General features: G+C 42.0%; 1 protein-coding gene across 1 annotated transcript; it reads left to right on the top strand.

Annotated features, from left to right (window-relative positions):
- The first annotated feature begins 17,290 nt into the window (after positions 1 to 17,290).
- On the top strand, positions 17,291 to 60,324 carry LOC142203885 (neuropeptide Y receptor type 2-like). The gene is made up of 2 exons (XM_075274982.1): positions 17,291 to 17,402; positions 58,995 to 60,324. The coding sequence occupies exon 2, from the start codon at positions 59,008 to 59,010 to the stop codon at positions 60,157 to 60,159; it is 1,152 nt and encodes a 383-aa protein (XP_075131083.1). The 5' UTR covers positions 17,291 to 17,402; positions 58,995 to 59,007; the 3' UTR covers positions 60,160 to 60,324.
- The last annotated feature ends 11,765 nt before the right edge of the window (positions 60,325 to 72,089 follow it).

Here is a 72,089-nt window from a genome sequence, read left to right as displayed (position 1 = left end):
TAGTTAAAAAAAAAAAAAAAAAAAAAAGCTTTAAAGTTCTAAATCACCTCCTGTTTTTTTTTTTCAATACAAGGTGATCTAAGAAATAGACATTCCCCAAAATGGTATAACTAAAAAGTACATCTGGCCCCGCAAAAAAAAACGCCCTATACATCCCCGTACAGCTGCAGGGTCACCTGTCAATGTGGCCTTGCAGCTGTTGCAAAACTACAACTCCCATATATTAAATATTTTACCAGTTTTTGCTTCAAAATTTTTTTTCCCTATTTTCCTCCTCTAAAACCTCTAAAGGTGCGTCTTATAGTCCGAAAAATGCGGTATTTACTTTGTGGGGAAGGCAGCTCAGTGGAAGCAGTGGTGTCGACCCAAACAGTCAAGACAGGGACACAAAATGTTCAGCAAACTGGTTTATTTAGAAAAAAAAACAGGAAAATAAATAATCCTTCACTTCAGGCACAAAAAGAGCAAAACAAAATACGGCCTTAACTTCAGGCAAAAAGAAAATAAATACCTGCTTGTCTGAGTGACTACCTAAACAGAACTGATAACCTAACTATACGTGTGGCTTACTACCAGCCACATGAACAAAACAAGCACAATATTGTCTCATCAGACTCAGGGTTACAGGACAGAACCATAACCTCCTTTTACTCCATGGAACTGGAGTGAAACCTGTCAGAAACATCTTAGAAACCTGGGACTGACATAACTGGAATATCTCCAACACTCTGCCGGTCACCTTTTCACAACACACACACACATATATATATTATATATATATATATATATATATATATATATATATATATATATATATATATATACACACACACACACACAGAGAAACCTCTTTGAGATGTTCACTCAAAATTGCATGAAAAAGTTGCCTTCTGAGGGTGGCCTTGTCAAAGAAGATGGCCAGTATGGAAAACTCTAAATCTGTCATGTGGTCTGAGTAAGGAGATGGTCTACTGAAAGAGGTGATTTTTTTGGGAGAGGTTATACTTTTTCTCTCTCTCTCTACATTTATTTTCTCACTGGTGGCTTTGCAAGCATGGCACATAGTGGTAAAACAACAGAAGACAGAGTAACATAGTTGATAAGATTGGATAAAGATAAAGGTCCCTCAAGTCCAACCTAACCTATAGTCCTGCCATGTTCATCCAGAGGAAGAAGGAAAAAACTCCCAATAAGGTAGAGGCCAATTGCCCCATATTGGGAGTAACATTTTTTTTAGATATTGCAATATGAGCACACTCCTGGATTAATGTTGCATGCCTCAATAACCATATTACCAATGAGAACTGGGAGTAAACTCAACAAAAGAAGAACCCAAACACATAATTGATATCCATACTAGCCTACCAAATTATTTGTGGTTGAGTTACCATTTCAGATCCGTGATCTTTTAGTTGCTGTGCATGCCTAAAGGTAGTGAAAAATGCATTTAACTAATAGCCCACGACCATCGCAATATCCACCTGAAATCAGTGAATAAAAAAGTCCTGCACACACAGCTTGTTGGTCCACCACTTGTTTAGTGGACGAAAAGTTCAGTTCAACAACGGACACCTGACAGATCCCATGATAGTTAATTGGGTCCAATGAACAGAAACCCAAGTGCAGATGTGAACCTAGAATCAAAGCTACAAACTATAGACTTCTATACATTTGCAGTAAAAGAAATGTAACATTAATTGTACATAGCATATCTTCTAGCTAATGGAACCGGTTCCAGCAATCGCACAGCTTTAGTAAAATGCTATTTATGGAGTGACGTCATATATTTGTGTTGGTTCACCAAAGGTTCTCATTTTCATGTCACATTCTTTGACACAACACAAGCATATTCTATGCATTTGTTCTTTCTATAAATGATAGTTGTAGAAACCCCTTTTTCTATTGCACTGTACAAATGGTACTCCATTACAAGCCTACAATAACATTGTGCTTACCTTTTATGTTCCAAGATAGAATTCAGTGATTTCTGCCCCAGGAATTAATAAAGAGACCTCGGATCACACAAGCACAAAGCTGCTGCTTTAAGGACAACATGCACGCAACACTCCAGGCGAAACACTCGAGATCCCACGAAGACATCAAATGGCACATTTGAGATTGTAAAAGGTTCTGGTTTTTTCCTTGGAGCTATCTTAAGAATATGTTCCTAGAAACGGATTTGAAACGGCAAGACAACCACCAATGTAACTTCTTGTAAATGTGAATACTCCTCATTGTTCTGTAGAAGAATTATTGAAATCCTGGCATAGCACTGGTGTACCTACCATAAAGGAAAAGCATGGAGTTCCTGGACCCCAATGCAAAACCTGCCTACCTTGTGCTATATAGAATAGTGGTATATTTATGTGGCAGAGGGATCTTTGGGGCCCCCTCAGATTTCAGGGCTACTGCTGCGCCCAGTATAGGTTCTTCCTTCTATGTAGCCCATTACTAGGGTTATTTGACCAATAAGTCTGTTTTCTATTTTGACTCCAAGGAACAGAATCCCATCTACAACCTAAAAGTGAAGCATGCCATTTGTTTATCCCTAGCTTCATTACGATAACCCCTTATTTGCCCTACACTAGTTCTTCTGTGAGGCTCAGGTTCCTAACAGTATCAGCTTGGGCACAAAGGAGGGAAGCTAAAGCAGAAACTGCACGGATAATGCCAGCCCTGTAGTATCAGTGCAGGCTCTGTGGCTAGAAAGGCTGTAAGAAGAGGAATCACAAATTTTTCAGTTTTGTTAGATACTAAAATAATTTTGAATATTTGGGTCAAATCTGTTTCGTTACCAACCAATTCACCCATCTCTACTTAGAACCCCTTTTTAAAAAAACAAAACAAAAACAGACTGGTTATTACTAGAGATGAGCGAGTAGTATTCGATCGAGTAGGTATTCTATCGAATACTACGGTACTCGAAATACTTGTACTAGATCAAGTACCACTCGCTATTCGAATGGAAAAATTCGATGCAGAACCAGAGTTGATTGGCCGACTGCTATACCAGGGGTCGGCAACCCCTGGCACGCGTTCCAAGTCTGGCACGCGAGGCATATTTTGCTGGCACGGCAGCCAGCCAGCAACTTTTATACACTACTTGAGAGAGAGCGTCCTTTCAGTGCTCTGGTAGAGCTGTGGTGTAGGACACGCCCCCTTCTCTCACTGCCACCAATCAGAGGTGAGCCTCTCACTGCACAGGATAAGGGCTCCCTGGACCTGCTGTTACATGTGAGGAGGAGCTCCTGCCGTCTGCAGCCCCGAAGAGGAGAGGAAGCAAAGTGAAAGTAAAAACACCAGGTATGTGTGTTACTAACTATTCTTATTAATGTCAGGTATTTGGGGTGATAACTTTTGTTTTAGTAACTCCATGTGCCTCACATTAATAGCAGTTAACCCCATCATGCCCCTCACATTAACCCCTGTGTGGCTCACATAAGGGTTACTGATAAGTGAGACATATGGAGGTACTAATAAAGGACCTATATAATGAAGATGTTCACTTATTACCTCCATATGTCTCACGTATCAGTGTCCCTTATGTAAAGCACACAGGGGGTTAATGTGAGGGACATGATGGGGTTAACTGCTATTAATATGAGGCACATTGAGTTAACCTGTAATGCACATGACCAGACTCTTTATCTACAATTGTGGATAAAGTACAGACCTATATATTTCAATTGACCCATATATACAGCCATTCTTTTTGTGGCTGTGTATCTGGGCCAAATTGAAGAGCTGAAAACTATGGAGCAGGTCCTATATCTGTCCTATACATCCCCTATATCTGTCCTATACGTCCCCTATATCTGTCCTATACATCCCCTATATCTGTCTGCATTTGCAGCCCTGTCAATTTTTAATGTATAGGTCAGTGAAAACCACATCCGTGCCATTTGTGTGCAGGAGGCGTAAGGCTGAGGCCCCACATTGCAGAAATGCAGCATTTTTGTTGCAGATTTTGATGCAATTAAAGCCAAATCCAGTTCCTGGGCACCAGTGCATTCACTTTGTTGAAAGTGTCACACCCATTAATTCCTGGCTGGGGTTTTGCTGTTACTGCACCGCCAGGAACTAAAAGTGACAAATTAATCTGCGTTTCACTTAGGGAGCGTTCACACTACTGTCTGTGTCCGACAGCTAGTGTCTACTGCTAATGTCTGTTCAAAATCTTGTGTGGATATTAGTATCGGACACTAGCTGTGTCTGTGACATTTTGCATTGATTTAAATGGATATTGGGTGCGTTCGTTTACTGTTCGTGGGTGTCCTTAAGTGTCCGTTCCCAAAGATATCCGACTTTTCAAGCGGACAGAAAAACCTACATGTCGGGTTTTGCTGTCCACTTGAAAAGTCGGACATCTTGGAGAACGGACACTTAAGGACACCCACAGACAGTAAAAGAACGCACCCGATGTCCATTTAAATCAATGCAAAATGTCACAGACACAGCTAGTGTCCGATACTAATATCCACACAAGATTTTGAACAGACATTAGCAGTAGACACTAGCTGTCGGACACCGACGGTAGTGTGAACGCTCCCTTACAGAAAACTGAAGTTACTAACAGCCGAGGACTGGATGGAGCATACAGGTACATTGTGTGTCAGCGCTCTACAGGTATGACCTTACTCTGCTCCCAGTCACATACATTACCACTAATTGTGGGTTACGCATGTACTTACATTGCTTCTAAAGGAAAAGAACATGTGTATCCAGGCAAATAGTGGTAAGTGCATATGGCTGGGAGCACAGTATGACAGCACCTCTATGTTGTGGTTTGTGTTATATGACTTTAGTGTAGGTGTCGTCAGCTTTACAATTATTGCCCGGCACTCCGAGGACCTCATCTTTGATTTTTTAATTTAAATCGGCACGCCGAACAAAAAAGGTTGCCTACCCCCGGCTATACAGTCAGCCAATCAACGCTGGTTCCTCTCCTACCTTTAGAGGTCTTCTCTGTGCAGCGTCCTCGCGGTGTCTTCTGGCTCTGAATTCACTCTGCCAGGCATCGGGCCTGGGCAGAGCCAATTGTGCATGCCTGCGCTACAAGAAAATGGCCGCTTTGACTGTAAGTCGGCTGCGCAGTCGGCTCTGCCCAGGCAGAGTGAATTCAGAGTCGGGGGACGCGGCACGGAGAAGACTTCTCGGAGAATCCAGCCCGACCCTCACTCATGGACTTGGTAAGTTCAATTTGATCGAATGTTGCCTACCCCTGAAATGAGCATTTTTCCCCCATAGAGTATAAGGGCTAGTTCACACGTGGGCAAAGGGGAGGTTTTTGACAGCGGAATTCGCTTCAAAAACCTCTCCTTTAACATGGTGGTCTATGTAGACCACTAGCTTTTTTTTTCCTCCTAGCGTTTTCCGCCTGAAGAAGCGACATGACCTTTCTTCAGGCGGAAAACGCCTGAAGAATTGCATAGAAGTGAATGGGAGGCGAAAACCGCGCGGTAAAAAACCGCGCGGTTTTTTGCACACAAAACCGCGCGTTTTTTTGCAAAAAAACGCGCGGTTTTCGCCTGCAGTTTCTATAGCACATATAGGAAAAAAAAACCCTAGCGAAAACCGCTAGCGAAAACCGCGTCAAAAACCTCGTCAAAAACCGCGTGGAATGCAAAAAACAGCGTCAAAAAAACTCCTCGAGGTTTTTTACCTCGCACAAATAAGCTAGGCGGTTTTCACGTGTGAACTGACCCTAATAGGATTCGATTCGAGTAGTCGAATATTGAGGGGCTACTCGAAACGAATATCGAGTATTTAACTACTCGCTCATCTCTAGTTATTACATACATATATACATACTAAGATATATATACACCTAAATACACACACATCACGTACACATCAGCAGACACAAGACTCACACTTAGGGTGAGAACAGTGATATATTTCTTGGTCTCACACCACTAGGCAGATGTTCACAGACCTTCAGAGGCAGAGACATTTGCATGCCAATCCTAATAACAATTCTGCAGGAGAACCAAAATTATTTGATTTTGATAATACATGAGCTGCAAATATTCCGAGCACAAAGCTAGTCATTTAAATATCAATTATTTATTAAAATTAACAATCAGCCAGCCAAAGGCATTATTAAAGAATTGTACTATTACAATCAATGTATTCCAAATGTTATTAAGGTGACAATTATTCCGGGGCTATGAGCAAAGAAAATCTGCTGTTACTTTCAAATGCAAATAAATATAATTCCATTCTTAGTATTCATCACCAGGCAAGGCTTAATTGTAAAAGCAACATGAAAAGATACTTAACATGACAGTATAGTAACATTTATTGTTGCGCTGCCAATGGACTTGACAAGCTAATTACACTGTAGTGATTAGCGACTTATTAAATACATTACTTATTTTGTACTGATCCTTAATTTCAGTTTAAATTGTAATTCAGAGCTGAATTCATAATTCTGCTGGTTGTTGTCAGAAACAGTCGACAATCCTGTTGTCAGGCACACCCTTAACAATTTACAGGGATGGATAGATTTAGATACATGAAATGACTGTATAGGGTATGAGAAGGTGACAGGCAGAGTGCTGGAGTCCAGATATATCAGCCCCAGGTTTTTGACATATGTGTGGTCCAGGGCGGATCTGGAGTAGGCCTCAGCCCAGGTGTAGATCCTGGGATCATTACTGGGAGAGAAAAGGCTGCAGATCATGGCAGTTCCATGAGGTGAAAGGAGGTTTATGGTTCTGTCCTGTAACCCTGAGTCCGGTGAGACAATATTGTGCTTGTTTTGTTCGTGTGGCTGGTAGTAAGGCACATGTATAGTCAGGTTATCCATTCTGTTTAGTTAGTTGCTCAGACAAGCAGGTTTTTTGTTTTTTTTTTTAATTTTGTTTTTTGCCTGAAGTTAAGGCTGTATTTTGTTTTGCTCTTTTTGTGCCTTAAGTCAAGGTTTATTTATTTTCCTGTTTTTTCTAAATAAACCAGTTTGCTGCACGTTTTGTGTCCCTATCTTGAATGTTTGGGTCCGCACCACTGCTTCTACTGAGCTAACTTCCCCACATGGGTTAAATGCAAACATGACAGCCCAAAATTCAGGTGACCTTAGCTCCAGGGGCATAGCATTTGGGGATGCAGAGGTAGAAGTTTCTACTGGGCTCTGGACCACAGAGGGCTTCAAAACCCACTATTTTAAATGGTACAAGGTAGGTAGTGGCCCTATTACAGATTTTGCTTTGGTGCCCAAGAGCTTTAAGATACACCTGTTATTAGCTCTGAAGGCTACAAAATTGTTAATGCAGTCTGACTATATATATATATATATATATATATATATATATATATATATATGTATATATATATTATATATCAAATCAAATCAAAAAGCTTTATTGGCACGTCCGAATAGATATTTGGCATTGCCAAAGCTAGTAAAGTGGGTGGGGGGGGGGGAGTTGGACTCGGGTGGGTGAGTGGTGGGGGTGGGGTGGGGCGGTTGGTTTGGGGTATAACAGTCCATGGAGTTTCATCTTCCTCTTCCTTGGTGACTGCTATATGGGGAGGTGGGGGTGTTTGGGGTGGGGGTGGGGCGGGTGTATTGGGATATATATATATATATATATATATATATATATGATCAATGCAGGATAAATAACTGATGTTTAGAAAATGAGACGGTTAATTAAAGAAATGATGGCAATATTGAGGTTCCCCTTCCCATTCAACCCTTCCCCCACGATGAGATTGTGGGGGTTATGAGGGGTTGCCACATAAATGACCAGGCCAATCAACGGCCTCTTACTTGCATAACCCTATTACACATCGGTAGTCTAAGAACAATATATTGGAATACACAAGTATTGAAATATATTGTACAGTGGATGAAGCGATTCCAGGTTTGAGTAACCTTTTGGGGCAGTAAAAAAAAAATGTAAAAAAAAGAAGTGTAAATAGTTCAAAAAAGGATAAAAAAATGAATAGTAAAGAAGTTCAATAAACCCCTTTTCTGTTTCAAATAAAAAAAAAAAAATAAATATATATATATATATATATATATATATATATATATATATATATATATATATATATATATATATATATAGAGAGAGAGAGTCAGGGTCTGGGGTTGCTAGGTGGGGTGGCATAGACACAAAAGTCCAGTTTCTTTAGTCCAAACAAAGTTTACTTTCACTCATAAAGGTAGTGCAGCAACAAAAGGAAACAATACAAAAAGAAATACCTGCCCGGCTAGGCTCTAACTAAACCTAGAATAGGTTACCTCACCTAGAATAACAGAAATCCAAAAGCCAGTAGAATCATTCAGGACACAGCTCCAAAAATATACCTCTCTCTTTGGCTCTCGAGCCAAACTCTGCCAAAGTCTGCTGCTGGAGCTGGTTTCTTAAGCCTCCTTTACAAGGAGACTCTCAACAGCTGAGTCGCTGCCGGAACATCCCCAAAGTGTGGACTGGAGGGGGGTGGAAAGACAGGTCCCTCTACCAACCTACCTGTCATTCCTAAAAAAACAAACCAGTAACCGAAACTTTGAAATAACCCTCAGCAGACAATAGTTATCTGCTGAAAAATGTTCTTTCTGGAGTTTTCTCATCTCACCCACCTTAGTAGTCTGGGTGAGATGTACACCCCCTCCATTACCTGACCAGCCATCGGCTTACAATACATATATATATGAATGATATCATTATTTGCATATACATCACTATCTAAAAAGTACATGGGAAGAATATGCAAATCTGACTTCCATGATGTAATTAGGATGTCAGTGCCTCAAGTATGCACACCAATAGAGGGCGCTGACTGAGAATGTGCAAGTCTATCTTCCATGATGTAATTAGGAAGACAGAGTCTCGGTCAAACAAACCTATAGAGGGTGCTACCTTTAACATCATGCCGACCTTCTCAGAGGCCTTTGTTTACACATTGTGCAGACTTGCACATTCTCAGTCAGCGCCCTCTATTGGTGTGCATACTTGAGGCACTGACATCCTAATTACATGGAAGTCAGATTTGCATATTCTTCCCATGTTCCTTTGCACAGTGGAGCGCTCATGGCTTAATAAGACTCCACACACCTTAATGGTGGTTCTCTCCTTATGGAGTGACAATATCTAAAAGTAGTTATTTATACGTTACGGTGATCACCATAAAAATAAAAAATTAAATAAAATACCATAATGCACAAATTACTTAATTTTGGTCACCATGCCATACCTCCCAAAAAAAAAGCACATTATAAAAAGGTGCTACAACTTGGCCCACAAGAAAAGCTCTTACTAAGCTCTGTCAACAAAAAGTGAAAAGGTTATGGATGTCAAAATATGGTAACTTATGATATGAAACAATTTGCTAATACTGATATCAATATGATATCTCCTTAATGTAATGACCAGCTGTAAAAAGTTGTCATATCATTTTAATGCAGAGTGAACACCGTGAAGAAAAAAATGCAAAAATAAATGACAGTTTTGTACATTTTTTCCACATGCACTCCTCAAAAATCTCAATAAAAGTTTAGCAAAACATTACATTGAATTTTGGAAGGCTGAGATGGAAAACATGTAAAAAGTCACCGAGCTTTAATGACCAAACTACCCTACCTTAAAGGGTTAAGTATGTCTATTACTTTGTCTTTCCAGTTGTGTTTCTATAAAATAATTTGTTCTTGCCGGTTCTAGTTCCTGAATATGGTCATATTCTGTTTTCTAGTTATCCTTGCATATTTTAGCATCTTGTAACTGGTCTAGTTTCCATTTTGTAGCCCAGGTCATGTTCTTGTTATTTACTCCAATCCATTCCTTGCTTGTGAGGTTTCTCTTTGTATTTTACTTTACCTGGTTTGCTCCTATAGTGAGCTTGGTTCTTGCCGTTTGTCAAGTAAGGATGCATTCACACTTCACATTCACAAGTATACGCGCGTATCACAATGAAACCAATAGGGGAAAAAAGATGGCCATTCACGTATGCCGGTTCCCATTGAAATGAATGGGATCTGCTTTGTACGCGCTCATTCTGAACGTGCTTTACGTTCAGAATCAGCTCAGCGTATACTTAGTGTGAATGCACCCTTAGCTTGGATCTGGAAAGCTTGTTCCCTTTGTGTAGCTGCTTTGCTCTGTTTCTTGCTTTAAGGCCCAGTTCACATTTGCGTTCAGGCCATTCTGTTCCCCTTTCTGCATGAAAAATTCAGAGAGAAAAGTCCTTCAAGCAGAACTTTTCTCTATGCATTTTTCTTGCGGAAACCGAATGGACCCCATTATAGTCTATGGGGTCTGCCAGTTTTCTAAGGCAACCGCTTTTTTACGTGGATTAGGTTTCCATTCGGGGCGTCCCCAAGTGGACTCTCTGAACAGAAACCCAAATGCAGATGTGAACCGGGCCTAATTCTGCTTTGTAAGTTTTCCTAGGTTTGTGTTACATGTGAACATTGTAAATTAGGGTTTACATTAGGGATATCTTTATGGACACTGAAAGTCAGTGGTGTCTGATGTTAGGGATTAGAGATGAGCGAACACCGTTCGATCGAATAGGTATTCGATCGAATATCAGGCCGTTCGGGGTATTCGTTCCCAATTGAATACCACGCGGCATACGCAGTAAAAATTCGTATCCCCTCCCACCTTCCTTGGTGTGTTTTGTGAACCAATAACTGTGCAGGGGAGGTGGGACAGGAACTACGACAACGGAGGCATTGAAAAAAATTGAAAAAACCCATTGGCTGCCGAAAACATGTGACCTCCCATTTATAAGAACAGTCGCCGCCATGTTCGTCATATTTGCGGTCAGAGATAGGGAGAGAAACATATATGCTGAGAGCTAGATAGGCATCAGCTTCAGATAGGCAGGGAAAAGCCAAAGAACAACTACAGCTCTTCTCAGAGCTATACACTGCAGGGACAGGAGAACAGCTTTCCACGGACGGTGGAAAACGGATACAGAACAGTTACTTGTTGCTATATATGTGCAAACCAGCTTTTCTCCGGGGTGTCCCCCAGAAAAATAGCAGGAATCCACAGTAGTTACTTCTTGCTATATACGTACAAACCAGCTTTTATAAGGAGTGTATAGACCATAAAAAGGGCATTACTATACATCAAAAAATGCGTAAGGCTACCTCAAGGGAACGAGGACGGGGATGAGGACGGGGGCGTGGAAATGCAGATGTGGAGCAAGGTTGCGCTCAACCAACAGCGTCTACTGTGCCTACTGCTCTGTGGCAGCAAGCATTGCGCATGCCCACAGTCTCTGGCTTTATGGCCACATTAAGTAGGGTGCAGGGTACAACCCTAACCAGGCCTGAGCACCAGCCAGTCAGCCTCTACCTCAACTCCTCATCCTACCCAACAGACTGCTCCTCCTCTTCCTCACAACATGCCCAATCTTCCCAGCAAACTAATCCCACCTTTACCACCTCCCAGGAGCTGTTTTCTGGTCCATTCACTGTCCCTCTCTCTGTCCCACTACGTGTGTCCTGATGCACAAACACTGGAGCATCCATTATCTCCTGTTGTTGACCAGCAATCGACCCTCAGTGACGATGATGACGAGACACAGTTGCCATCAGGGCAGCCTGTTGCCATCCTCGGTGTGCAAGAGGAGAAGGAGTTGGAAGAGGAGGTGATGGACAACGAGGACACTGACCCGTTTTTTAAAAATGTACCCAAATGTACCCGAGCTACTGGTGAAAGTGCAGCGCTTGTGCGCCCACTTTCGCAAGTCTCCAGTAGCCGCTGCTAGCCTCCGAAGCCTCCAGCAACACCATCTGCCAGAACACCAGCTGATGTGCGACGTTCCCACATGCTGGAACTTGACATACCACATGTTGAGTAGAGTGTGTGAGCAGCAGAGACCCTTGATGGAGTACCATCGCCAAAACCCAAGGGTTCCTCAGAGTCAGCTCCCGCAGTTTCTGCACCATGAGTGGTCATGGATGGCAGACATACGAGATCTTGTGTCTTTGAGGAGTCAACCATGAGGGTCAGCTGTGACAACGCACTCGTGAGTGTCACAATCCCGCTCCTGTGTGTGATGCGTGAATCCCTCATCGCCATCAGGGATAACGCATTGGACACTGAGGAGTCGGGCATAGGAGCACAACCATCCCAGCATGAATACATGTTGGAGTTCTTTTCAACTGACAAACGCATTGTCAAAATCCTGGAGAGCAACGACTACTGGATTTTTGCAACTCTCGACCCCCGGTATAAAAATAATATTTCTAATTTTATTCCAGTAGAGGGGAGGGCCAGTCGCATGAGTCATTGCCACAAGGAACTGGTGCAGAATATGATGGAGATGTTTCCATCAACTCTCATTGGCAGCACACAGGAGAGTTCCTCCAACAGGCGAACAACTGCCATCCGATCCACAGCCAGCAGGGGCACACTTTCCAAGGTCTGGGACACGTTAATGGCACCCACTCGCCAAACTACCGCCACTGAGGGACCTAGTGTCACCAGGATGGACAAGTATAGGCGCATGTTGCGGGAATACCTGGCCGACCCCAGGCCTGTCCTCTCCGATCCCTCTGCTCCCTATACTTATTGGGTCTCCAAGTTGGATTTGTGGCTGGAACTTGCGCTGTACGTATTGGAGGTCCTTTCCTGCCCTGCCGCCAGCGTGCTTTTGGAAAGGGTCTTTAGCGCAGCCAGTGGCATTATTACTGATAACTGCAGCTGGCTGTCAGCTGACAGTGCTGACCGGCTGACACTGATCAAAATGAACAGCCACTGGACAGACCCATCATTTTGATGTCCACCGGTGTCAAGCACCCCGACATGAAGTTTCATGTATGTGCTCACCCTCTACAATTCCTCCTCCTCCTGCACCATCAGCATTACACAATTATGCTCCTACTAGGCTCAATCCACGGCCGCAAAATAGCGCCGTGTATACGATCCACGCTCCCAATGAAATCAATGGGAGCGTATACGGCCTACAAAATCTCACGCGGCGTCTACATGCCACATCACGCGGCACTTTACTCCGTGTGAACTCACCCTAAGGGCCTAAAACTCTGCTGGTAAGAGGCTGAAGTCACCTAAAGGGCCTCAATTTCTGCTGGTAGCTCAGCTTAAGGGCCTGTAACTTAATTTTGAAGGGCTCACGTTAAGGGCCATAAAAGTGAATTTTGGAAGGTCTTACCACATCTCACACACACACATTCACAATGACAGTTCAGGGTGGGTATTGTTGGATTTCCCATTGCCTGTTCCATCTGTGGTTGTCATAGGCAACGTGATTTAAAGGGGTTCTTGTTAAGGTTTCATTAGAGTACAATTTGAGTTTGTGTCCATACAATTGGGGAGTAAAGAAGGTTTCCAGGTATTTTCCCACTTTGCTAGAGGTTTTTTTGAATGTGCAAAGTGTGTAGTTGATAGGCTGTGATGTTGGGGTAAAACTGTCACTTTTGTGTGTTAGATGACCCCCGGACAGGCTTCCCCTGCTGTCCCAGTTGTATTGCAGACGTGTTGGCATCATTTCCTGAGGTGTCACTGAGGTGGACTTGGTGACCCTCCTGAGTCGAATGGTGCGTTCCCCTAAAACTAAGCATTTTTCCCCATAGACTATAATGGTGTTCGATATTCGATTGAATAGTCGAATATTGAGCGGCTATTCGAAACGAATATCGAATATTTTACTGTTCACTCATCTCTATTAGGGATGTGTACTGTATGTATGGAAACATTCATGAAGAGCTAGTCATGATCAGTTGTCCATGTGTTGGTTTATCATCTGTTTGCTCTATTACCGGACTGTCACCACTGCCATTCGTATAAAGCATACTTCCGAATATAACTATAAATATAACTGAATAGTACTGGTAATATTAGAAACTTTATAACTAGAGATGAGCGAACAGTAAAATGTTCGATATTCGTTTCGAATAGCCGCTCAATATTCGACTATTCGATCGAATATCGAACCCCATTAAAGTCTATGGGAGAAAATGCTTCACTACAGGGGATCCTACCATTCGACTCAGGAGGGTCACCAAGTAGTACTAACACGCTCAGCTGGTTTATTCCTTAGTACTACTAACACGCTCAGCTGGGCTATTACACTAAGGAGTGTGTAGGAGATGTAGGAGAGCTGGCAGATATGCAGCAGACTAACACGCTCAGCTTGACTATTCCTTAATACTACTAACACGCTCAGCTCAGCTATTACACTAAGGAATAGCTGAGCGTGTCAGTAGTACTAAGGAATAGCCAAGCTGAGCTAGTCATGTTAGTACAGGAGGAGTAGCTGGAGGGATGGTTGGGTGTAGTGCAGAGCTCTTTCATCTCCGGTGTCTGGAGTAGCCGGGCTAACCGCACGGGCTCTGCTATATCTCGCTATAGAAATGCATTGACCAGCGTTGATTGGCCAGTGTACGGGCATTCGGCCAATCAACGCTAGCCAATGCATTCCTATGGGAAAATTCAGCTCGTGCATATCGCAAGCTGACAGGGATCGCGACAAGATAGAGCCCCAAAGAGCTAGGTGAGTGACATTCCCCCCTAAATAAAGGTTATCCCTAGCTAACCCTGCCTGTAGATCTGTCCCTGTCTCACATTCATATAGTTCACAGTCCCAAATTAGTCGAATGGTAAATCCACCATTCGTCTAAAATGGAGGTTATCTGTTTCCGGCCGCCAATTCCTTTTTCCAATTTTTTTTCACTGCCTACGTTTGCGTAGTTCCTGTCCTACCTTCCCTGCGCAGTTATTGGTGCAAAAAACGCGCCAGGGAAGGTGGGAGGGGAATAGAATTTTTTTGTGAGTTTGCCACCTGGTGTTCGATTGTAATTGAACACCTAGAACGGCCTGATATTCGATCGAATGTCAATTCGATTGAACGCCGTTCGCTCATCTCTATTTATAACGTATTTTACTTGATAAATATGTTGAGTTACTTTTTCTATGTTAATCTCTTTCCATAGAGTTTTATGTATGAGCTGGATATGGATACAGACTCATTGTAAATAAATAAACTGAGTGAAGATTAATAGCCTAATAAGTGGAAAAGCAAAGAGATTTTTTTTTTTTTTAATAAGCCATAGTTCAAAGGTTGGTCTATTCACATGTCCTATTCTGCTACATAATTAGACCCTATTGTAAGTCAGGGAGGTGTTGGAGTACCAGGAGGCACTGTATGTACCCTCAAAGGACTATAGGTGAAGTCCAGTTCTGACATCCAGTTACAGATTTAGCACATGAGCAGAATATAATAAAAGCTTAACCTCGGCTTACACTTCAGTTGAAGGCTGCATCACAAATTCTGCTATATTCCACAAGAGATATATTGATACAGAAAACAGTATTCTTTGTTAAAATGATGGACACCATGACAGGACCCAGACAGACCCCGTTGTAAATCAATGAGTTTCTTGGGTGACACTGGTGCCCATGATATGATATATCTGGCAGAGTATTGTGTCTTCAATTAACAATGTAAAGTATGATGCAGACGTGAACAGAACCTTATAGTTCTCATGAGGTTTCTACAAGGCAGCCACTGGAAACCTGAAACCTCTTGGAGTCTATAAGGTTATTTTCAGCTTCTTTAGCTAGGGGGAGTGTTTCCTATAAAAATATATTGTTGGACTATTTAAGCAATTTCTTAAAGGTTTTTTTCTGCTACACATCCCCATTCCACAAGATAAGTGTCTGATCACTGGGGATCCAAAGCCTTGAACCCCCAAGAATCACAGGAATAAGAACCTTTGGAGAAATGGTATGCAGGACCACCACTCAATATTCTTCTAAGAGATTTCATGAATGGAAATATTTGATAGTTGCATAAGAGTGAATGGAGTGGTGGTCACACATATGCATTTCCATTTTCATAGAACACTTAAAGGGGTTATACCAAAAAAGATATATATCATAGATACAGAATAAATAGTCTAACTGCTGATCCCCACCAAACCTCAGAATGGGTTCCATTCATGTCAACGTTAGTGCCGAGTGCTATACTTTGGCTATCTCCGGTGTTACCGATTGAAGTTAGTGGAGTGGGGGGAGGTCTGTGTTCACCATGGCTACTTTCACAACAGGGGTAACAGGGGTAAAGCATCCCCATTCTCAGGATCAGTGGGAGTTTCAGCAGCCGGACCCCACTGGCCCCTTTGGATTGATGATAAATATTTTTTGTGGCATAACACTTTTAAGGAATCTCATTCTCAGGATTAAAAGGGATCGTAGTGGTGAGACCCCGAGTGACCAGACACTATTCTTTATTTTTTTGGATGGGGTGCATTCACATGACCAAGTTTCAGCCCTGAACTTGTTCCATGTGTTGGCTGGATTTACCAGCATACACCTTAGGAAGTGCTAGTTCACACGGGGGCAATGAGACAGATTTTGACAGCAGATTTCACCTCAAAATCTGCCTCCATACACTGGTGGTCTGTGGAGACTGCTAGCTTTTTTTTTCTGTTAGCAGTTTTTTTTCTGCTAGCAAAAACTTTACCAAAAACTGCTCCAAAAAACGCCTCAAGTTCAGATTTTCGGGACCAAAATAAACCAGGCGTTTTTTACGCGTGAACTAGCCCCTCCCCATGACATACTGACCCATACTGTAATCGGTACAGGACTAAATGTTGCTGGAAGGCAGGGACCCCTAGCATCATACATAACTAGAATGCTAAGAGTCCCACTCCCGGAATGAAAGTCAAGTCGGTAAATTCGGTCTTAGTGTCTTACCAAGAATATTTTATGGTAATTATGTCTATCACTGATGTATTTGATACAGGACATGCGTCATGGAAAGAGTCTACATTTTACCCTTTGGCAGTGATGACTCCATTAACCCTATATGGTTTCCATAGAAACCTTTAAAAGTTTCTGATCTATAATTATTGACTTCCTAGTCCCTCTTGTGAGCTTTTACCCCTCTTGCCTCCGGTCTCTGCTATTTTTAATGCCTGAGATGAGACGACACACTTAGAAGTGGAATTTTCTCCTCATTCCTAACTCAATCCCTTTTACGAATCCATTGCCTTGAAATGATTTTGACTGCTGCGAGGAAGCAGAAGACTCAGCCAGATTTGGGCGAGTGTGAAATGAGCTGTGCTGATTGGGGGAACCCTATGCTACAACTCAGTGTGCTCAGTCTATTGTGCACCTTCTCTCCAGGACCTCATTGCTTATGCTATCATCTCCACACCTGTCATCCACAGCTAATCCAGGGGGTGACAATGGAGATAAGTATTTAAATGTGTTCCATGGAGGATACAACCCTTGGCGTGGGTTAACAGTGTGCAGGCAGCATTCAGAGTCAGTCCACCTCCCTCCCCTCAATTATGCTCTCTCCCTCCAAGCATCTACACATGTATCTGGCTGGTGGTGGATTCTCTGCCTGTTGGACATCTGAAGACAAACTACTCTTCGCTGTGGTCCAAGGACTCTGGGATGTAAATCCTACAGGTAACACAATATATATTATTCTACACACTAATGCATGTTATTAGGAAGCACAACCTCCAGGTTATTTTAAGGGCATCTGCTAATGCTTAACTGGATAAGATAGAATTAAGAGTAGACTAGTGAAGGGTCCGAGGGGAAAGGCATGTATGAAATTCACATTGAGAGGAAACTATAATACAGCCTGAGTACTATCTGTATCGTAAGGGAACTAATATATACAAAGTAACCTAAAGGATATATAAAAGCTACATAACACCAGCTACGTATTACATGCCTAATACATGGTATAGATGTAGGAGATGGATTAGTCATATAGGGTCGCATTGTCTGTGTATTTTGTTGATTGGGTTAAGCTAATGTAGTAGGTTTATGTGCAGTCCTAAGTCAGTGATCACACATTGTGATAACAGTATTGTGCACTGTGCCAAGTCAGAAACAGAATCTGAGATAACTTGGAAGTCTTGTAGAAATCCACAGATAATGTATCATGACATAGTGTGTCAAATAACATTATGGTGAGTTATGATGTATATGAATGGATGGGTGGAAAAAGTTAGATAGACGACAGATGGACAAATACACAGATAGATAGATAGATAGACAGATAGATAGATAGATGCAATTATTATAAGTTATGATGTATTTGGATGGATGGATGGATGGATGGATGGATGGATGGATGAATGGAAAGATAGATAGATAGATAGATAGATAGATAGATAGATAGATAGATAGATAGATAGATAGATAGATGGACAAACTGACATATGAATGGCGCGTTAGACTGATAGAAAGATAGATACATGACATTATAATGTTATCTTGCATTTGAATGCATGGATGGAAAGACAGACCGATGGATTGGTGGTAAGAGAGAGAGATGACATTATGATGAGTTTTGTTGCATTTGAATGTATGAGTGCAAAGGTCAACAGATAGATAGATAGATAGATAGATAGATAGATAGATAAACATATGAATAGACAGACCAATGGATCGGTGGAACTATAGACTGATAGGAAGATAGATACATAGATTGATAGATTATGATAAGTTATCTTGCATTTGAATGGATGGAAAGACAGACCGATGGATTGGTGGAAAGATAGATAAATAGAAAGATATATGACATTATGATCAGTTATGTTGCATTTGAAAGTATGAGTGGAAAGATCGACAGATAAATAGATAGAAGAAAGAAAGAAAGAAAGAAAGAAAGAAAGAAAGAAAGAAAGAAAGAAAGAAAGAAATATGGATAGACAGATCGATGGACTGGTGAAACAATAGACAGATTGGAAGGAAGATAGATAGTTAGATGTTATATGGTTTTCCGTAGCATTGCAGGTAAATATACATTTGGACCTCAATGCAGCCCCAAACCCTTGGATAAATGTCACCTTTCAGCTCTGCAGTATACAGGAACAATATACATGTACAGATATATCAGTCCTGAGCTTGGTATTTGGCAGAACTCATCAATATATTACACTGAGTTATCTGGGGCTTGTCATAGGACTACAAATAAGCTGCTGTAACTCTTTGAGCGCTGCATATACTCCGTACATTAGCAATGACTGCAATCTGAGTGTCGGACGGAGAAAGTAGCCTGGTACTTTATACAAAGCAGAGCTGCTCAGTGCATAGAGTCACAACCGTGCTGTATCTGAAGTGGCATGTATATATTCTCAATGAACCCCATGCTATAATTTATGTATTGTGATCTCATCGGATTTCATGAGATGGGTCCTCCTGTGTATGAGAAGAAAATGAATTATACAAAATACACAATGTAACTGAAAAACACAATAAAACATCTGCTGCACATTCACCATATAAACAAGGAAATTGATCTCATGTCTATTTCTGGATACACAGGGATATACTGTAGTGTCTGCCGAAGGAAATGTTACAACTGCTTTATTATGTGTAGTATTACAAGGTGCTTTCTTTCTATCTAACATCATTATATCCATGTACTATCATGACTCATGTGTAGCATTAGATATACCATATACTGTATTGAAAATGAAGAAGATCCTATAACTAAATGGCCGACTCACATTAAACAAACCTAGAATAATCCTTTCTCCACTTACAGGTTTTTTTCTCCTCCTGCTTTCTTATCACTAAACTCCACAGTCATTGTTATTCAACTCACAGAGATATCAGTTTGTGGCAGCCTATAGAAACCTATAAAAAGAGTAATAGCGAGGGGAAGGGAAGGAAGGAGTGAGACATAGTGAAGCAGAGATCCACACACAGACAGACATGCTGCTGCAGTGAGCTCACCCAGATATTTCCTTACTTCCATACTGCTCAGGACAGCTCTATAATATCCTTCATGCTGCTTCTTAGTCATTGAGAGCTAGGAGGCAGAGTCTTCTGTTTTGTCCAGGTGCTGCCTATGGGAGACATCATGGCAGCTAATCTCTACCCACTAGCCCAGGCAAATACCTAGATCATAGATGATAGTAGGGTGCTATAATAATCTAAAGGGATTTTACCATATTAAAATTTATAGACAATTAAAAGCTAAACATGTTTGCCTAGAGAAAATTTTTAAAACACTAAATTTAAAAAAATTTTTATTTAGTTTTACAAAACTGTTTCATTTTAAAATGTCTACAAATTTACATATGATTCATGGAGAAATCCCTTTAAGTTCAGTTTAGTTGACCCACTGGGGTTTTATGTGATGCAACTATATTAGTATTAATTATTATTATTATTAATAAATAATAATAATAATAATTTATTCATAGAGCAACATTAATTCCATGCTGCTGTAAATTATTATATTAATTCCATGGTGCTGTACATTACTATAATAATAATTCCATGGTATTGTACATTTGAGGGTTTACATACGATAGATGAAACATACAAAACAAATATAATATTAACAGTGACCAACTAATACGGTGGGATAGAGGGCCCTGCTCACAAGAGGCTTACAATCTATGAGGGAAGAAGGACAGAGGCAGTAGGTGAGGACAAAGGCTGCTCAGATGGTGGTGCGGTTACAACAATGTTACTGGAGGTTGTAGGACTTCCTGAACAGGAGAGTGCCTTCTTGAAGTTTGTGATTGTGGGGTCAGTCTTATGTGTCGTGGTAATGAGTTCCAGACTATGGGGGATGCACAGGAGAAGTCTTAGAAATGGGTATGTGAAGAGCAGTTAAGAGCAGAGCGGGGAATGAGGTCTTGAGAGGATCGCAGGTTACACGGGTGCAGGTAGTAGGAGATTAGGTCAGACGTGTATGGAGGAGACAGGTTGTGGAGGGTTGCAGGTCAGTGTTATCATTTTGAACTCTATTTGCTGGGCGATGGGTAGCCAGTGAAGGGATTGGAAGAGGGAAGCAGTCGATGAAGTGTGGGCGGAGAGGTGGATTAAGCAAGTGGCACAGTTTAAGGTGAACTGGGGGGAGGCGAGAGCTTTTGCTGGGATGCTGTGAACAACGGTGTTACAGTAGTCTAAGAGATAGGAGGATAGTTTTGAGGCATATGGGAACAATGAGATGGGGCAATAGTTAGCTGGAGAGGATGGGTGGAGGGATGGTTTCTTAAGGATAGTTTTGACAGTAGCATTGCCTGAATGCGGAAGGGAAGGATCATCTGGTTAGAGATAAGTTGGAAGAGATGGGTTAGGGAAGGAATAAAGACCTCAATGAGGTTGGGGATGATAATATAATAGTAAAGTAAGTCTCCACATTTTAACACCATGTTAATTGTATTTCCCACAGTCTGTTCACTTCTTAATATACTGTATGTTAATAATTATCTGAGCTCCATTTGTCTCTTTCTGTGCTCCTAATACCTTGAACAGAATGGAGTTAAATGGTAAATATCTGATTTTTTTCAAAAACGTTTGCTACATCATAACAACATGTCAGAAATTGTGATTAGCGGGGGCTCAGTTGCTTAGACCCCAACCAATCATTGATATGAAGAGACAGAAGCACTCAGCTTTACAATGAGCCCCTTTGGCTGTAATCGACTTTTCCGGGCTCTCCTGCTTAGCTAAAAATGGGCTAAAAATCTTTGCGCTTGTCTCTAGCTGACAGTGAGAACCAATTACAGCCAAAGGGGCACAGCACTCAGCTTCTGCCTGTTCGTTATACTGATCCTGTGTGTCTCAGCTCACTAACCCTCATCTAAGAGGTATACTGGGCTAAAAATAGTGATAGCCTATCTTTAGGATACCAATATAGCATTCACCATACAAATAATAAGAAGCATTGCTGTGATACAAATATGCCTGGCCGGGTTGTTTCGCCGCCATGCTCCCTGCAGGTGCCGACTCTTTGAATGCCAGTGCTGCCAGAAGGGGGATCAGGGATAGATTGCCCACCCCACAGCTGTAAACTGGGTATCTAGTGCTTATTGGTAAGAAAGTCAAAGTAGGCCAATGACCAAGACTTTCTGGTGCACACTCCACCCAGATGTGGCACATTTGCTAATAACCGTGGTGCATCTAAGGAAATCCGCACCCTAGAAAATGTCCAAGATGGATTACCAGTTATTGTGGCAACTTTTGAAAACAGGACAATTAAAGTTAGTAACCTAACTACTTGATCTATGCCAGTCAACAAATATTTACTGCTGATATTGGAAGGGTTAAGGTAGTCAGGATTAATCAGGGTTATACCTGACCAATGTTCTTCAGTTTATCTTCTACAACAATATGTATATGGTGGGTTGAGAGGGGGGAGGGGAGAGGAGTGAGAAGGAGGGGCTGGGTGTCAGACCCCCCCCCCCCCCCACACACACACACACACCAAATTTAGGTTGGTATGAAAAAGAATACTTTTAAGAGAAATGCAAATCCCATCAATATTTGGTGTGCCTTCTGCCCTCTGGAGGAGGAGTCTGGAAGTGATGATACAACCCCCACAGAGTCCTGATCTCATCATCATCCAGTCTGTCTGGAATTACATGGAGAGGCAGCAGGATTGGAGCAAGCCTACATCCCCAGATGGCCTGTGCTTAATTCTCCAAGATGGCGGGCACAACCTCCTTGCCATATAACTTCAAAGTTGTTTTTCTCCAACTCTACAAAAGCAACATACAAAAAAATAGAAGATTTCAGCAAGCCAAAGTATCTGCAAGCGTACCTAGAAGAACTGATGGAAAGCAAAGACTAGCCACACCAAATTTTAATGGGATTTACATTTCTCTTTCTCTCACTTTGCCATATTTTTTCTGCACTTGCTAAAAACCTTTGCACACACTGTATAGTCTGACCAGCACATGATATATGTAGTTTTGCATTGTGCACACGGCCTCCATAATATTGATCTTTATGGAGACAAACTACAGAGGTTACTTTCAATGGCTCCTATGTTGTATAATCAGATAGTGCTTGTCTTTAAAGGCTGTATACATCACTTAGAATGATTCAATAAATTGCTATAATGCAATTGTTACAAAAAGAAACAGGTAAATTCAATTTGTCAGCCTACGAGAAGTCTTCCTGCATGAGACGGGTTATTTTTCTTGGTTCGATAATCAGAGTTTTTCTAATATGTAGTGGAATAGAGATTTTAGTGGAGCGGAAAATGGTAGCGCCCAAGGGCAGGAAAAGATGAGAGATGGATTTACGGCTGGTGAGTAGAAAATTTTATGCAAAGCTTTGTTTGGCTTTGACAGGTGATGCACAGCAGCTTGGTGTCATGGCATTTATCAAGCTGTGATCGTTCTTATTAGTAACTTTACATGGCTTGCTGGTATTTTACATTTACAGGTTCCATAAAGTGGTAGAACATAGAGTTGCCAATACTAATCCACATTATAATGTCCAATATATGGGTCAAGTAAGGAAACATAGTGATGGACAGAGTCATGGACAGAAGTTGCATGAAGAAACATAGAGTGTCTTGCTATTAGAGAGGGGTGAAATTCTGAAGATTTGTTTAGTCTTAGGTTTGAATGGGACCCCGGATACAACTGGAAGTGAAATTATTATATTCTGGAGTCTCCTCAGACCTCAGAGTATAATAGGTGGAGGCCCAGGGAAGGTGTAAAAAAAAAAAAAAAAAAAAAAAAAAACCATTTATACTCACCTTGCCTCACCTCTTTTGGCATCTTGCCCACTCTCTCGGTCTCCTTGGTGACATCATGCACTCAGGCTCACCTCTGAGGCCTGACATTGGGCCTTAAAGGTGGTTTTGCGTCAATACATCATGATGCTCAGCGTGCCCATACGACCCAATCCACAGGCCTCAATGGTGACCTCAGGCATGTGACATCACCAGAAGAGCAACAGGGAAGAGGAGTATAAATTGTTCTTTATTTTATTCCCCTCCCTTGGGTCTTCAACTATTTAATAATAATTCTAATCTAACAAGTTACTGAAACACATATTACAGCAGACATTTTTTTTCACCTGAGACAAATCACAAATTGTTCGATTTTGTTAAAAAATATGGGATATTTGAGATAAGGCCTAGGGTGTGTTGAAATTCATAGCCTGTCTATACAAAATCCAAGACATATGGAGGAACATTAAGGCCCATACACTCACCGGCCACTTTATTAGGTACACCTGTCCAACTGCTCGTTAACACTTAATTTCTAATCAGCCAATCACATGGCGGCAACTCAGTGCATTTAGGCATGTAGACATGGTCAAGACAATCGCCTGCAGTTCAAACCGAGTATCAGTATGGGGAAGAAAGGTGATTTGAGTGCCTTTGAACGTGGCATGGTTGTTGGTGCCAGAAGGGCTGGTCTGAGTATTTCAGAAACTGCTGATCTACTGGGATTTTCACGCACAACCATCTCTAGGGTTTACAGAGAATGGTCCGAAAAAGAAAAAACATCCAGTGAGCGGCAGTTCTGTGGGCGGAAATGCGTTGTTGATGCCAGAGGTCAGAGGAGAATGGCCAGACTGGTTCGAGCTGATAGAAAGGCAACAGTGACTCAAATAGCCACCCGTTACAACCAAGGTAGCCAGAAGAGCATCTCTGAACGCACAGTACGTCGAACTTTGAGGCAGATGGGCTACAGCAGCAGAAGACCACACCGGGTGCCACTCCTTTCAGCTAAGAACAGGAAACTGAGGCTACAATTTGCACAAGCTCATCGAAATTGGACAATTGAAGATTGGAAAAACGTTGCCTGGTCTGATGAGTCTCGATTTCTGCTGCGACATTCGGATGGTAGGCTCAGAATTTGGCGTCAACAACATGAAAGCATGGATCCATCCTGCCTTGTATCAACGGTTCAGGCTGGTGGTGGTGGTGTCATGGTGTGGGGAATATTTTCTTGGCACTCTTTGGGCCCCTTGGTACCAATTGAGCATCGTTGCAACGCCAAAGCCTACCTGAGTATTGTTGCTGACCATGTCCATCCCTTTATGACCACAATGTACCCAACATCTGATGGCTACTTTCAGCAGGATAATGCACCATGTTATAAAGCTGGAATCATCTCAGACTGGTTTCTTGAACATGACAATGAGTTCACTGTACTCCAATGGCCTCCACAGTCACCAGATCTCAATCCAATAGAGCATCTTTGGGATGTGGTGGAACGGGAGATTCGCATCATGGATGTGCAGCCGACAAATCTGCGGCAACTGTGTGATGCCATCATGTCAATATGGACCAAAATCTCTGAGGAATGCTTCCAGCACCTTGTTGAATCTATGCCACGAAGAATTGAGGCAGTTCTGAGGGCAAAAGGGGGTCCAACCCGTTACTAGCATGGTGTACCTAATAAAGTGGCCGGTGAGTGTATATCTCTATGATTTTTAGGTGAGAGCTATTGCACGGACATCATCTAACATGGACTGGTAAGTCACAGAGAGCAGATGGCAAGCTAACCTGAAGAGTTATTTCACACCTTAGAGTAGTCAGCTGGGTTGGTCTAGCCATGGACTTGGGCAGCTTGAAGAACTCTGCAGCTTGTTGTTGAGGTGTCATAGCTGAGAGTGTTTTTCAGTTCCTATAGGTCTACTGGAGCTGTAAGAGACTTTAGCCTGGACAGAAGCCAAGGAAGGGTGGACAGTGCTAGTCTCATGATTGTGGAAGGCTGTGTGGACAGCATGTAGAGAGACGCTGGTGGCCGTAAAGACTGTAGTGTCACAAGGGTGGATAAGTTTTGAGCTGTGGCAGACTGTGAAGAAGAGATCTTAGAGCTTAGACAAAACAATAGTGATCCTCTTTCGAGGGTAACCATCACGTTAAAAATGTCCAGACAGTAAGAATCATGTTACAGAGCTGGAGGAACTGAGCAGATAGTGGGGAAATATTCTGTATACCGTATTTTTCGGATTATAAGACGCACCTAGGTTTTAGAGGAGGAAAATAGGGAAAAAAATTTTTTGAAGCAAAAACTGGTAAAATATTTAATATATGGGAGTTGTAGTTTTGCAACAGCTGCAAGGCCACATTGACAGGTGACCCTGCAGCTGTACGGGGATGCATAGAGCGTTTTTTTTGCGGGGCCAGCTGTTCTTTTTAGTTATACCATTTTGAGGGATATCTATTGCTTAGATCACCTTGTATTGAAAGAAAAAACAGGAGGTGATTTAGAACTTTTATTTATTTCATAATTTTAAAGCTTTTTTTTTTTTTTTACTATTTTATTTCCCCCCCCCCCCCCCCCCCCCCGGTCACCTGCGGTCACTTGATCGCAAGTCCCATAGACGGCAATACAACTGTATTGCCGTCTATGGGACATTCTGTCTATTAGTATTACGGCTGGTCATAGACCCAGCCGCAATACTAATATATAGCAGTGACAGACCCGGGAGCCTCATTAGGCTCCCGGCTGTCACCCGAACAGGTCGGCTCCTGCGATATCGCCGCGCAGGAGCCGGCCTGCAACTTTACAGGTACAGGTGGGGACCGGCCCCGGGGGAGAAGGGGCCACGGATACTGACCTGGCATCCGCTGTACTAGAGAGGCGGATGCCGGGGAGGGATAGACGCCGGGGCCTGAGACATCGCTACGATCCTCTGCCCTGCATGAAGCCAGCGGCGGGGGCACGGAGGAGCCCCTGCTGCTGCTGGCTTCATGAAGGGCAGAGGAGCACAGCGATGTCTCAGGCCCCGGCACCTGTAATGGCGTCTATCACTTGCCGGCTTCCGCCTCTCTATTACAGCGGATGCCAGGCGCCACCTTCAGACTATAAGACGCACCCTTCTTTTCCCCAAAAATTTTGGGGAAAAAAAGTGCGTCTTATAGTCCGAAAAATACGGTAAATTGTATTTTATTCATTTAACTCTGTATTGGTTGGATACAAAGTTGCCACAAAACAGAACCATCCAGTGGACTCCTAAGGCCAGAATGAGCAGATTTTCATGAACGAAATACAAGTTATACTAAATCTTTTTACACAAAACAATTTTTCATTTAGCTCAGCTCCTCCTGCTCTATAACATACCACCTATAGATAGGGCTGAATTGTCAACATGACACGTTCCCTTTAAGGACTACGGCACCCAAATCTTATAGCCACTTCTCGGTACTTGGAATATCTGAATTTAGAAATTGGAGTTTCCTAGTTACTAGACCCCCAACCCTCTTATATTATGTTGTCCTAGGGCAGGGGTAGGCAACCTTCAGTACTCCGGTTGTAGTAAAGCTTCAACTCCCAGATGCATACTTGCTAGAGCGCATGGTGGGAGTTGTAGATACACAATGCCAAAGGTTGCTGACCTCTGTTCCAGTCAAATACATTTTATTAGGATTCTTCATAACTAAAGACTTTGATTTAGACATGCTGTCACTTCTAGATCCAGATGAACTGAGCAGCCAGTGCTCTTGTGTTTGCAGATAAATATATCGTCACTTTCTGCTTTTTCGATGATGACTTTGTTATCAGATGTCATAGAACACTTGGAGTAAATGGGCTTTTCACTTGAGAAAATAGACAATTCTGGGAATAATGATGATAGGCTTGGTCTGCTGACGGCTTTGAGGAGATGCTACTAGGGAGGAATAATCATTAGACCGGATTGATAGCTGCCCAGCAGCTGGAGGAAAGTAATTACATAGAACAGATATAAACCAGGGCTATTTATCATCAGGGGTCTGCCCTGAACGCTATACACACTGGCCACACATCTCACGTGATTTACTGTTCATTCTTCAGGTCCCCATGACAAGAAATGAGCTATATATATATATATAATGAAATCCTTATGTGTGGCTCAATATAACCTTTATAGATCTTATATCCCGTATATTGCCAAATATATTTCCAAATCGACTGATGGAAGAAATAAGATTATCATGTACAGTAACTTGGAAGTTTTTAGTCCATGCTTCATTGTGTGGTTCTGACAACTGCTTTCTATCTCATAACCCACACCACCCACCCAAAGATTGTTTGACAACTGCTTCCTAACTTATATCCCACCACCCAAAAGTTATTACAGAAAGGTCTTATGTCTTGTGTGACAAATAATAAACCCACGTTGATGGTACAATTGTGGTCGGAAATTATCAAGTCAGAGTTTCCCATGTTGTTAAGTTCAATGCCAGAAAGATGTAGCCAAGTCCATAATATGATTGTACCCAAAACCTCAGTACTAGCCAAAAATCACACCTGCTTTCTAAGGGCTCGTTCACACGGGGCAAGAGGGGCCGGATTCTGATGCCGAATCCAGCTCAGAATCCACCCCTCACAATAGAGGTCTATGTAGACCGCTAGATTTCCTTTTTCTGTGAGCAGTATGTTCTGGCTCACGGAAAAAAGAAGCGAGCTGCCCTTTCTTCAGGCGGATTCCACAGCTGATTCAGCCCCGGCGTCCGCCTTGTGGCAGCACCCTCCGGACTAGGCCCATTCATTTCAGCCTACTCCGGAGGGGGAAGCCACAACAGTCGTGGCAGGCGCATTTTGGTCCAATTCTGATGCGGCTTCCCACATCAGAATCAGGACCAAAATGCGCGAGGCTTATCCCTGTGTGAACTAGCCCTTATATATAGCTGCAATATGGGGCAATCTGAAATCTGAGCCAAATTTTATATTTACTAATTTTTTTGTAAAATTGGAATGAGATTTGTAGATGTTCTGTTGTTCTATGATAGGAGAAAGCAAATACATTCCATTACTGAATATCAGATTATTTTTCTAGTTAGCACATGCCTAATCCTTGTTGTATTGTATTCTTTAGGATATAGAGATAGATCATTTCTAAGCAGGTCTATCAGTGCCCAATAATCTAGACATATTAGATAGATGTTCTGCAAGAGAATCAAAAGACTGATGGGGGCGCCACAACATATATGTAGTAGCAAAATCTAGGGACTTAAAAATTCCAACTGAAATATTCATGAATTGAGTTGATGAATGCTTTTTGGAGGATCTGTCACCAGGTCTGAAAAGTTTAATAACATATCTCTTCTGATCTGTTACCCTGAGCATTTTGGTGTATTGTTTATCCAAATCTGTTCAGCTGTTCTAAAGATATAAGCCCTTTTATTTTTTTATTCTAATTAGGATATACTAGCCAAGTGGGTGGTTACAATGTATAACATACAGCACACAGAGAACCCTCCAACGGAGACACCCCAGTTTTACTTCCCATTGGGCTAGTAGACCCTAATATGTATCAACACTAACAGGACTTATAACTTTGGAATGGCTCAACGGATTGAATAAATAAAACAACAATTTGATCAGAGTGACAGTGCCGATCAAATAAGGTATGTCATTGGGATTTCACACTTGGTGAAGGCGCCTCTTTTCAACTCAATACAGTTTAAAAGGGAACAGGATATCTTTCTTAAGGTCAAAGCCCCATGTTGCAGAAATGCAGAATTTTTGCCGGCTTCGAAAATGCAGCAAAAAAACCACAATGCTGTGTTTTACAGTACCAGAAAAGTGAATGAGATTCTGATCAATCTGATCCATACATTACAAAATAAAGAGCTGCAGAAAAGCAGCATTTTCAAAATCAAAGTAAATTTTTCAAGAACCGCAGCATGTTATTGTTAGCCGCAGTATCACATTTGATAGGGAATGAAAAATGCAGAGAAAAAACATAAAAAATGTAACAAAAAAGCAACATGTTTTTGCTGTCTTTCAACACGTGTGGTCTTGACCTAAAACGAATAATATCGCAATTAATAGTTACTAAATTACTGTAGATCTAACCAGGACAAGAATAAATAGAATTAAGGGCCTCTTCACACGGCGTAAGCGCTCGGCTCATTCCAAGCCGTACACGCAAGCGCTTCTAAACACTTCCCATTCACTTCAATGGGAGCGCTTGTAAAGCCAGCTTTATGTGCGCTCCCATTGAAGTGAATGGCAAGTGTTTAGAAGCGCTCGCGTGTACAGCTTGGAATAAACCGAGCGCTTATGCCGTGTGAAGGGGCCCTTATAAGAGAATATCCCTATCAGAATGAAGAACCATCCGTGTATGTAAGCAGAGTCAAGAGCTGCTCTTTGTTATTAGGTCCCAGCTCTGGACAATAAAAGAGGACTTGAGTGTCCTAAAAGTGATCATCTTTATGGAAAAAAAAAACCCTTTAAAGCAAATTATATATGTAGTGCCATCATATTCAGATGAATCTTCATTATTGGCCATATCCTCAGGGGAGTACATTCACATTACTATACTTATTTTTTATCTTAGAGTGCCATTAATTCTATGGTGCTTACATCTAAAAGGGATTTGTACGAGTATATAATCCTTGCAAAAAGCAAGTACAATAAACATAAAGTGAGACACTAACTGGTACAGTGAGACCGAGGATTCCTGCCCATGAGGATTTATACTATACATGGGTGAGGTGGGGTGGAGAGATAGAAGCTGTGAACACAAGGTTACTGTAGGTTGAAGGCTTTTCTGAAGAGGTGGGTTTTAGGATGTTTTTGAATGTTTCCTTTGGGGGACAGTCTCATGTGTTAGGGTATTGAGTTCCAAAGTATAGGGATGCACAAGGCCATGGGAGACAAATGCATAAAGAACAGATAAGAGGACAGAGATGGAAGCTTTGAGAGGTTTAGATATTGCATGTGGAGAGTTTTGGTGAGATTTAGGGACCATTCACACTGAGGAATTTGCAGTGAATTCTGCTTCAAAATCAACTCTAAACTTTTATTTTAGCAAATCATGGATGAGACAGGAATAACTGGCCACAAGTTACAACCATCAGGGTAAGACTTAACAGACAAACTGCTCTATTGTTTATATAACTTCCAAAAATGTGAATAGGAGCCACAGAAACAGCGTAGCACAGCAGAGCTACACTATTTCTAAAGCTACCAAGTATAGAAACATTGTATATAACTGTGTTACACTGTTTCTATAGCTCTCATTCACAGAGTTAGGCTGGGTTCATACTACTATTGTTAATGTCTGTTGCTTTCTTCCATGATAGGATGACAGGAACAAACATTAAACTGTTTCAGAAGAAAAAGTTCTGTATGCACAACTTCTTCCGCTTCAAAAGTAAACGAACATGATGGAAGATAGAGTCCGCCATGTTGTTTACATTAGTGTACATGGGAACGGACACAGAATCAGTCTCTACAACAGTTTAATATCCGTGGCCGTCATCCTATGAAGGAAGACAACAACGGACATTAAGAATGGTAGTAGTATTTTTTTGAGATCTGTTCACACGGTGCGGTGCTGCGTGGTGTCTGCTGCTCCTGTCGCGCTGTGCCCGTGGGGCGGAGCGGCCCAGAGCCTGGGGGCTTGGTCTGATGGCAGGGGTGTTGCCGGGCCACTGGGTCGCTTTGTTGCAGTTGTGGCGGTCGCTGTGTAGCGCCGCACCCAGTAGAGTAGGGACTCACTATAAAGAGGTCGCAGAGGTAGGCTTATGCACATTGATCAATATGTATACTAAGAACCTCATGTTCGGTATTGTAAAATTTGCTGAGAAGGACTAGATCAATGTATAAGTTTGGGATGTGCGGACCATGTTTTCCTCTTTTTGTCTTACTGAAACAATATAGAGCAGCTTGCCTTTCTCTTTAAGCCCTACCATTGTGTTTGGGACTTGTGGACAGTTTTTTCTATCTCAGCCATGATTTGCCAAGATGAAAATAAGCGTTTGACTTCTGAAGCCTGTTGTGAAGTATGATTGGACAGATCTGGTCGAATTTTATAAAATAAACATGCCTGTTTTCTGGCTCGAAAATGTGCCCCTTTTTCCTTTTTCTCCATTTTCCAACCTGCTTGCCACTTTTTTGAAAAGTGGGTGAAGCAGGGCATAGTACAAGGCTGGCCGAGGTAGGAGATTTCAATTTTGGACCTCACAAGATGCACCAGAATTATTGAGAGGTCAGATTCTCCTAATAATTCAGGCACATCTTCACCAGCAATGGAATGAATTGGGGATAAGTTCTCCATTTGAGACTCTATCACAGAAACTGACAGAAATTGGTGGAGAGAAAAGTCCTGCATTGAAGAATAAAATGGGGACACCCAGTGGATCCCATTACAGTCAATGGGGTCCGCCAGTGTCCATGCTGTTTTAGTGGTCCGTCTTGCCACTCCTCTGGTCCCTCAGTGGACCTGAACAATGGTGAACCTGGTGCAGATGTGAACCTAGCCTAAGACTGGCATAGGCACTGGCATAATACATTTACAGCTGATCTGAAAATATATACTGCATTGAGTGACCAAAAACATAGCATTAAAAAGTGCAGAAAATGCTGAAAGATTACCAGCTGCAGAATGTGATATTTCTTAACGTCTGGTGATTACAAAGTTTGTGCCTTTAGTGTCTGTGACCAGTGAATCTCTTTGCTCTTATGCCCGGGGCACAGCAAGTGATGGACAAGTAGAGGTGGCGGGTGCGGAGGGATCACACAACCAAGTGTCTATTTAAGCTGCGACTTGCTCACTCCCTGGTGTAATTGCACTGAAAGAAATTGTCTAATTGAGCTGGAGGACAATGGCGGACTGATGAGAATAAATTAGTGTTCTCGCCAGCATGTGCAGGTGAGCAGAGAAAAACGCAGCCGCTGAAAGCGACACGACAGGAGCTCATTCTCTCTTTTGTGAAAAGGAAATGGAACTGATTTTTAATGTTGCAGTCTCCACCCCCTCATATTTCAATATCTCTATACCCCCTCTGCCATAAAAAATGTAAAAAAATCATTAGTATGCACACAGCGGCTAAAAATGTTACCTATAAACACATACAGCATCTAAGTAAGCAGAGGCATGGGGGCAGTGGCGTAACTAGGAATGGCGGGGCCCCGTGGCAAACTTTTGACATGGCCCCCCCCCAACTGACGCCGAAGACCTCGATCGACCCCCTCCTCCGCACTCTATTATGTCCCTTGGTAAGCCCTGCACACAGTATTATGTCTATTAGTGGCCCCTGCACACAGTATTATGTTCCTTAGTGGCCCCTGCACACAGTATTATCCCCCATAGTGGCCCCTGCACACAGTATTATGTCCCACTGTGGACACCCATAAACAATTATTATACTCTGGGGTCTTTTCAGACCTCAATCGGAGACCCGGGGGAATACAAACATTAAAAAAACCCTGTTGCTTACCTGTTCCCTGGCTCCTATGCTGTCGACCGCCGCTCTCGTCCTTCTTTAATGACGTCGGACGTCACATGACCCGGGAAGCAGGCTGGGTTCATGTGACATCAGAGACGTCAGACAAGTATGAAGGAGGCCTGGCAGGATCGTGGAAAGGTAAGTAACAATATTTTTTACGTTCCCTTACCTCTCCCGGTCCGCCGATCATTATACTCGGGGGTCTGCAAAGACCCCCAAGTATAATGATAGTATTTGTGGGGCCCGCGGTGTCACTTGCCGATCCCGGCCCAGCCAGGATCGGCAATTAAATAGGGCCTGTAACGGCCTATTAAATTAAAAAAAAAAAAAGCAGCTGTCACTGGGCCGCCTAATGGCCCGGGCCCTTTGGCCTCCGCTGTCTCTACGGTAGTTACGCCCCTACATGGATGTAAAGAAAAGTAATTGCATCCCAAACTGTCTGTTTTTTAGGGACGTTCGTTTCTGTCAATGCCTATCCAAGAAGTATGGTGTTAGACCAAGCTGCACCGGATAAACAAAGAATGAGAGTCTTAGGGCTCGTTCACACGGTGTAACGTCCCGCGAGATTTGGCACGTGTACGCCGTGTGACCCTTTGCGTGCCGTACACGCTCCCATTCATTTCAATGGGAGCGGGGATCGTATGCGCCGCGCTAGCTTGCGGCCGTGCATTTATTCACGGCCGCAAACTAGCGCGGCGCATACGATGCCCGCTCCCATTGAAATGAATGGGAGCGTGTACGGCACGCAAAGGGTCACGCGGCGTACACGTGCCAAATCTCGTGGGACGTTACACCATGTGAACGAGCCCTTACAATAGGAGTCTCTATGTTGACTTCAATTTCAATAAATATATACAAAAATAGGGCAATCTCACCCATTGTGGATGTAATGTAGCTCTCCAATTTGTCAGCATTCCAGCGTATGGTAACGGTGCACCAGCTGCTTGTAGGACTACAAGTAACAGCATACATAGAAAGAGTTTCAGTGATTCAGCACAACTAGGGTTAAAACACAATATTTTTATTTCACGTTTAAAAGCTTCTCAGTACATGACAACCTACATTTTTCGGGCAACCATATTGTGTTTACTAATGACCAAAAGCTTTACAACATGTGCAATAAGGATATTAGATTTTAACCCTAATAGTGCCGGATCAATGAAACTCTTCTTATATATTCAATTGCAATAGTTTTATATATAGGTTTCTAAGGATTGTAGAGAGACCGTAAGCCATTATGGCATGAACTTCTGGAGCAGCGTTATTAGAGATGGCACCTCTGGGTTCTCCCATCTCATCTCTATTAGGAACAGAAAGATAACTAAAGGGTTGAAATAACTTCTTTCTTCTATACAATACTGTATGTACTTTAGACTACAATTGAGTACACAGACATGGTGCAAACAAGCAGATGAGAGGCAGTGGTGAACCTAGCCTCTCTGCTGCCTGAGGCGGACGATCGAAAGACGCCCAGCGGGGGTGGGGGTGTGTACATCTTTTGATCTTTAGCCAAAGACAGCAGGGGGGGGGGGGGACATTACAATAAATACAACGCAGTAATACTCACAGGAGACGTCTCCCCACATTTCCAGTCTCTTCCCTTTGGACCGCCATGACCAATTCTTTCAGCTGTGACTTGACTCTGTAAAGTTTGAAACATAGACATCTTTGACTCCTCAATTCTCCACGCACCCAACCCCTATATATATATGTAAATATACATATATATATATATATATACAAATTATATATATATATATGTCCCACAGCAGCCCCTCCAGCCTATATTATGCCCCACAGTTGCACAATAGAGGTTGCAGGGGGGCTGCAGTGGGGCATAATAGAGGTTACAGGGGCCACAGTGGAACCTTCTAGCTCTATTATGCCCCACAGTTGCACACCCATGAACTATTATTATACTCAGGGGTCTTTTCAGACCCCCGAGTATAATAATCGGAGCCCCAGGGGAGATGAGGGAACATAATAAACACTGTTACTCACCTCTCCGGGACCCGATGTTAGAGAGGACCTTTCATGGGTTTGGGCACAGGCAGTTCTATATACTGCTGGAAAGCTGACAGTGCGCTGAATTCAGCGCACTGTCGGCTTTCCCGATCTGTGCCCCGGGTGAAGAGCTATTGGTGCCGATACCGTAACTCTTCACAGTCAGAAGGGCGTTCCTGACAGTCTGTCAGGAATGTCCTTCTTCCCAGCAGCGCCTATAGTGCTGTGCGAGCCCCCTCCCTCTGCTCACAGTACTCGTCCATAGAAGAGCACTATCAGGAGGGGAGGGAGCGTTCCTCCCCGCTCACACAGTACAGCGATATAGGCGCTGCTGGGAAGAAGGACATTCCTGACAGACTGTCAGGAACGCCCTTCTGACAGTGAAAAGTTACAGTACCAGCACCAATAGCTCTTCACCCGGGGCACAGATCGGGAAAGCCGACAGCGCACTGAATTCAGCTTTCCAGCGGTATATAGAACTGCCTGTGCCCAAACCCATGAAAAGTCCTCTTTAATGCTAGCAGGCTTCGGGCCTATATGGTAATGCCCAGACATCACGTGGTCTGGGATATTACCATATAGGCCCGAAGCGTGCCCTAGCAGTACCATACAGGCCAAAGCCTGTGTTAGCAGTAACAGGCTATTACTACTAGCACAGGCTACGGGCCTATATGGTACTGCTAGGGCACGCTTTGGGCCTATATAGTAATATTCCAGACCACGTGACGTCTGGGCATTACCATATAGGCCCGAAGCCTGCTAGGAGTAACATCGGATCCCGGAGAGGTAAGTAACATTGTTTATTATGTTCCCTCACCTCCCCTGGGGCTCCGATTATTATACTCGGAGGTCTGAAAAGACCCCCGGGTATAATAATGGCGGTAGTGGGATCGCAGCCTGCCCGGGCCTACTCACTGCCGGCCTCCGCGGCCTATAGTACAAGGGGAAGCGGGGGCGGCAGTGAGCAGGTCTGGGGAGGTAGGTAAATAGGCCGCTACCTGCGGGAGATACTCCAGCAGGTAGCGGCCTATTCTAAAACAAAAAAAGAAGTTTTATACTTACCGATCTTGTTGTTGCTCCCGCCACCTCCGCGATCCTCTTCTCCTGCAGGCTGACGTCTGCGTAGGCGGCGTCACTAGGCCGCCTACGCACGCTGATACGTACTCAGACGTCTAGGTATCAGCGAGCGTCATCACGTGTGACGCCGCCCACGCTGATACCTAGACGTCTGAGTACGTATCAGCGTGCGTAGGCGGCCTAGTGACGCCGCCTACGCAGATACGTAGACGTCTGAACCAGCGCAGAGAGAAGCAGCTCTCCTGCGCTGGTTCAAAGTAAAAAATAATAAAAGAAAAAAAAAAAAAAAAAGTCGCCCGTGCGCCGCCCCCCTCCCGTGTGCCGCCCGAAGCGGCCGCCTCATTAGAGGTGCGGTGGTGTGTTATGCATTATGGAGTGGAAGGTTAGACAGTTCAATTGGACAGCTATGTACAAATCTGCTGCCTCCGTATGTAAACAATAGTGTTCTCATTCACTGAAACCCAGTGGCGTAGCTACAGGGGTCATGGTAGTCGCAGCTGCTACTGCCAGGGGGCCCCTTCACCACATACAGTATGTTGTGATGCGATAAGTTTGTTGCAGGGGCTATCGCAAGAAGCAATCTTCACTCCCTTACTTGGCTGGGCTGACTACAATCAATAAGCAGCTCTATCCTCCATGTGAAATATTGAGCAGTATCCTGTCTCCTCTTACTCAGAAGGTGTTGTATGTTTGGTAGTGGTTGTGACGAATATTACAGCTCAGCCCCATTTACTTGAAAAGGACAGACAGACGCAGACAGCTGCAATACATGAGTCCCCCTGCGAACTTCCGGTTGGCACATGCGCAATGGAAGGGCGGCAAGAAGACTTCCTGTTCCTTAGTGAATTAACCAGGGCTGGGTATGTACTTCAGGGTATGGTCCTCGGGTTACGACGAGCCTGCTGCAGAACCTCATTTTCTGAATGCTATACAGTGTATAGCATTCGGCAAATGAAGGCTGATTGTGTAGCAGGCTCGTCCTTGCTACGAGCAGGTAAGTATGCTGTTACCAGTTGACTTTTTCTCATTGAAATGAATAGACCAGCGTTGATTGGCCAGTTGCCAGTGATTTGGCCAATCAACGCTGGTTCTGCCAGAGGCTCGTCTGAGGAGGCGGAGTCTAACATCGGACTATTCATTCCAATGAGAAAAACTCTTGCCTGCCCGTAGCAAGGACGTGCCTGCTGCAGAATCAGTGTTCATTTGCCGAATGCTATACATATATATAGCATTCGGCAAATGAATATATATACTGTATAGCATTTAGCAAATGAGGTTCTGCAGCAGGCTCGTCGTAACCACGAAACAGTATGCCTATACCCCTGCTAGACATGGCAAACTCTCAAAACCGGAAAGAGATCTTCGACCGGAAATAGGAAGGGCGGGACTTAATCCTTTGTTATTGTTGTCAAAGGGGGACTCATGTATACCAGCCATAGAGCAGATGTACAGAGCTGTGTCTGATAAAGTGGAAACAGTGCTCATCAGTGGCTTGATGGGGTTCAAGTAGTTGCACCCACCAATATGTTATGACTAGGCTCTCCATACTAAACATCCCTCTTTAACCCCTTTTCACCCAGTGCCATACTGTTACATCACACTAAGCTTTGTAATAGTAATGCATTGTTATGCCGCAGGCTACCAGGTTGCATCTGTATTACACAATCGGGACTGTCAGAGGAAGACACTCCAACTCCAGTGGCCTAACCCCTTAGATAAATGATCAATAACATTTATTGCATCTGGCTAGTTAGAGGATAAGATCACAGGATCTGAGGGATCGCCATGGCAGCCAGGAGGCCAATGATTGGCTGCATTCCTTATTATACAAAGGGAATCTATGTATGACGTACTGCAATACAGAAATATTACACTAGGAATCAAGAGATCTCAGGGTCAAGTCTCCTTGTGGGACAATCAAAATATAAAAAAAAAAGTTTTAAAAAACAACTCCATCAATAACACATTATAAAAAAAAAAGTCAAAATACGTAAAAATAGTAGTACTGCTACTTTGTAGTTTTAGATGTACTTTTGAGTCAGTCATACTGACCTTCATAAATATGGAGGATTTCTAGAAGCTCCAAAATTCTGACTTAAATTCCATCTGATAGATAGTGTCAAGACAAACATTTAGTGCCAAACATGTAGACAAAAGATGTAGTCCAAAAACTTACCTCGCAGGGTGTCATGAACAAATATTTGGCACAATTTTTGGGACAACATAAGCAGACACAAAAAATCAGTCTCTTATTGAGGAGACAAGTACGTGACGCATGATGGGAATTTATGGCGCACAAGTAAAATTGTCATAAATTCATGACACCATTTTAAACTTGGTCTACTTTGCAGAAGAAAATTTGCTCTTTTCCTTTTCATAAATGTGTTGTAAAGTTTTCTAAACCTAGCGATATTCTTCTATAGCAGGGGTAGGGAACGTACGGCTCTCCAGCTGTTTCAAAACTACAACTCCCAGCATGCATACTTGATCTGCTGTTCTTGGAACTCCCATGGAAATGAATGGAGCATGTTGGGAGTTGTAGTTTCACAGCAGCTGGAGAGCCGAAGGTTCCCTACCCCTGTTCTATAGTGTCGAGTCTGTCATATTTTTCTGTTCTTTCTGGTGCACACTCTCTATAAGCATGTTGTAAATGCTGTGCACCATAAATTTTGGCACAAAATTAGACAGAAAAGTTTTGGACTTCTATTGATAATACCCCAAAGTGTCTGATCAGTGGAGGTTCAGTCAATGGGACTCCTACTGATTATGAGAATACTATGTATTCCATACAATAGAGTTGCTGGCCACGCATGCTTGACATAACCATGCTCTTGTAACTAGTAAGTACCCCTTTAACTTCTAAGGCTTCGTTCACATCTGCGTTGGTATTGCACATAGAAGGAATACCGAATGCAAGTGCTGTGCCAGTGAAAGCACACGGACCCCATAGACTATAATGGGGTACGTGTGCTAGCCGCCAGATCTCTGCAGGGATCATGCAGACAGGAATTTAGTTCACAATCTACTTTCTTGTCTACATGATTCGTGCAGCGCGCAGCCAGCATACAGACCCCATTATAGTCTATGGGGTCCGTGTGCTTTTACTGCACACTGCTTGCAGTTGCATTTGGTATTCCATTTGTGGGGTCCCCATGCCGACTCCCTGAACAAAATACCGAATGCAGATGTGAACGAAGGGTAAGGCTCTCATGTCAAATGGGTCGGCACTCAGGTGCTCTCTCACTTTATGATCCACACTTGGTTTTGATTTCAAAAAGTGCACCAAAAACCTGAATGTGTGAACCCATTCCAATGTAAAGAACCATCAGATTGGTCATTCATCATCCCCAGTTATTCAATACGATGGCCATGATAAAGTCAATTTGCTTGTATCCATGAAAGCATTATATCATTTTATAGACCATAATATTAGTTACTGATCTAGATTTCTCCATCCAGGCAGAAACCAGAGGCAGATTAAGAAAATTGCATTGCTATTACAGAGCAGACAATATTAATAACGTTTGATCTAATAAACACGACGACAGCGATCAGTAATTCACTCCTACCATTTGGCTGTCCATACACACTGCCTGACACCGTAACTTAATTCTATTACAAATTTAACGTCAACCAAATATTTTCTTCCTGATTTAAGAAATAAGCAGCATCCTGGAAGACACTGTAAAGTGGAAATGAGCTCCGGGATATTTTCCGGACATAATTTGCAATAAACATGGTGGCCTCGATTGTGGAACATTGCGTTTTGTGATAGAAAATTTTATTTTAACTCTTTGGTTGTGTTTTTTAATTTTGTCTAGATCTGACAGACAGACAGCTATCTATAGTTACTGGGCCTGTTTAGTATGTACCATTGGCAACTTATCTAAAGGGGGCCATACACATAAGGCTAGGTTTACATTGGAGAAAAGTCCTCCGTGCAGTATAAAATTGGCGGAAACTCAATGGACCCCTGGCAGACTCCATTATAGTCTATGAGGCCCATGTGTGTCCATGGGTAACTGCTGTTTTAGCAAATGAACTCTCTGTCTTTCGGGTCATTTGCTAATTAGACAAGCCCAGGAAACTTCTGAAACTGCAGAAGTTTCCAAGATTGACATGGTAACCTTAAAAGTATAGCAACGGAATTGAGAATCCCCCTTCTATGAGGAGCCTGGTTCCTTAACCGCTATACATATTGTAAATGAAAAGGGGCCCCTGCATGGTGCTGGGCCCCTTTTTCAATAGATGCTAGCCCAGGGGAGGTGACTTAAAATAATAAATACTAATACTCACCTCTCCTGGGCTCAGCAACCTCTCTGGCGCTCTTCCATCAAGTGACTGAGGCCTGTGACCACGTGACCACTGTCGACCAATCACAGGTCTCAGCAGGGATGTCTGAAGATGGCCAAAGATTCTGAAGACAGCCTGACTGAACCAGGATGCCCAACAAAGGTGAGGCAAGGTGAGTATCAGCATTTGTTTTTTGTTTAACCTTCCCTGGGCCTCTGTTTATTATACTCTGGGGTCTAAAGAGACCCCAGGGTATAATAATAGCACCAGATCAGAGGGGGACTGTTGGGAGCGTATAATACTGTGGGGGGCCATGGTTGGCCATATAATACTGTGTAGGGGCCACTGCTGGGCATATAATACTGTGTAGGGGCCACTGCTGGGCATATAATACTATGTGGGGGCCACTGCTGGGCATATAATACTATGTGGGGGGAGCCAATGTGGAGTATATAATACTGTGCAGGGGCCACTGTGGAGTGTATAATACTGTATGGGAGTCACTCTGGAACATATAATACTGTGTGGGGCCCCTTCACTATTCCCATCACACACCATCTAATTTATAGCAGCCATGCACTATTATTTCAGGCTGTAATAAAATTGTTTGGTGATTATAAAACTGATGCTATGCAATGTAAATAGGGAAGGCGTCACATCACTCACAAAAGCACCACAATAACTTCAAAGAATTGATCAGCAGGGGCCCTAGGTGTTGGACTCCAATGATCTTTATATCTCTTATAATGTTAGGACCCTGAAGATCAGCTATTTCCCAAAGTAAGCAGCTCCCAGTATTGTTTTTATATGCCGGGTGCTGCGCTGCTCACTCTTCATATTCTTGATAACTGCAGTTTTGAGTATTACAGCTCTATCCCTTTCAAGTATCTGAGATACTGCTGCAGCACCGGTAACTGTCACTGTAAAACAAAATTGCTGTAGTGAGAGAGTAGGGGGCCCTGGACAAAAGTGGAATGGGGCAAGGAATCCTCCAACAGAGACCGAGCACAAGTGTGAACCTAGCCTAAGAGCCAACATGATTCTGCCATAAAGATTCCATGTTAAACTATACCATACACATCCCTAGGACAAAAACCCATACTCTGTTATTTCTCCTAAGGAACATATTTATCCAACTTCTGCTAACTTTCTTGTTATCTGTTGGGATCTATTTATACACGCCTGCATTTTCCTGCCTGCTGAGTTTATTTCTGTAGATAAGAAATCGCCACATATTGTCAAATTAGAAGCAGGAGCCGTGCCGGGTGTTGGAGAATTCACCTGCTCTGAACACTGCTGCAAGGAGAATGTGTACCTAGTGACAACTCTGGAAAAAAAACAACTCATCTGTATGCAAATTAGCACTAAACGAAAACAGCTATTATTTTAGGAGATTGCAATTTTATTAAAAGTATTGCTGAGAAGAGAGCAAAATCACACTCAGAGGGCTGTTTATGTAGAAATTGCCAAGGGGCAAATCCCGGGAGCTCAAGCTAAGTCATCTACAGAAGGAGGATTAATAAAGAAAGCAGCTAGCTTATGAGTATATACATGTAATGAAAGGAAAATAATAATAATAGTAAAAAAATTATAAAAAGTAAAATTAAGTAAAAAAAAAAAATGTCAAATTGTAATTAGAACATAATGCAAAAACATGCTATGAAGATTGAAATATCCTAATTGATATGGTTGGAAATCTTTCTCTATTGCCTGGTCTTTGGAGACCAGATGTCAAAGGAAGGAAGGAACACTTAATTTCCTCGAATTGGATTTTGATGACATTTATGGAAGTCAAATATAATGAACAAAAATTAGGAAGAAGTATTTTCATTTACTAATAGCAAATAGAGATGGAAGTACTGACTTGTACTGAGTCAGGATCGACCCGAATATTCCAAATTGTTAGCCCAAAAGAGGTAAGGGGAGGCGAGTATGAATGTTATATTATTTTTTACACCTTCTCTGGGCCTCAATCTCTTATACTCAGGCATCTGAAGACCCCAGAGTATAATAATGTCACTTTCACTTTGATATAACTTTGTCGGTGTTTGCCTTAGAAAGCTAGAAATTGGATAGATAGGTTCCTAGGTGCCCTAAGAGTGTTCTACACTATGTTTTATAGATAGGTTCCTAGAAGCCCTGACAGTATTCTACAGCATGTTTTATAGATGGGTTCCTAGAAGCCCTGACAGTATTCTACACCATGTTTTATAGATAGGTTCCTAGGAGCCCTGACAGTGTTCTACACCATGTTTAATAGATGGGTTCCTAGGAGCCCTGACAGTATTCTACACTATGTTTTATAGATAGGTTCCTTGGAGTCCTGACAGTATTCTACACAATGTTTTATAGATGGTTTCCTAAGAGCCCTGACCGTGTTCTACACCATGTTTAATAGATGGGTTCCTAGGAGCTCTGACAGTGTTCTACACTATGTTTTATAGATAGGTTCCTTGGAGTCCTGACAGTATTCTACACAATGTTTTATAGATGGTTTCCTAGGAGCCCTGACAGTGTCTTACACTATGTTTTAGAGATAGGTCCCTAGGAGCCCTGATAGTGTTCTACACTATGTTTTATACATAGGTCCCCAGGAATCCTAAGAAGATATAATCAGCAGTATCTCACAAAGCGAGCAGATAAAGCGAAGTGTTAGAACACTTCAGTTAGCTTAAGCTACAAATTTGAATATAATGGAGATGGCAACACCCCTTTAGGCTGCATGCACACAAGACACAGCATGTACCCTACATTTGCCTACTCAGTGGTAAAACAGCACAGATGACACATGGATGACATCTAAGTCCCACCCGTCCCTCCATGGACCCATTTACTTAATCTACTGAGCTCAGGCCACAAAATGGACAGGTATAGGCATCTGTCCTGAGTTTTACCATGGGTTCACTGATAATATAGAGTCATGTGTTTGGGACTTAGAGGCGAATGGGTCAGTCTGCCAACCATGAAAAACATGACTAGCACATTGACAAAACACACAGTTGTGTGCATAGAGCCAAAAAGTGAATAACTGTACCTTCAATTCTTCAATATGTTGCACTAGTTATAGTTTTTACTTGAGAGAAAGCTACTTACCCATCAGCGATAAGTCTCCATACCAACTGGTCTCTGTTATGGTTTTTAGGCAAGGCCTCACAAAAGCATTGGCCAGAGTTGGAAGATAACAGCAGGCAGTAGAGGCAGCTATTTAAATCCAGCACACTACTGCGAGTGAAGGCAAACCCCCAGATGCTTCACCAGAGCCTGCCGCCAAACTGGACGGATTTTCTCTGAATTGTCAACAAACAGAAGGATGTACCTTTAATAAATTCACTGATGGCTGGAACCAAAATAAAACTCACTATTAACTGACACAAGCGCAGTGGAGTCAGAAGACAAGTCATATAGGCATGGGTCAGTACCAGGTGAGGATGTCAGAGCCAAAATCAGAAGGCAAATGCGAAATCCAGAAAGCAGGCAAAGGGTCAAAAATGCAAACTGCACATCAAGGGCGAGATCAGCAGACAATAGAGATTCCAAAAACAAGCCAGGGGGTCAATATGAGCAAATAAGACAATGGGATAGAAAGCCAAACTAGGGATTGAACAAACATTAGTCAGCACCTATGTCAGGAGGGAGGGCTCTTACACAGGACACTTTAGCTTTTAATTGAATCAACACAGGGGACGTCTGAAACTGTAGAAGCTTCCCAGATAACCTTAAAGGCGAAGCACACTGATTGAAAATCTTGACAGTCTCCTTGAAGAAAGCCAGTATGTCCTCAAAGCTTCAAAATGTTGTGGAATTGAAGCACAAAGTATATATGAAAGTTGCAGAATTTTCAATTTATACTATGATCAACCTTGGTAAAACAATAAAACCTCAGGAGTCCCTTGCTCAGGACTTTAATTTATCGTCTGAAGTGAAGTGTGGCTATAAATATCATCTTAGTCCCAGGAGAACCCATTGATTTTTATCAGCACTATATATTACATAATTTCCCCTATGCTGGCACTGCAAGGAAATTGAACACTTGCTACTAAGTTCCCCAAAGATTACAGGTGGTCAGTGGGAGTCCAAGCAGTGAAGCACCCTTCACTTCAAGGAGCAGGTACAATACCATTTTTGATAAAAAGCAGCCATGTTTTGAAATTCGGTCAATCCCTTTAAGTAAGTTTTCAGAACACTTGTGTGTGATGGAGCGTGTGCTACTGCTTTTGTACTACCCACTGATTTTAATCATAAATGCATTGATGTGAAAGATGAAATTTCCAATGTAGATTGTGAAAGCTTATATTACCCTATAGGTAATATGTAATTCTTAGCAAGTAGTCCCCTTGTTTTAACCTCCATTTCTATATTCATTTCACACAAAGTGATTTTTTTACCCTGTAATGTTCCCTGAGGTGTGCGCCCAGTTAGTAGATTACTCTGCCAATTGCTTTTCCCTGCCGCTGTAACCACAGAGCGGAAAAACAACCTGTCATGGGAAATGGAGAAAACTTTGTTTGGATTATTCCGTCTCGCAGGCCAGCCTGCACGGCCCCATAATCCTTCAAGTAAACATTTACATGGTGACAATTATCAGATGCGTAATATGATTGAAGCGACGTAACATCCTCCCCTTGCAAGCACCTTGGAGTCTGGGCTTTGTTTGGTTACTTGGGAGTACAAGTGGAGCAGACGTGCAGGACCGTATTCAATAAAATACTACAAAGCCCATGACGCTCTTGTTGAAATATGATATTCTGGGTGTCAGTTTCTGTAGAAATTGTCTCAACCATGCAACCTATGTGTAAAAATGTATCAGGAAATATGAGGTGACACATGTTGTGACAGCTATTTGCTGTTGTTGTTGGAAGTGTCAAAACCTTAAAAAATGGGTAAACTAGCTTTTATGTATATACGTACAGTAAGGACATCCATCATCATGACAAGCCTAGTTACAATACGTCCACACAGACATGTTTATAAGGGTAGCCTATTGCAGAATCAATTATTTTCATTTTCTTCCCTACAATGGATAATAGAGGGTAATGGAGGGGAGCTCCATTTAGGACTCCAATGTACTAACCAGAATTGGGAGTGACTATATTAACCCCTTCCTATTATAACCATTTGCATTGTTTACTCCTTTCCGCTTTCCAAAAGTAATAAAGTTTTTTATTTTTCTATTCACAAAGTCATAGGATTCATATGAGGGCTTATTTTTTGCAGGACAAATAACACTTCATGCTGATACTATTTAAAATTCTATATGATGTACTAAGAAGCTGGAAGACAAAAGGCAGAATATGGTGGAGTTACAAAAAATGTAATTGTCAGGACTCTCAGTATGTTTTCTGCCTCACTGTAGCAGTGCTTGCCATTGTGGCACTGGCTACATTATAACTGCCAGAAAGCTTTGATGACAGGCGGCGGGGTGCGTGCAGTTAGTTTCAGTAACCAATATCCGATCATCATCAGAAGGGCAGGCCTTACAGCCTAGCATCATCGCTGGACAGTGAGGAACGCCCCCTCCGACTGTAAAAGGCTATGGACGAGCACTGTGCATAGTGAAAAATTCAGCATGCCGTCGGCTGTCTAGTGGTATATACAGTCCTATGAAAAAGTTTGGGCACCCCTATTAATCTTAATCATTTTTAGTTCTAAATATTTTGGTGTTTATAACAGCCATTTCAGTTTGATATATCTAATAACTGATGGACACAGTAATATTTCAGGATTGAAATGAGGTTTATTGTACTAACAGAAAATGTGCAATATGCATTAAACCAAAATTTGACCGGTGCAAAAGTATGGGCACCTCAACAGAAAAGTGACATTAATATTTAGTAGATCCTCCTTTTGCAAAGATAACAGCCTCTAGTCGCTTCCTGTAGCTTTTAATCAGTTCCTGGATCCTGGATGAAGGTATTTTGGACAAACAATTCAAGTTCAGTTAAGTTAGATGGTCGCCGAGCATGGACAGCCCGCTTCAAATCATCCCACAGATGTTCAATGATATTCAGGTCTGGGGACTGGGATGGCCATTCCAGAACATTGTCATTGTTCCTCTGCATGAATGCCTGAGGATTTGGAGCGGTGTTTTGGATCATTGTCTTGCTGAAATATCCATCCCCGGCGTAACTTCAACTTCGTCACTGATTCTTGAACATTATTCTCAAGAATCTGCTGATACTGAGTGGAATCCATGCGACTCTCAACTTTAACAAGATTCCCGATGCCGGCATTGGCCACACAGCCCCAAAGCATGATGGAACCTCCACCAAATTTTACAGTGGGTAGCATGTGTTTTTCTTGGAATGCTGTTTCTTTTTGGACGCCATGCATAACACCTTTTTTTATAACCAAACAACTCAATTTTTGTTTCCAAAATGAAGCTGCCTTGTCCAAATGTGCTTTTTCATACCTCAGGCAACTCTATTTGTGGCGTACGTGCAGAAACGGCTTCTTTCTCATCACTCTCCCATACAGCTTCTATTTGTGCAAAGTGCGCTGTATAGTTGACCGATGCACAGTGACACCATCTGCAGCAAGATGATGCTGCAGCTCTTTGGAGGTGGTCTGTGGAATGTCCTTGACTGTTCTCACCATTCTTCTTCTCTGCCTTTCTGATATTTTTCTTGGCCTGCCACTTCTGGGCTTAACAAGAACTGTCCCTGTGGTCTTCCATTTCCTTACTATGTTCCTCACAGTGGAAACTGACAGGTTAAATCTCTGAGACAACGTTTTGTATCCTTCCCCTGAACAACTATGTTGAACAATCTTTGTTTTCAGATCATTTGAGAGCGGGCTGTCCATGTTCGGCGACCATCAAACTTAACTGAACTTGAATTGTTTGTCCAAAATACCTTTATCCAGGATCCAGGAACTGATTAAAAGCTACAGGAAGCGACTAGAGGCTGTTATCTTTGCAAAAGGAGGATCTACTAAATATTAATGTCACTTTTCTGTTGAGGTGCCCATATTTTTGCACCGGTCAAATTTTGGTTTAATGCATATTGCGCATTTTCTGTTAGTACAATAAACCTCATTTCAATCCTGAAATATTACTGTGTCCATCAGTTATTAGATATATCAAACTGAAATGGCTGTTGCAGACACCAAAATATTTAGAACTAAAAATGATTAAGATTAATAGGGGTGCCCAAACTTTTTCATAGGACTGTAATACTGCCGGTGCCAGTGGATGTGAAAGGTACTCTTTAAGGTTGCCATGCTGACATATGAAGCCTCCTCTGACTCAGTAGCTAATAATAATTTTGTAATTCTGAACCAATCAACAGCTGAGGAGGGATATTTAAAGTCTGTTCATGCTATTGATTTTTTATTTTTTTTTTTAATGTAGATTGTGAGCCCCACGTAGAGCTCACAATGTACATTTTTCCCTATCAGTATGTCTTTTTTGGAGTATGGGATGGAAATCCACGCAAACGGGGAGAACATACAAACTCCTTGCAGATGGTTTTTTTACCCTTTGGAGGATTTGAACCGAGGACTCCAGAGCTGCAAGGCTGCAGTGCTAACCACTGAGCCACCGTGTGGCCCCTCATGCTATTGATTAATTGTACTAAGTTATGCTCCAGAGCTCACTTGGTTTGACCTGCATTGTGAGTTTTTCTGTGGATTCTAGGTTTGATTTCAGCTTGCAGAGGCATCTATTTCTTGAACTTGATGCAATTCCTTTGGCCTCAGATCCTGCAAAGACCATCCAGCCTTGCGATGGGCTCTGGTGAAGTTGTCTGATCAAACTTGGACTCTGTCTCCCAGTACTGTGTAGGATTTAGGTAGCTTGTTCTACTGCTCTCTAGTATCAGTGAGTTTCTGGACTTTTTGTAGATCACTCCCCTGGCAATACCATAACATGAAATTTGCCAATTTTGTGATGGTTTTTTTTTTGATACTCAATAATGTAGTAAAAATGTCACATTACTCTGTGTGTTCATGTTTATCTCCAAAAAAGGAGATGATTTGACATTTGATATATTTTTAGTACTTTTAATTATTAGACCCCTAGAGGACTTGAACCCTTAGGAGGTCTAATCGTAAACTAATATACTGCTATACTAATATGGTGAACATTTTTGCAATATACTTTATTAACCTATCAAAAAGACCCAGGGACGTCACAGGTAGTGACATCCCCTACGCTTTGCTGAGGCTGCTGATTGGCCACAGCAGTAATGCACTGGATTGTGTAAGGAGATACCCTAGCACCAGGGATAGGTGATTTTTGTTTTATTTTTTTTAAAGTCAGATCAGTGGGATGCTCATATGTTTCATTTGCAAGCTCACTAGCCCTTCCTCCTGTCAGCAGCAAATGAACCATCACAGCATCATGTGACCTCACACGTGGGAGTGCTTTATTGCCTGTGATTTTATTGCAGGGGAGAGTGGAGAAGGGAGGGGTACACAGAGAGTGACAGCAGGTAGATGAATTATGGAAAATGTAGTTTGTCCACAGTTTTACTGTATGTAAATATCAGTCACACAAGGAGCAGCAAGTAAAATGTAGCCAAGCAAAGGGAACAATGAGGATTTGCTATCCCAGTGTGAACTCCAGTTTGTTATTTCACTTTGTGTTCAGTTAAAAAAAAAAAAAACACAGTTTAGCCGCGGAGACCAGAAGACGCTCATGGGTGCTCACGGGCAGACACTGACTGCCGAGTTTTCGTCTCTTGTTGGCAGAAGACGGAAACCCACAAAGTGGAGACCGGGCGCAGATGCAAACCCACCCTAATCCAGTTTGGTATTCCAGTTTTAACTCCAGTTTGCAGATGTATTTGCAGATAATTTTTGGAAGCTGGATAATCCCTTTAATGGCCCCATCAATCACCCCCCCCCCCAGAGTATAATGCACCCATCACTGCCCCCATGCAAGCCAATTCTCATGAAACAAATTCAATAAAATATAAAGAAATGCTAGAGAAACCCCTGACAGATTGCAATTCACATGACAACCACTGAACATAAAGACACATGGGATACATATCTTGTGACATAGTATCCCATAGTATATAATATAAATATATGTATATATATATATATATATAGCCACATGTATGACAGATGAGTGTCCTTTTGGCATACATCTGGCCGGGATATGTCAGTATACATTTGGCACAACAGTATTGAAAACTTAATATACGAAAAGATACAGTATATGTATATACAATGGGAGCTAATGGTACATGTATAGTCATATCTTTACTTATATGTGGGGCAAATATTGGTGATACTTCTTCTCTTTGACCATCAAAAACGATCCAAGTCTACACTTAGATGGACATGATAGGCATGTATTGCTTTCACTCTACTATGTACTGACTGTTTTATAGCCTACACTTAGGATTTTACTATGAGCACAAAAAACAACACAGTTTATTTTGCCCTTGTTGTTTGCTGGGGCCCCCTACTACTATATTGTATTCATTCTTATTTCTATTTGTGGGGTTAGATATTTTTAAGTCTTGTTACTCTGCATGTGGTTGGACTCCTACTACCGAAACACAGAGTAACTAAAATAATCTGTGTTGTATGCTGTCACTCATGAGGCTGCCTGCTCTGTTTGCCTTCCATTTATAAGGTCATATATTGCAAGGGAAATATATTTTATAACTAGCGAACTGGCAGAGAGAAACGTGCTGTGGAGTTGTTTTCCATCTGGTAGACGAGATAAACTCGGCAGCGGAATAAAGCTAAAATCCCAACTAATTAATCCAATGTGACCCTATACACAGCCGTACAGCACCTGGCAGAGCGCTTGTTGCTTGTCTCAGGAGGGAGGAGATGTTACTTTATAGTCTCAGTATCTCTTTAGTGGTCAATATTTGTAATGAATATCAGAATGATAAAAACATAATGGATGTGTCCAAGATTAGAAACATATGGGTAAATAGAACAGCGCCAAATCTGTCTACTGGTGGGGTTTAGTATTGCAGTTCTGTTCCACTTACTTCCCTAGAGTTCAGCTGCAATACTAGACACAAACAGGTGTGGTGCTGTTTTTGAAAAAGAGCAGCTATGTTTCCAAATTTCATTTTTCCTGGAGAGATGTAGTTCAGGTGTTAGTTGTCCTCCATCTTGTCCTTCTGTACTGTATTTCTAGTTTAAGTCTACAACTCCTAGTATGTACTGTAATTGCAACTGTGTAAACTTTTAGGCCAAAAAGGAATTGCAGATTCATTTCTTAATATACCTAGTGGTTGATGCTCTCACACATATTCTGCATTTAGTTGAAGGGGTGTTTGCATCTGATTCAGTTATGGGATATCCACAGGAGTCATTGATCCCATCCTGCTGCCTCTCCCATTGGAAAGACGGCCATATGTTCGCAGGTCTCTCCACATGTGTATAGGCCTGCATGGAAAAACCCATTCTTGATACATATATGAGTCCAGAGGTGTGGATATGCCATAATCCCCAGGGATTAGCAGTATGGAGATGACACAATGGGTGTGCATAATAACTTTCCAGCCAAATTCTCTTACAGGCCCTGGAACAGCACAGTAATGAGGTCATTAGGTAATGTTGGGGTACACCCTGCTGTGGGGTGCTGGATGGTGGGTGCAAGTAAGAAATAGGAGACATAAAGGTAGTAGGACAGGCGATACATGTAGCACAGAGTAACATGGAAGTACATTATCTTACAACAAGCAGTATCCACAGTTTTGGGCACTCGACAAACACAGACACACTGCCTTACTGTAATTCTCCGACCTTTTCCACCGTGGCAATCTGGGGTTACCCCTGGGGCTCGGTCTTCTCCTTCTAGCCACTCTTGAGGAAACCTAGGATATGTTTTGGCTACCATTAGGAGGAGTCTGAGATTTTTCTGAATAGCATTTTATCATTTAGTTACTTCCAAGCTATATACAATAGATTATTAAGCTTTACCAAACTGGAGGCAGCCTAAATTGTAGCATTTAACTCATAATATACAAAGGTTACATAAGAATTAAAAATTAAACTAAATATTAATAATTACAGATGAGCGAGTAGTGAAAAATTCGATATTCATTTCGAGTAGATCCTCAATATTCGACTACTCGATCGAATATTGAATCCCATTATAGTCTATGGGAAAAAATGCTCATTTCAGGGGAAACCACTATTCGAGTAAAGGAGAGACACCCAAGTCCACGAGTAGCATGAAGAGAGTGTTTAAGAGGAGCGAACTGCAGTTGAGGAGTGTTGAGGAGGAGTGCTGTGCAGTTAAAGTGCACGGACCCCATAGACTATAACGGGGTCCGTGTGCTTGCAGCGCACTGCCCGCACGAACCATTCGTGCAGGCAGTGCGTAGCAAGCACACGAACCCCATTATAGTCTATGGGGTCCGTGCGCTTTAACTGCACAGCTCTTGCAGTTGCTCTGATATTCCATTCGGGGGGTCCTCCTGCAGACTCCTTCCAGACCGGAGGCAAGCGCTAATGTGAACCAGCCCTAAAAACAATTAATTTTCAGGCCCTTGGGGGAGCTCTAAAACATTATTTCTTTCTTTTTTTGTTAACGGTGAAGGTGGTGGTGTTGGAGGAGGAGGGGGACGAGGATGAGGAACTTGTGTGCTGGCACAGACACATGAAACTGTGTCTCGTCAGTACTGTGGATGGGACATGCTGGTTGCGGGTCCACAATATCTGCTATCGACCCTAGCATAGGTTCCTGGTGCTCGGGCTTCGTCAGCGGGGAACTGTGCACCCTGCTAGATGTTGTGGCACTGCTGGCTGCCCCTCTCCACTATATAATTGGAGTCAAACTACTGCGGCCTGGATCCCCAGCTGGATTTCCTCGTCCACGTCCCCGTCCTCATCCCCTTGTGCTAATGATGAGGGGCACTGCTGGCAGCCCCTCTCCAGTAGCTGGACTGTGGACTGGATTTCCACGTCCACGTACCCGTCGCTTGATGCTACCCTGACACATTTTTGGCAGGTTCAGTGTATATACACTGATCCTGCAGTGTAGCTCTGAAAAGAGCTGTTGAATTTTTTCCTGCCTAGCAGTGTCTAAACTATATCTCACCCTCAATGCAATGTCTCTCCCTATCTCACCAAAACGCATCTGACACGAATATGGCTGACACTATTCTTATAAATCCGAGGTCACCCGATTTAGCCAGCCAATGACTTTTTCCTACTTTTTTTTTATGCCTATGTTTTCCTGCTTCCTGCCCCATTCCTGGCATACGAATTTTTACTGCGTTTACCGCGTGGTATTCGATTGGAATCGAATATCTCGAATACCTTAATATTCGATCGAATATCTACTCGATCGAACGGTATTTGCTCATCTCTAATACTAGGTACTGCCTTGTCCATAATGACCCAAGTTATCTGACATGATAAATGTTGTAAAAACAATATTATGCCAGTATTGTTGGGTTTTGTCAATCTGCCATTGAAAAAAGTTATAAAGAACAATCAAAAAGTCTTAATATCCCAAAATGGCTCTAATACATTTTTTTTTTTTTCCCCACTGGTCAACCCCTTGTTTGTGTGATATATTGTAGGACAACATCAGGATCCTTTGTCCAGGATTACATCTAGTTAACTCTTCAGTGTGACTAATAGTATAATCAATAAATCCTCAATAAATGTCAGGTAATAATATTATTCACTTATCACAATTAGCCCTAAAGCAACAGAAATCCCTTTTTCTCACTTATCGTTAAAGGTCTTGCCTTTATTGAATAGACTGAATAGCTTTAGGTTATCTAATAATAGCAATGTTTTATCAAGCACTTTAACAGTAAGTGTGCCTAAGAGCTTATGGGACGGGGAGCAATGGCTTAGGAAGGGAATCTACTGTGAATAAGCAGAGTTCATGCAAACTATTTAACATATAATATGTTATGTAATTGTGCCACATCTCACCAGAGGACTGCAAAATGTCTATAGTTTGTTGGTGCTATGTATATAATTTGTACATTGTATAAGTGTTTATCTCTAAGGATCGGTGAATCTCTGAAGATTAGTTTCGCTTGGTTTTTGGAGAAAGCTAATGTTCAGATAGAAAAGGAGGGTAAATTATTAGATTCTGAAGAAGAGGGTGCTATCATTCTGGACTCACATACAGGGCAGCAGTCCTGGCTCTTACCACCACCAAGCCTGGCTGAACTACAGAGCCCCGAGAAAAACTGATATCCCCCAGCCAAGCATCAGCCATCTGCCAAGCCAAAACCCCCAACATGCCCTGAACAAGGCTCAAATAAAAGGAGTCATTGAGAGAGACAAAGAGCGGTACATCGAGCAATGGAGAAGCGCAATAAATAACTCCAAGAAACTCACCGTGTACCAGTCATTGCAAAGAGACTACACCATGGCCACCTACCTGGAGAGAATACGCCAACCCAAACACAGAAAGACCCTGAGCCGGTACAGACTGAGCGCTCACAACCTAGAGATGGAGACGGGGTGACACAGGCAGACGTATAAGCCACGGGAGAACAGACTGTGCCAGCACTGTGACCAGGGGGCCCTAGAAGACGAGACCCACTTCCTGCTACACTGCATCAAATACTCAGCTGTGAGGGTCGTCTACTTCCAAAAGATGATTTCCAACTTGATCAGTTTCAGTAAAAACAAAACAATGGAATATTTGGAATATTCAGGACAAATCCGGCTCATTGCAAGTTGATTCACCCAACACTATTCATCTCCTTCAATGGACTGTGACATTGTGACCGAGGTTTGGTAAAACCAACTCAAATATCTCTGCAGAGGGGGGAGGAAACCATGAGTCTTCTCCGGTCATTGATAGAGTGAGGTAGTATAGAGAGCGTTGGGAACCTGAACATGACCCCTGACTGGTTTAGAGAACTTAGCGCCAGCCCAGTTACCCTAACCATTATTAGGATAAAATAAGACTGTCCTGACCTTGTTTATATATCAGAGCAGAGTATGCTGGTTCCGGATGTGAGAATAAGGTATACATGGGCCTCAGGGTAATGATCCTGCCTGAGCCATAGGATGGACAAGGAACCCTGCTGATACTATTTCTACATGGGAAGCGCTGACGGCAATAGGGAGTACTAACCACCTGCTTGACCCCAACTAACAGTGCCAAACCTGCAAGAACGGTACCTACATATGTAGTGGCCATATACTGCATTCTACCTTGAACAAACTTATATTATCCTTTTTTCGACATACTTCAATCTCCTAAGTCTTATTTTAGCATGACCATCATGAGTATTCCAATTTCCATCAGGCTAAGGAAGGCTGACAAGTAGGATGATAATACTATGACCCTCTTAGCACTGCACCAGCCCAGAAGAAGAGCTGGAGGAACTGATGGAGACTTGTGACAAGTCTACGTTCATGTACTTCTAGTCCCAGCATTCCTTCAATGGGTTGCTGTAATTGCAATACAGGAGATATTTCACGTCTTTGACATGTGGCTCTGAGACATAATATCATATGTAAGGATTATTTGCAATGACAAGTTGTCTCTGGATAAGAATCTGAAATGTTGGCAACTATGGCTGAGGTGTGAACCAGTCGTGACTGCTTTAAGTTCACACTTGACTCCTGTCACATTGACAAATCTCTCCTAGAATTACACCGAGCGGATGCTCCTCATATAATGACAGAATCATAGCACAGAAAGTCTTCTTGTCCGTGTTCAGCTCTTCTATATTGTTTCTTCTCTTTCCAGCAGGTAATGGGTTAAGCAGGGCATGCATGAAGACCCTTTCCCATTTCCCCTCCATAATTAAAGATCTCGGCGATAGCATTAGTTAAAGGAAGGCGAGCTGGAGCTGGATAATGGTGTAGTTATTTCTGTCATAGAAAGTGACCTGTAGTTCAATGCACTGTACAGATATAAGGTTTAATAGCAGAGCTAGATCATTAATGGTGAGCAAAGCAAATGCATGAACATCTTGTAAACTAGAACATTCTCCAGCTATATGAGACATCCATAGAGAATCTATGTGGGATTCTACAGTACTAACTACTTAAATACTACGAAGGAGCATGACTAAAGAAGGTGCAGGAGTAGCAGTCACATCCAGGCCCTGGTGTATGAAGGAGTCCAAAAACTCATGTAGACACCAATACTGTGAACAGAACATAAATGGGGGATGTCAATAACTTGACAAACCTGGATAAACTTCATTGACAATCAAAAGGGTGACCAGTGGAGTCCATAAAGCAACAGATGTTGCTAGTCCCTAACTGTTATAATATCAGGACTGCACACAAAAAAAAAAAAAAAAAATTAAACTTTTCATACATGAATAGCACAGGTGAATATAAGAAACTTTGTGATACATCTTATTAAAGAAATAAGTTTTCTTCTCCACTTTTGGAGAGTTACTTTCTACATGTTAGTCTATGAAAAGGGGAGGGGAGAAGAAGAGACTGCTGGAAAAAACTGAAATAATTGCTGCTGCTGCATTCTGCTATTTGGTGCCCTTTTAACGCTACTAGATTTGGAGCTGCCATCCACTATATCACTAGATTGGCCTGATGAAGACACCAGTGTTGGTGTTGAAACGTGTTGCCATTTAACCTAATAAAGGCTTCCAAGTTTTCAGCAGGGCAGTGTTCTTCAGGGATTTTTTTTTTTTTTTTTTTTGCATTATTGCTCATTCTGTGTTTACATTATTACCAACTACTATTCCTTGTATGGTTCCTGGGTCGTGCAGCAGCTGTTTTTAACCATATCATGGCCACCATATAATCTAGCTGAGGTGCTAGTTTTTTCTTCATCACATATTATAAAGTTTCTTATAATCACATGAACTATCAATTTATAATGAAAAGTTGTTTATGACTGGAGTTACGCTTTGAAATGCATTACCACACAGCAGTCAAATCCAAGCCAATTGTTATGGAATTGCCTCCTAAGCAATTGCCCAATAATGGAATTTCTGCTTAAGCAGTTTCCAAAACCACTACAGGAGCTGGTAGATCAGATAGCAAAACACACTATCTATAATCCTACACTAGCCTGGCTGGTAGAGTCTAAGTCTACCCCTAAGGACTTCATCACAGCCCACCACAGAGCCAGTTGAACGTTACCACTCAAGGACCTGGGTTACTATACCGATGCTGGTGTCAGATAAATGTTGCTTTTGCAGACAAAGACCAGGTCAGTAAACCAACAGCAGAGAGAAATATGCAACAGGGTCAAAACCAGAAGAGAACAGAAGTATCCAAAGTAGGAGCAAAATAATAACAGTGTTCAAGTCATGATGGAGTCCAGAAGTCAGATAAAGACAAGTCCGTTAGAAATCAGATAACCATGAATTACCAGCAATCAGGGAATCAGCAGATGAACATGTACCTCAGAAAACACAAACCTAGTGACAATTAATAGCAGCTGAGTGTCATCTGTGCAGAGTAATAAATACCCCACCTCAGCTCAGGATTGGACAAAAAGGCAGCACTTTGTTTGGCTCAGCATCTCAGACTTCTGACTGGCTGCAAACCCTTTATAAGCTTTGCTTGTAAACATAGCCACCCTAAAGTGACTGCTATGAGCAATGTTGCACTGAAAAGCATGACAGACACCAGTATGATTACACACATTGAGATACCTAACACCAACTCAGGTGGTACTATAATTTAGGGGCTAAAACTTGCTTATTAGCTAAAACTCACCTTCCAAAAATTACTGCATGGAGCTCACACCATTATATTTTTGTAGTAATAATGTAGAGTGCCCTTTTTTTTTATAATAAAATTGTTCATAAAGTTGGATGAAGACATGGTACATTCATGAAACTCTGTAACAAAATGTCTAAGAGACCAGTGTAAATTGCAGCCTGACAAGTGATTTGCTAGAATGTTGTGATAGTGTATTGAACTGGTTTAAGAAATATGATCATTAAACTAAAACACTGTAGTTAGTGCCCCCTTTCCTGACCTCCACACAGTATAATGTTTGGGACATCACTAAAGAGGCCCGAAGACCCCAGGAGTCACACGAGATCTCAGGAGAGGTGAGTAACCCTCTTTTTTATGTTTTCTCAACCTCTCTGGGCCTCTGATCATTATACTAGATTATCATTATAAGATACCAGAGTATAATAATAGCAATATTTGTTGAAGTTCGTCCAACAAGTACTCTGTTGACTTCACTTACCAATTCCCACTCTTGCTCATGGCCACCTCCACTTTTGCCCTCCACGGGACCCCAGCAAAATGATATGGGATGCAGAAGGGAAACCAGAAGCGGCTGTGAGCAGCAGCAGCGAGGATCGGTAAGTAAATAGGGCCTGTTCCCACAGACACTGGGATAGATAGATGATAGATAGATAGATAGATAGATAGATAGATACTATAGATCACTTTTAATATTCTACAATCCAAAACATATACATTCCTTATTCCAAAACTATATTTTCTTAACATATTTTCATCCAACACCTCCATTTGTTCCCTGCTGACTTTCACGGGTCCCACTGAAAATAAACCACTTTACACTTGATAATAAAACAGTATGTTAGGCTGCAGCAGAAAATAGTCATTAATATTAGCCTAGTTTTCTCATACGCCGCACCGTCTCCCTAGGTGTGACAGATTGCTTTCATTTCTAGATATTCAGCTCGCCCAGAATTTGTAGGTGTAATTTAGAATGTAATTTGTACCGCGCCAGCTGCACTTCAACTAGAAGATCACCTCTGGTGTAACCTCTCAGAAATCACTCCATGTTACAAGAACGGACTTTTCTTCCTCTATAAGGGTTGCATGAGATTAGAAAAATTATTGCTGCTTGCTAGGCTTATAGTTTGAAAATATAATAGAAATTAATTTCTGATTTTTCTGGTAATTATGGCATGTGGTGGTCTCTTAGAAAGACACTTCTTTGTATATGTGTATCATTTATTTATTTTTAATGTAGATTGTGAGCCCCATATAGGGATCACCATGTACTTTTTTTTTTTCCCTATCAGTATGTCTTTGTAGAATCGGAGGAAATCCACCTGCTCCTGCTCACAGCCACCTCCGCAGATGGGGAAGCGCCGGCAGCCGTGAGCAGGAACCAGGATCGTTAAGTAAATAGGGCCCGTTACCTGCTGGAGTAATGGCCTGTTTTTAAAAAAATAAATAAATAAAAAATCTGCAACAGTAGCGACTGCTGCCGGGCCCTCTAGTTTTCTGGGCCCTGTGGCAGACGCTACCTCTGCTACCCCCATGGTTACACCCCTGTATCAAGGTATGCCCAATGTGCCAGGAATGTTTCTGAAAAGCCAATAAACTGTTTGGTACTGTTCATAGCTTTGCATCGGCTACCATAACTGTCCAAGATGAATAAAGATCATATCTACTTTCTTTCCAAACCCTTGTCAGGATGTGTATGGCATCTTAGCCATATTCACTATATTGGAGCTGAGCTGTAATTGCACATACAACTCACGTACAGGTGTGGAATTGTTTCTAGAAGAAAGTAATGATTTCTTATTTGTACAGCCCCTTTAATTTTAAGACATGACACTTCTAATTTCCAATTGAGGGTAATTGTGACAGGGCTGATCACTTAACCAGTCAGCCTAAACCGACACCATATAGTGAATATGCTATAATGTAGTCTAAGGAGTAAGATAAACTGTGACATGTATTGTCAGTAATGGATGCAATGGTGGGTGTTATGTGATGTTCTCTATTGAGGTGTTATCTTTTATTGTGATTCTGTTTGTCTTGTGTCCTTATATATAGATTTGTTTTTCTAATAAAATGACCTTACTGTTGCCAATTCTGACCATTCCTTCTAATTTCTATTGTAGGTAAAATAAAGGTATGTTCACAGTACAAATGGGGACATTAAAGCAAATCAACATGACGGAAAAACTTGACTTAAGAGGATGGAACTCAAAGAGCACAGTTACCCCCATCGAGTATTTCCATGGCTCCAGTTTCATGACGGACAGCACCAACCTCATTTGGGTTCAGGTGATCCTCATCACGGCATATTCTTTGATTATCCTCTTGGGACTTGTTGGCAACTCTCTGGTTATTTACATGATTGTGAAATACAAGAACATGAGAACAGTAACAAACTTTTTTATAGCCAATTTAGCTGTGGCAGATCTTATGGTGGACAGTCTTTGCCTGCCTTTCACCCTGGTCTACACATTGATGGATGAGTGGAAATTTGGATCAGTACTTTGCCATTTGTTCCCTTATGCACAAGCCATGAGTGTCAATGTCTCAACGCTGACCCTTGTTGTCATCGCTTTGGATAGATACTGGTGTATTGTATTTCACCTAAGCAGCCGGATCTCCAAGAAGTTCAGCTTCTTAATTGTCAGCGTCACATGGGTGGCAGCTTCCATTTTTGCTATTCCTTTAGCTATTTTTCGAGAGTATAGGTTTGAGGACTTGCCAGCCTTGAAACTCAAGATAGCTGTTTGTGCCGAGAAGTGGCCCTCAAATAACAGTAGGGATGCAGCCATCTATAGCATTTCCATGCTTCTTCTACAGTATGTCCTGCCCCTCGTTGTAATATGCTATGCTTATATCAGAATATGGTTGAAGCTAAAGAACCACATAAGTCCAACCCCCAGAAGTGACACCCAACAACGAAGAAAAAACACAACCAAGATGCTGGTGATGATGGTTGTTGTGTTTGCAGTTTGCTGGCTTCCCTTTCATGTGTTCCAGTTGGCCATTGACTTGGATTGGGTCCTTGTATTCAAAGAGTACAAGCTCCTTTATTCCATCTTTCATGTTATTGCCATGTGCTCCACCTTTGCCAACCCTCTTCTCTATGGTTGGATGAATAAGAATTACAGGAATGGATTCCTTATGTTTTTTGGATGCAAGAACAAACTCCAAAACAGCCAGCCTGATGGCTCCCTAAGGGGACATTCTTACACATTCCGTGCCACCACTTATCATGGTAGCTTTCGGCATGCCTTAGAAAATGGACATCCTCCAGCTCATGTTTAAACTGATTTTGGGCTGCTCTCAAGTCATCTTTCAAAAGCCATTTGGTTGTCACTGTACAGTAAATTAAAGATGAATAGCATTGGGTTAGAAATCTATTTGAGACTGATGTTCTGTGAATATGGACACAGATTCAGAAACTTCATTGGTGATTTTGTTGTATATGCAACCCAGTCAATATGGTGGCCAAATAACTTCATTTTACAGTTAAAATCTCGCAAATTTATTGTTACATTCAATTCATCAGATTATTGTAACCAAACAATGTCTGCAGTATTATTTTATTTAAATTTTTTGTGTATATTAGACCCAATGTACAGAAAATGTATATTTTTGGAAAGTTTGAATGACCTTTAACAGAGAATTATTGGTTGCTTCAGTATAACTGAGGATAGGTAGTTGGTTTTATATTTCTGCTCTACATATACAAGCTGTATTTCAGTTATGTGAAAAAATTAAAATTGTGGTCTCCAAGTCTGTTGATTTTGGTTATTAATTTTCGATTTAGTATAAGAGATATAGCATAGCTATGAACAACAAATCATTGCAGCCCTTCATGTATACATGGCCATGGGTTACTTATGGTGAGGGACAGTATTTAGTATATTGTTAATGGGATGGTCAGAGCTTGGTAGGAAGCGGTCTCTGAGCAGACAGGAGTGATTTACATGGGTGGTCTGCTTTTGAGGGGCCTAATCTTAAAGGGGTTCTCCAGGCAAATGATATTGATGATCTATCCTACCCCTGCCAATGAGAACAGCACATTGACAGGGATCCTGGGTGTTGGATCCCGCAAGTCTGATATTAGTGACTTATCCTAAGGATAGGTTGTCAACATAATTTTCCTCAAAATCCATTTAAGATAGACCATCAGTTTTACAGTGGTGGATCTGACTGTTGGGATCAGCTATTTTGAAGGCACTTTTGCCAGAACCACAGCCTCTTCACTGTATACATACCAGGACTGCATAACTCAGAATACTATCTTTCATGGTGGATGTTTTTAGTATGGCAGTGGTGCCCTATTTAGAAGACTTATACTATGGGCAAATTGACCTGCCACATTTATAGCGTTCATAAAGGGGTTGTCCAAGATATATAATTTTGAGCAAGATGGCCAGGGAAAGTGTAAAAAAAAAACCCTGAAAAATCCATACTGTGAAGTCCCATGTTTTTTCCTTAGGCTGCTGAGGCTACTGATTGAACTCAGAGGTTACATGAAGTGAGAACTTTCACCTGAAGAAGACCCCCGAGAGCAGCAGGACCAGGGAACATGCGAGTATGGAATGGGGGATTTTTAATTGCTCAAAACTGTATATCCTGGTCAACCCCTTTAAGTTAGACCTACAGTAAAGCTCCCATTTCTACTACTGGCCATTTATGGTCAGAAAAATAGAAGACAGGTGATAAATAGACCCTCCTTAAAAATAAAATTATCAAACATGATCTGAATACGGATCTCTGCATAAAAGAGAAGTTAGACCGTTTTCACAGGATTACTGATGGTTATTGTTGACTTGTCTCCTGAACATATTGGATTGTGATTTCTTAGTCGTACATAAACTGTCAGCTGCTCCTAGATAAAGAGACTTTCCAGCCAAACGAGATGCCAGCATCTATTCATAACGAAGGTATTAAGACTTGAGGTGCAATTATAAAACATGAATTGGGACCGATTTAGGACAACAAATCCCAAAATGACTCTGCATTTTAATGAGAAGAATTCTTCATTGGTTTTTCTCTGCTCGGTCTTCAGGTCTAGGGAAATTTCACATTATGTTAGTGTTCTGTGCTGGTAACAACATAAAATCTATAGTGAAAACAGTAGATAAATATTACATTGCTTTGTGATTCTCAAAGAAATACTCCCATGGTTAAAGTATACATTAAATTATAGGAAATGTCTCATGTGTCATAGAGACATGGCAGAGGATCTCAGTGGTGGGTTCTGGACCACACCATTTAATACTATGGTCTTGTTCAAGCACATAGATGTTCAGAACCCTACAGATATATGCTGACGTTATTTAGGAAAGAATTTTATGTTATTGGCAATGGAGTGGTAAGAACTGAAGTCATAAAAATAACCAAATAAATGAAATTTCTTATTTTTAAAAATTAAATTCCCCAAAGATAATGGAAGTAAACAAAAACTCTTCCTAGAAAAGTTTTCCTCAGAACATGTTCCCCTAAAATAACTGAGCCTTGTGGGTGTTGGGGATGAGCACCTGTACTACCGCCACTCACTCCCCCACTCCACAACACTCCCTGTGCTTTGATTTTCTTGGGAGAGAAAAAACACATTACAAATGTTTGTCATTTTGGAAGACTCGCTGGGTGGAATTCAACATTTTCTAGACTTTATAAAATTGGTGTAAGGCGATTGTCTAGCATAAGGTTCTTTCCTGCTCCTCAAGTTCTAATCTGGCCTCACTCGCCACATTCGGTTTGCTAATTTATTAGAAGTCACGCTAGCTTTCTGCCTTTAGAATAGAAATCTACACCAGTTCTTGGCATAGATTTCCAATGTTGTCGCTGGACATAAAACAAATTTATAAAGAAACTTCCGGTTCCCTGCACCAGTTAAGTCATTCAGACTAGTGTACAATACGCCAGTCTTTATAAATTTGCCTCACGTTGTCACTAATGTACAGCTAGGCTAAACCAATGGTGAAAAGTCAAAATGCCCCTCACAGGAAAATCCCAAAGTAGAGATACAGATAGTATTTCCAAGGCATGGCATTAGAATTGATTGACCAGTACGGTTCATGGTAGACAGGGATCACAAGGCAAAGTCTAGGAACAGTCTGTATCAAATCCCAACCAGCTAAAGACTATCGCAATGAGTGCGGTGGGTGGAAGTGGATGCCACTGTGGAGAGCCCGAGAAGACGAGGATAGAGAAGTCAGTCCTATAGGTCGGGGATGAAACTTCCAGGAAATTACATGGATGAACCATTCCTTTTTGCAAGGTTTACAAATAGAGGAGAAAAAAAAAAGTAGTGACAGAATGTCACATCTTTTCATAAGCTGTATCCAGAAGGTGAACCACCCTCATCTAAACCAAACACTTATACAGAGGGTGACAATGACAAACAATGCCAACGGCAACCATTTGTAATGCACTTTTCTCACCCAATGTTTCCATCAGTTTAGTACTCTGCAGAGCCAACATTGAGAACAGGACCCAGTTTTGGTTCATCTATTGTAGCTGTGCCAGGTACAGAACTGAAGTCAACTTAAAGTAACACTCCCACAAAAAATGTTATTCTGTGGCCTGTGAGAAAGCGGCATGATGTAAATTGTAATGTATGGCATTTTAGAAGCAGAGGCTGTATTGTGGCTTATGCACTGCTTTTGGGTCCTCACCTATATCATGTGACTGACTCTGATTCTACAACTCACACAATGTTTTATGTGTGGACAGAGAGTCAGTGAGGCAGAAAACTAATAAATATTCACCAGAATTTGGGTTAATGTGTCCCAAAAAACTGCTCTCTTTAATTTTCTACATATTTTAGACATTTTTCAACAGTATGAGCACATTGTACGACATATGGGTGGGACTTGTTGACAGGGTGTGTGGTTTAATATTATAACTGTAAGTCAGAAATTTCACCAAATTTCTGTGCCAAAATTTTATTGGAAAGCAAGTCAACTAACAAGTGGTGTAAAGAAAGCTGAAAAGTACAACAGATTTTAAGCCAGCATTAGACACTTTGGAAAATCTGGTGCAGTTTAAGACTATCTTATCTCACTTTGTACTGTCTAAAAGCTTGTCTATCCAAGTATCTCATTCTTATGGGACTCACATTCAGGCCGTCATAGGAATGTATAGGGAAACTGACTTCCTGTCCTCACATACAACGCTGAGTCAGTTGGACCATCAGAGGGCTGGTCACATGATACAGCAAAGGACCAGAGAGAAGTGAATAACCCTCTTTAACCCGTCGGTGGCCTTGGTTCAAAACATGTCGACTCAAATCAAGTTTCAATAAAAATGGGACAACCCTGTTTTACTTTCACAGCTATGAACTAAAAAAAAAAATAAGAATCATCAGATTGATATTATTTTTTGGATCAGTGAAATAATTGGTAAAATCTACCTATACATTCCACTTGAATGATTTGACACCTTTAAATGATGCGCAATAGAGTTTTGATGAAAGATTTGTTCTTATATTGTTATACTTTAGTCTATACATCTTTTTATACAGATTGACAGCACTAAGCCCGGAGTATTAACACACTCAATACACCAAAGGAACGCACAGATGAGAGGCGGATCCGCGCTATCTACAGAGGACACCTTCTGCTTTCACACTGCGTTCAATTAGCCATACTGCTCCTGCAATGGGGAAGTGTATATAAAAGATTCCCCGATCCTCTGCTGAACCTCATTGCTGTGAATATGCCGCTGTCTTCAAAAGCTTAAAAAAAACCTATTAAAATAATAATTGCTTCTATGTGTAAGACTAGAAATATTTCACATCCTAAGGAACAGCTTAGCCGCGCATCTATTCATGTAGTAATTCTCCTCCTAAGCAGTCTAGGTAAGTCATATGTCATTATTTTCATTTCAGAATTATTTTATATGCTACTATACGAAAGGGCATCTGTCAGCAGGAAAATGTATGTACAACTAAGGCCGAAAAGGCCATGTTCACATCTGCGAAAATAGGAGGAGAGAAAAGTCCTGCGTTCTATTATAATCAATGGGACTCACGAGACTCCATGTGCAACACAGCCAATGGAAAGACCAGCCGCTGAAGTCAGAAGACACTACAACTCCGGCGGATTCACCCCATAGATGCCTTGATCAATAGTGATCATGTGATCCAGGGGTCCCAGGGCAAGATCACCCCCCGTTCCCCCTCAGACCTCCCGTGATAAGATTGCGGGTTCCTAGGGGTTGCATAGGCAGCCTATGCATAGTTCCAATAGTAACTACTGTGTAATGTACATTGCACAGGGGATCTGGGGTTGAGACCCCAGCTTCGAGTCCCCTTGTGCGACATGTAAAAAGTGAAAAACAAAACACAAAAATACAAACCAAACAAACATGTTAGGTATCCCCACATAAGAATAAGTCCCCACTATCCAAAAATAGCTTTAATTATCCTGTATGGTGAACAACGTAAAAAATATATATATCGCAATTCGCTAAGTAACGTATTTTGGTGACTTTGCTTTCCCAAAAAATAACAATAATAAGTGATCAAAAAGTCATACATACCAAACACCGGTACCAATAAAAAGTGCAACATATCTCCATATATGAAACAGTAAAAAAGTTACAGATGTCAGAATACGGTGACCCCAGGAAAATCCTTCATCTTTTGAAAAAAAAGTGAGGTTTTTTATCTGTAAAGTATAACAAAAAACAATAAAAATATGGTATCTGTGACGCATCCCCATGACTGCAGCTTAACAAGACACATGACCTTCAGCTTCTTGGAAGGTTTGGTGACAAAACGCGAAAGCTGTAATGATGTCATTTCATCTGGTTGAAGAATGCAACCCAGCTTTTCCAGAGACAAATGGTCATGGGGACATAATACTATATACCTAGCCATTCAGGATTAAAGTAGCCACACACAGGGACTGCTGCAGAAAACAGTAAACTGAATTTCATTCTAAGTGCTTTATTCACATTGATCTCCAAGGGTGGTGCAGTTCTTGGAGCTGTACAATAGTCCTAGGATGGCGATTGGGATGTCATCACTTAGAATAACAGGGGCATTAGAATAGGGGACAATATTTTAAAACTTTTTCCTGCATTTGATAGGAGCAGTGTTGGCAGATAAATTTGCCAAAGCTTTTACCAGCGGGCTGTAAATTCATGAAGTCTTTAAGACTAGAAATAGATGCAACCTTGAATTTTTTTGCTTGCATCATTTGCCTGATGATTGATTTCCGACCACTTCATTCTGAATGAATATTTCCTGCTTAAACAAGACCATAATTCAACAGCTACTTGCAAATTCTCCCGACTTCAGAAGCTGAGCAGTCATCATGGAGCCCATCAAATATTTACCAGGCTTCAGTGCACAATGACTGAAAGACGCGGATGGAACGGACCTTTCACTTCAGTGACTTGATGGAGTGAGATACCTCGGCAGGACCTTGCCTCTACCATAGTGTTCTACATGTACTAGGACCAAGATCAGAAGACTCACAAGCAGTCAGTATACACAGATTTGATGGACACGTCTTTGTGTCAGGAAATAAGTAAAATGACAAGGTCTTACTAAACGGTTCAGGTCTGACAGATAATAGTAAAATATGGCAATGAAATTCCATAAAATATGATGCCTATTTATTTTCTAAGACAGGTTACGATTCTTTAAGGAGATCTATCCCGTAACAACAAAGATTATGAATCTGCAACAAAGAGCTGCAAATTCCAACTCAACATATGCATGTAAATATCACCCCAAAAATTAAGGGTTGGGGGGATATCGTCACTCCACAGGGAGAGACCACCATTTAGGTGTGTGGAGTCTTATTAAGCCATTAGCGCTCCACTGTGCAAGGGAACATGGGAAGAATATGCAAATCTGTCTTCCATGATGCAATTAGGAAGTCAGTGCCTCAGACATGCACACCAATAGAGGGCGTTCACTGGGATTTACCTGGTAAAATCCCATCATCATTGCAAACAAAGGCCTCTGAGAAGGTCGGGCATGATGTTAAAGGGAGCGCCACCTATTGGGCTGCATGACTGAGGCTCTGTCTTCCTAATTAAATCATGGAAGTTAGACTTGCACATCGTCAGTGAACGCCCTCTATTGGTGTGCATGACTGAGGCACTGACTTTCTAATTACATCATAGAAGACAGATTTGCATATTCTTCCCATGTTCCCAAAAAATAAACATATGTAAGAGAAACTAGTGACTGTGGTGTAACTATAGGGGTGCAGAGTTAGCAGTTGCTACCAAGCCCTGGGAGCTAACTAGGCCCAAAGGCCTCATAAGAGTATAATAAGGCACATGTATGCACAGCACATAGTAAGTGGGGGTTTTGTTACAGATTTTGCACCCGGGCCCAGGAAAAAGGAAAACACTCAATCTCTTTTTTTTCTTGAAGTAACCTCCAGACTCACTTTACAATTCTGCATGTGCTTCCTCCCTTATTAAGGTCTTCAGAAACACAGTCTTCACACCTGCGCCTGGTTTTCCAAGGGGATCCAAAGAATGGGAACCGGATTCCCTGAAAAACCATTTACCTGTGGAAGCTATACAATATAATGGGGTCTGCCCGGTTATGCTCAAGAAATGCGGAGAGTAGTGGCATAACTAGGAATGGCGGGGCCCCGTGGCAAACTTCTGACATGGGGGCCCCCCAACCGACGTCAAAGACCTCAACCAACTGACACCCCCCCCGCCCCGCATTTCTGTGCACACTATAATGCCCCATAGTGGCCCCTGCACATAGCTTTATGCCCCATAGTGGCCCCTGCACACAGTATTATGCCCCATAGTGGCCCCTGCACACAGTATTATGCCCCATAGTGGCCCCTGCACATAGTATTATGCCACATAGTGGCCCCTGCACACAGTATTATGCCCCACAGTGGCCACTGCACACAGTATTATGCCCCATAGTGGCCACTGCACACAGTATTATGCCCCATAGCAGCCCCTGTACACAGTATTATACCCCATAGTGGACACCCATGAACAACTATTATACTCTGGGGTCTTTTCAGACCCCAGAATATAATAATCGGAGGCCGCATTCTCCGCCGCTGTCAGCCATCTTCCGGGACGTCATGTGAGTGGGGCGCTTGCGTCGCGACGCATCTGGACGCAGGCCTCTGGTCATGTGACGTCATGCAAGTAGGCTCAAAGCATGCCCGGATCACGGAGAGGTAAGTATCAATGTTTTTTATGTTCTCTTACCTCTCCCGGGCCTCCGATCATTATACTCCGGGGGTCCGAAAAGACCCTCGAGTATAATAGTGCTTATGGGGCCCGCGGCGTCACTTACCGATCCCGGCCCCTTCCAGGATTGGTAAGTAAGTAGAGCCCATTACTGGCTGGAGTAGCTCCAGCCGGTAACGGCCTATTAAAAAGAAAAAAAAACAAAAAACAACGCAGCGGTAGCAGCTGTCGCCGGGCCCTTGATGTCCCGGGCCCTGTGGAAGCTGCTACTGCTGTTACCTCGGTAGTTACGCCACTGATGGAGAGATAAGTCCTGATTGCTGCTTCCCGCATTTTTCAAACAGATTCATGTACAGAAACCCCAAAAGTGAAGCAGGTACAGGTGTGAGCCTAGCCTTGGGCTACATTCAAACCACTGAGGTTCAAAATGGCCATGAGTAACATTCACTTTTCATCATCATCTTGCACCCAATAGTCATCCATTTTTCATGATATGTTGGTTGGAGGTACCAAGTGCACAACCAAACGACTGTAATCCACTAAGGAATGTTTCGGGCGTATACGGAGTGGAGAGAAAATGGAGTGATGATCAGCTGCTGGGGCCTTTAACATCCACAGAGGATGAACATTGATGAGATCAGGAGCAACAAAAAGGCACTGCGCTTACTCCCAAATTTTCCGTAGCTTTATTAACACGTAGCTTTATTGCGACCAGTGAAACACACTCGACACTACAAAAGCGTTTTGGGGTTACCCCCTTTTTCAAGTGGGATACAGATAAACAAAGTTCCCTACGTAGTAAAAAAAAAAACAAACAAAAGAAAAAGCCATATTCATAAATTATAACAATAAAAAGAACAAGAGCAAAAACCAAGACATTGGGGGCCACACGGTGGCTCAGTGGTTAGCACTGCAGCCTTGCAGCACTGGAGTCCTGGTGTTCAAATCCCACCAAGGGTGAAAAACCATCTGCAAGGAGTCTGTATGTTCTCCCCATGTTTGCATGGATTTCCATCCCATGTTCCAAAGACATACTGATAGGGAAAAAATGTACATTGTTAGCTCTGTGTGGAGCTCACAATCTACATAAAAAAAAAACAAAAAAAACCCCGACATCTTTCACAGTTTCTGTAAGGGTCAGTTCACACGTGAAAACCGCCTAGCTTATTTGTGCGAGGTAAAAAACCTCGAGGAGTTTTTTTGACGCTGTTTTTTGCATTCCACGAGGTTTTTGACGAGGTTTTTGACGCGGTTTTCGCTAGCGGTTTTCGCTAGGGTTTTTTTTTCCTATATGTGCTATAGAAACTGCAGGCGAAATCCGCGCGGTTTTTTGCAAAAAACCGCGCGGTTTTCTGTGCAAAAAAACGCGCGGTTTTTTACTGCGCGGTTTTCGCCTCCCATTCACTTCTATGCAATTCTTCAGGCGTTTTCCGCCTGAAGAAAGGTCATGTCGCTTCTTCAGGCGGAAAACGCTAGGAGGAAAAAAAAAGCTAGTGGTCTACATAGACTACCATGTTAAAGGAGAGGTTTTTGAAGCGAATTCCGCTGTCAAAAACCTCCCCTTTGCCCACGTGTGAACTAGCCCTAAGGCACATAATGCTACAGACCTGTCATTCCATCTAGTGCTGATGGTATAATGTGTGACATAAATGTAATGCACAGATATGCAGAGTTAAGTACTTTAAACCTGAAAATCTATTCCCTCCGCAACATTGCAGGTAATTATATCTCGACATATGGATACTTATAGTATTAATTATGTGTTGTTGATTTTATGATATTGATGTCATGACGTTTGGGATATCTGTATCTGTGCATTACATTTATGTCCCACATTATACCATCAGCATAAGGCTAGATCGATTGACAAGTTTGTAGCCTAATGTGCCTTACAAAAACTGAACATACGAATACCAAATCTTGTTTTTTGTTTTCTTATCAGTATGGCTTTGTAGAATGGGAGGAAATCCACACAAACATGAGGAGAACATACAAACTCCTTGCAAATGTTGTTCCTGGTGAGATTCAAACCCAGGACTCCAGCACTGCAAGGCTGCAGTGCTACCCATTGAGCCACCGTGTTACCCCAACTCTTGTTTTTTTATTGTTATAATTTCTGAATATGGCTTTTTCTTTTGTTTTGTTTTTACTATATAGGGGAATTTGTTTATCTGCATCACACTTGAAAAAGAAGGGGTAACCCCGAAACACTTTTGTAGCGTCGGATGTGTTTTACTGGTTGAAATAAAGCTACGCGTTTTATGGAAAATTTGGGAGTAACTGCGGTGCCTTCATGTTGGTCTTGATCTCATCTGTTTTCATGGATCCCCCATACATTTGATTGTATGGAGAGGTCCATGAAAATGGGCAAAATTCTGACATGACCTATATTTTGATGGCTCATTAAAATAGCCCCCATTCAATTGAATGGAATGTTAATACTGTTGTATGATGTCCATTAAAAAAAAATCCTCACATGGCCATTATTCACTATTGTGCAAATATAGCTTTATAGAGTGCCTGTCAGCTTTTCTCTTCAAGCATAATACATTGCAGTGCATTTTGCAAGCACCCAAATGACTGCATGTCAAAAGTACCCTTGTGGAATGAAAAAAATTGAGGAAAAATAAAGTTCCAATAATGTTCCATAAAATTAAACCCAGTTTACCCCAACCAAAATATTTTGCATCCCAATCATCTATTACCCCCACAGCTCTGCAGTCCCTGGCCTGTACAGAAAACATGATTACAGCACTGGACAGTAGAGCTGCGAGGAACAGGGACTCCTAGCATGACTGATGGCTGACACTGAGAGTTCCTGTCCTGGCTCAGTGTTCCATCCAGAAAATATAGCCAGTCCATATCACACAGACTGCCCCCCCCCCATTAGCGTTATTAAAAAGTACAACCTGCCACAAAAAAATAAGTCCTCACACAGCTACATTCATATAGCTGTCTAAGAAGTATAAAAAAAATGATGGCTCGTGATACTCAATAATATAGATATGGATAGAGGGTAAAGAGTATCCTTTTAAGTGTAACACTATCATGAGGAGACCCCAGACTATTATAGTGTTTCATGGGTGATGAACCCAACCTGAAACTTTTGGAAAATTCATGGCAAATCCAGTTCTAACCGAATTGGTTCGTACATCCCTAATATTTTCTCACTTTGTAGAAAAAAAAAAATTTAAAGTATCTCAATGTACATCTTCAAGCATCTGTGGATTTTCTCAAAATCCTGCAGAATCAGAGCAATGTGCTGGAAAATTCTGTAGGTTCGGCTACTTCACTCGTCGCTACTTAATAATGAATAATGTAAAGGCTGTAAGACATTCGCATTCAATGATGTTCATGTTCAGACACCACTCGGTTCTGCCAGATCTGACAAGACATCTTCGTCCACCTACAAACTGATGTTCTTCAGGTCATGCGCGCTGTATAACAGATATAGGATTACATTTATTACTGGACTGAGATAAACTTGTACATTGATGGGATTCGCAGCTGTATTATTGCATATTAGAAGGTGTGAAGGGTCTTAGTTTAGGCTGATCTGTGGATGATTGGGTCCACAGAAGTGCAAAGTGACAACATGTCTTATGTCTACTTGAATATTTCTCCTAGGTGGATTATTTTATAAGACTGCTTATTACATGTGCTTTTTTTTAACTCATGTTAATACATCTGTTGGTTTTTGAGCACCAATGAAAATGCCTCATACAAATTAAAATTCAAATCACATGTGTAGTCTCAAAAAATGCATATATTAACATGAAAATGCAAATGTTTAATAGGACCCTTAGGGGCTATTTGCATGGAGGAATTTGGAGAGGAAATGAAGCAGGTCTTCCAGGTCTCAGCTATAGTCTACACTAATTATGAGGCTATTAACGTCCAACACACCTTAGGTCCTTCTTACAAGACAACTAGAACATCGTGCACCTCTTCAATGACATCGAGCTTTTCTTTTAGTTAAAGCTATACAAAGCACAAACACAAACTAAACAAACGCAATTCAGCATATTCCATGAGGCCTATATACA

Source organism: Leptodactylus fuscus, chromosome 5 (genome assembly GCF_031893055.1).
Source record: "Leptodactylus fuscus isolate aLepFus1 chromosome 5, aLepFus1.hap2, whole genome shotgun sequence".
Lineage (NCBI taxonomy): Eukaryota > Metazoa > Chordata > Amphibia > Anura > Leptodactylidae > Leptodactylus > Leptodactylus fuscus.
Note: the sequence above shows the minus strand (reverse complement) of the source record. Positions and strands in the feature narration are given on the sequence as shown.

Bases quoted from the DNA above. Each gene is read 5' to 3' on its own strand.
- LOC142203885 (XM_075274982.1), top strand. From the start codon at position 59,008: ATGTTCACAGTACAAATGGGGACATTAAAGCAAATCAACATGACGGAA.